The sequence below is a fragment of the Centruroides vittatus genome, unplaced genomic scaffold (genome assembly GCF_030686945.1).
Source record: "Centruroides vittatus isolate TY-2023 unplaced genomic scaffold, ASM3068694v2 contig_193, whole genome shotgun sequence".
In the NCBI taxonomy this organism is placed as follows: Eukaryota; Metazoa; Arthropoda; class Arachnida; order Scorpiones; family Buthidae; genus Centruroides; species Centruroides vittatus.
The window spans coordinates 676,821-741,061 of record NW_027121185.1 but is presented as its reverse complement, the minus strand read 5'-3'; the positions used below and the strand labels follow the sequence as shown (position 1 = coordinate 741,061).

The 64,241-nt window shown below is 35.3% G+C and overlaps 4 protein-coding genes across 5 annotated transcripts in view; 1 reads left to right on the top strand and 3 right to left on the bottom strand.

Annotated features, from left to right (window-relative positions):
• Nucleotides 1–7,170: 7,170 nt before the first annotated feature.
• On the bottom strand, nt 7,171–7,698 carry LOC136970400 (zinc finger MYM-type protein 5-like). The gene has a single exon (XM_067264842.1). The coding sequence runs from the start codon at nt 7,696–7,698 to the stop codon at nt 7,171–7,173; it is 528 nt and encodes a 175-aa protein (XP_067120943.1).
• A 15,445-nt stretch (nt 7,699–23,143) lies between these two features.
• Nucleotides 23,144–31,932, top strand: LOC136970389 (sulfotransferase 1E1-like). Its single transcript, XM_067264829.1, has 7 exons — nt 23,144–23,320; nt 23,813–24,206; nt 24,276–24,487; nt 24,567–24,693; nt 24,765–24,859; nt 26,293–26,476; nt 31,773–31,932. The coding sequence occupies exons 1-7, from the start codon at nt 23,159–23,161 to the stop codon at nt 31,898–31,900; spliced, it is 1,302 nt and encodes a 433-aa protein (XP_067120930.1). The 5' UTR covers nt 23,144–23,158; the 3' UTR covers nt 31,901–31,932.
• A 1-nt stretch (nt 31,933) lies between these two features.
• Nucleotides 31,934–50,668, bottom strand: Nadsyn (NAD synthetase). Of its 2 annotated transcripts, none has more exons than XM_067264827.1 (20): nt 50,603–50,668; nt 43,470–43,568; nt 43,336–43,396; nt 43,149–43,265; nt 40,886–40,939; nt 40,675–40,816; nt 40,514–40,602; nt 40,312–40,429; nt 40,102–40,233; nt 35,511–35,585; nt 35,320–35,444; nt 35,105–35,256; nt 34,871–35,039; nt 34,643–34,778; nt 33,242–33,348; nt 32,822–32,953; nt 32,689–32,758; nt 32,498–32,626; nt 32,250–32,426; nt 31,934–32,176 (listed from the first exon to the last, which is right to left on the bottom strand). In XM_067264827.1, the coding sequence occupies exons 2-20, from the start codon at nt 43,552–43,554 to the stop codon at nt 31,979–31,981; spliced, it is 2,268 nt and encodes a 755-aa protein (XP_067120928.1). In that variant the 5' UTR covers nt 43,555–43,568; nt 50,603–50,668; the 3' UTR covers nt 31,934–31,978. The 2 variants fall into 2 exon arrangements, with proteins under 2 accessions (XP_067120928.1, XP_067120929.1); XM_067264828.1 differs by having other exon boundaries at nt 43,470–43,566; nt 50,600–50,651.
• Nucleotides 50,669–52,653: 1,985 nt separating this feature from the next.
• LOC136970387 (tRNA (guanine(26)-N(2))-dimethyltransferase-like) overlaps nt 52,654–64,241 on the bottom strand; it is a 16,237-nt gene continuing 4,649 nt past the window's right edge. Inside the window, exons 7-15 of the mRNA XM_067264826.1 lie at nt 63,633–63,710; nt 63,497–63,563; nt 63,295–63,429; nt 63,127–63,212; nt 57,298–57,406; nt 56,037–56,107; nt 53,659–53,778; nt 53,472–53,583; nt 52,654–52,795 (exon numbers count right to left, since the gene is read on the bottom strand). Coding sequence (XP_067120927.1) covers nt 52,718–52,795; nt 53,472–53,583; nt 53,659–53,778; nt 56,037–56,107; nt 57,298–57,406; nt 63,127–63,212; nt 63,295–63,429; nt 63,497–63,563; nt 63,633–63,710 — 856 coding nt within the window. The 3' untranslated portion in view covers nt 52,654–52,717. The remainder of the gene's footprint in view (nt 52,796–53,471; nt 53,584–53,658; nt 53,779–56,036; nt 56,108–57,297; nt 57,407–63,126; nt 63,213–63,294; nt 63,430–63,496; nt 63,564–63,632; nt 63,711–64,241) is intronic.

The window sequence follows — 64,241 nt, the reverse complement described above, 5'->3', positions numbered from 1 at the left end:
CTATTCTAAATTTTATTGTGGGTTAAATGCAGTAGAGGATTTCCTATCACGATTGAAAGCATTGTCGGAACATCTTATTAAAGAAATAAAACTGAATATTCCATTAGATCCTCAAACAATTCCAAATTCTATTAATCGAGATAAATGTTATATTTGCGGACGAAAATTTTCCTCTAATGATGTAAGCGTAATCGATCATAATCATCTAAATGGCCGATTTCGGGGGGTGGCTTGTCAGGGGTGCAATTTGAATTTAAATCTAAAACCATTTATTCCCGTTGTTCTGCATAATTTTTCTGGTTACGATTCGCATCTAATTTTAAAAGATATTACTAAAAAGTATATATCTTCTTTAAGTATAGTTCCCATCAATATGGAAAAATATACTACATATTCTTTAGATTGTTTTAAATTTTTAGATTCTTATCAGTTTTTAAACGCTTCTTTAAATAAATTGACAGATAATCTAGTACAGTCAAAGTACGACTTTCCAATCTTTAGACAATTTTTTTCCGATAATAAAAATAGCTATCTGTTGAAAAGAAAAGGCGTTTTTCCGTATAGTTGGTTTAATAATATTTCAAAATTAAATAATACTTCTTTACCCGACAAAAAATATTTTTATAATGATTTAACTAGAAGCCACATAAGTTCCGAAGATTACGATTTAGCTCAGCTTGTCTGGAAAGCTTTTAATTGTAAAAAATTTTCTGATTATTTGCAATTATATCAATTTGTCGATACAATTTTACTCGCTGATATTTTTACAAATTTTCGAAATTTATCATTAAAATATTACGATCTCGATCCTCTTCATTTTTTAACTTCTCCCCATCTTACATTTACTGCAGGATTAAAAATGGCAAAAATAGAATTACAGCTTTTTACGGATCTAGACATGTATCTTTTCGTTGAATCCGGCCTTCGAGGCGGGCTCTCGTTAGTATCTAAGCGTTTTAGTCGCGCTAATAACCCTTACGTATCTCAAACTTATGATAAATCGAAGCCTCATAGTTATATAGTGATGATTGATAGCAATAATCTATACGGATTGAGTATGGTTCAATATCTCCCATATGGAGAATTTTGTTGGTTACGTCGAACGGAAATTGATGAATTTGATATAAAAAATGTCCCTCTAAAATCCGAAATAGGATATATACTCGAAGTTAATTTAGAATATCCTGTTTCGCTACATAATCGTCATAACGATTTTCCCCTCGCAGTAAATCATGAAAAAATAGAATACGAAGATTTATCCGAATATCAGAAATCGCTTTTATCTTCTTTAAATCTAAAATTTAGCAATAATATTAAAAAATTAGTTTCCGACTTTAAAAGATAAATTTCATTATATTATACATTATAGAAACTTAAAATATTACCTAAAAGAAGGATTAATTTTAAAAAAAATCTATAGAATACTTTCATTTAAACAATCCCCATATTTAAAACCATATATTTATTTTAATAATGAAAAACGAAAAGCCAGTAAAAGCCAGTTTGACAAAAATTTTTTTAAATTAATGAATAACAGTTTTTATGGAAAATGTATGCAAAACGTTCGTAAACAAATAAATTTAAAAGCGGGATTGGATAAAAACCAATGTAAAAAATATGTAAACGATCCCGCGCTAGAGAGTTTCCAAATAATAAACGAAGAGTGTGGCATTTTCAGATTAAAGAAAACAAATTTATTACTGAATATGCCACTATACATAGGCTTTTGTGTTTTAGAGTTAAGTAAATTGCATATGTATTATACATATTACGAAATATTTAAAAATTATTATAAAGATAGGGTTAGGCTCTTGTATATGGACACCGATTCTTTAGTATTAGAAATTCATACGGATGATGTCTATGTTGATTTTAAACACAATCTGGCCAACATATTCGATTTTAGCAACTATCCATCGGATCATCCGTTATTCTCCGAAGAAAATAAAAATAAATTAGGTTATTTCAAAGATGAGGCGAACTCCCTGGCTATTTCGGAATTTATCGGTCTAAAAGCTAAAATGTATTCAATTTCGGGAGAATGTATTGAAAAAAAAACAGCGAAAGGTATAAGTAAATCAGTTGTTAAACAAACTTTTTACCACGATCTTTATAAAGAAACACTACTTAAGAAAAAACAATTTCGACATACACAAACGCAAATAATAAGTAAGAACCATGTAATTACGACACAATTTCAAAATAAAATCTCTCTTTCAGCTTTTTATGATAAAAAATATATTTTAAGTAACGGAATAGACATGCTATCCTACGGACATTATTCGATTTCTTCTTAGGTATTTAGATTACTTTTCTATCGTCTTTTTAATATTATTCATATAATTTCTATTTTAAAAATGAAAAAATGTAATCATTTTTGTATTATTGTAATCCTTATTTTCGTATATGTAGCTATTTTTTTAATTATTGTAATGAAAAAAAATGTAATCATTTTATTGTAATAATTTTTATTATAACTTTTTTTGTTCTTATTTCTAGGGAGAGAATGTTTGAAATATCAGAAAAACAAATATTATTGTAATCCTTTATTTTGTAAATGTAGTGATTTTTTTTAATTATTGTAATGATGAAAATGTATCCCTTTTTTTATTGTTAATGTAATCATGTTTATTATAATTTTTTGTAATGAAGAAAAATGTATCTCTCATTTTATTATTACTGTAATCCAATATTAGTGCCTGAGAAGTGAATAGATACGATACTTAGTGCATTCCACATTTATTTTACATAAATCTCACATATATACAGAACAGGGTCTAACAAAGAAAGAGGTCACTGCCCTCGGTTACAGAGTTTATATATCGGGCGTCTCGCCCTCGGGCGCAGCGCTCGACGCGCCCTTTACATGTCGTAGTAAGACACGACATGACATCCCTTCCCTCCTAGAAAGATACATAATCTTTCCAATATTTCGGAGGTTCTCTCATGCGTGGCTGACGGTCCTCTCTGGGGTTGCTGGTAGGTGCACATAAACTCTGTTCCATTTCGTCTGGAACTTGCTCTTCCACGTCCGACTTGTCATTGGGAGAAGACTCTTCGTTTGTCGGTTTGAGTGTAGCTTCCTCTGGGAAACGTGGTCGAATTTGGTCTGTATGTCGCTTAATCATCTGACCATCCTCTGTACGGGCCGCATAAGTGACATTTCCTCTCACCTCCGTGATGTCAGCTGGGGTCCAGTTCTCGGCGGAATTGAAGCTTCGAACATAAACTGGATCACCCACTCGGAAGGCTCGATTTGGAGATATCATTTCCCCTTTCTCCCTGTTGCCTTCTTTCGTTGAGGGATAGCAATTATCTATGCAAGTCCGCAACTTCCGCCCCATCAGCAGTTCAGCTGGACTCACTCCCGTTGCCGACGACGGTGTCACATGCTGTGATATTAGCATTCTCGCTAACTTCAATCTTATGTCAGCTCCTTTCATTTTCTTCAGAGTCTGCTTTGTAAATTGCACCATCCTCTCCGCTTGTCCGTTAGACGATGGATGAAAGGGTGCCGTAGTGATATGTTGAATACCGTTGTTATTAAGAAAATTGCGAAACTCGCAAGATGTAAAGGCAGTGCCGTTATCTGATACGATCACTGTTGGTATTCCGTGCGTGGCGAACAGTTTCCGCAACACTTTAATCACTCCATTTGCAGATGTCGACGGCACTATATCCACTTCCAACCACTTGGACCTGGCATCCACCACTATGAAAAATATTTTGCCCTGAAAGGGGCCGGCAAAATCTATGTGGAGCCTATTCCACGGAGCTTCCTCCGGTTCCCAAGCGGACATTGTCTTGGGAGGGTTACGTTGGACTGCTTGACAGCTCGCACATGACCTAACTAATTTCTCAATGTCGCTGTCCAGGCCTGGCCACCAGATGTAACTCCTAGCCAGTGCCTTCATCTTAACAATACCCGGGTGTGCGACGTGCAACATATTGAGACATATTTTCCGTTGATGGGGAGGAATTACGATACGACTTCCCCATAGCAAACATCCTTTATGGATTGACAGTTCTACACTTCTGTTTTCGAATGGTTGAAAAAGGCCTGAAGTTTTCTGCTTGGGCCAGCCATTCACAACCCAAGTCTTCACCCTAGATAAGATTGGGTCTTTATCTGTTGCTAGAGCTATTTTTCTAGCTGACAGAGATGGACACTCCATGACGTCTATAAGGAAGATGTCTCTCTCGTTCTGTTGCTGCTCTGGGACTTCGGCCACCGGAAGACGACTCAACGCGTCTGCGTTTTGTATAGATTTTCCTTGTCTGTAGACGAGTGTGTAGTCATATGCTGACAGGAGGTTATTCCATCGGAGCATCCGGGGTGAAATGATGCTTGGAGTCGGTCTGGATGACGATAGTAAGGCAAGAAGAGGTTTGTGATCGGTCTGTATTTCCACTTGCCGTCCGTAGATATAGTCGTGAAATTTCTTAACTCCCGCCACGATTGCCAAGGCCTCTCTGTCTATCTGTGCGTAGTTACGTTCCGTTGCTGATAGAGTGCGTGAATAGTATGCAATGGGTGCCTCACTTCTGTCTGGCATGCGGTGGTTAAGGACAGCTCCAATACCGTAAGGTGACGCATCACATGTTAGCACTAACGGTTTTTTTGAGTCGAAGTGCGTTAGTACGGCGTCTGATGTCAACAATGATTTGACGGCCTTAAACGCTTTTTCGTGTCTGGGCCCCCACTCCCACGGTGTGTTCGCATCCAGAAGACGATGCAAAGGTTCCGCAACCGTGGCTTTGTTTTTTAGAAAAACATGATAAAAATTAACTAGTCCCAGGAACCCTTGAAGCTCTCTTTTGTTAGATGGTACAGGACTGTGCCAAACTGCCCGGACATTCTCCTCCGAGGGATGAATTCCGTTTGCATCTATCTTAAACCCCAAAAATGTTACACTTGGAACGCCTATAACACATTTCTGTGTTTTAATGCGCAAGCCCGATGATTGGAATCTTCTCTAGAACCTGCCTAACCTTATGTAGCAGATTTTCCTCGGATTTAGCCGCAATGAGAATATCATCGAAGTATGGGATTACCCCTTCTATTCCCCCTACAAGTTGTTCGATAAATGCTTGGAAAATCCCCGGCGCCGCGTTGATACCAAATTGTAATCTATTGACTTTAAAAGCCCCCTTGTGTGTAATAATCGTTTGAGCTCTGGCTGTATCATCATCTACCGCGAGCTGCTGATATGCCTGGGCCAGATCAAGTTTGGCAAATACTTTCGCATGTCCCAAATCTGCCAACAAGTGATTGATTGCTGGAATGGGATAAGCGGTGGGCCGCAGTGCTTTATTAAGTGTAATTTTATAATCCCCACAGATGCGTACCGATCCATCTTGCTTCAAAATCGGCACAATGGGTGTAGCCCACTCAGGATCTGTTATCGGCTCTAAAATTCCCTGCTTGACCCATTTCTCAAGTTCGTCGTCAACCTTTTGACGAATCCCCAATGGAACGCGCCTTGCCTTTAATCTGATAGGCGTTACGTTCGGGTCTAATTTAATTGAAATCGGTTGGCCCTTATATGTTCCTAACCCCTCTTTGAATACACTTGGAAACTCTTCCATCAACTCCTGGATTCGATCTCGGGAAATGCGATATACGCCTGAGACACATATCCCTAACTCTTTGAACCAGTTTCTCCCTAGCAAACTTATGTTGTTTCCCCTGGCCACGATTAGTGGAAGTTCTCGGGTGAAGTTGTTGTATGTGACCTTCACTTGGCATTGGCCGGCAATTCGAACTTGTTTCTTTGAGTACCCACGCAAAATGGTGCGGAAAGGGTATAACTTTGGGGAATTGTTACCAAAAATCTTGTTAAACGTGTCTTCTGACACGATAGTATACGGAGATCCCGAATCTACTTGGAACCGACTACTTTTCCCGTTAATTTTGACTAACGCGGTGATAGCTTCGGTCAACAAAGGATCAGCTACTTGATTCACGTGGACCCCTGATTTGACTACTTTTTCCGTTTGAGACGAAATGGAAAAAGAACGTTTCTCTGAACGGCATACCTTCTGAATATGACCCGATTTTTTACAAAGGAAACATTTGCTCTTTCGGTACGGGCATTCTTTGCGATTATGCTTCCCACCGCAGCCTTTACAGACTTTTATTGACTCGGGGTAGCTTGGTTGTCCCTTGCTCTTAAAATTGACCCTATTATATTCTTGATGCGTTCGCGAGCGTTCAATGCCCGGTTCCCCTTTGTTCCGGATTAGACCTACTTCAGTTTCAGTGCACGTGTTAGGCCTAACTTCTTTTGTGTAACGAACAGCGGCTTCAGCCGCTAAGGCCTCTTCCTGTGCCTCTAAAAACGATAGGTTTTTTCGAGCGAAAAGGCGACGTTGGAGCGTCTCGTCCAACAGACCACAAACGAATCTATCACATAACATTTCCTCTAAGTGAGGACCGAATTCGCAAAATTCTGCGAGTCTACGCAACTCCGCAATATAGATAGACAGAGATTCTCCCACCTTTTGATCACGTCTATAAAATTGATTCCTACGAACAATTCGTGAGGGTTGAGGGGCGAAATGTGACCTCAAGACGTCTTTCAGTTCTTGAAAGGATTTCGTGGCTGGCAAGTTGGGAGACAAAAGAGACCTCAATAGGTTGTACGTTTCTCGTCCACATGCCGTCAGCAGAATAGCTTTCTTCCTCTCTTCGTCTTCTATATTGTTAGCAGTTAGATATGCGTCGAGCCTCTCAGTATAAGGAATCCACTCACTTGGGTGTGTAGGGTCGAACTCTTCCAGACAGCCGAAGGTAGCCATTGATCTCGCTCCACGTGGTCCCGGTGAAGATCGTGCTTATTCTGTTTCCTCAGGACTTATTCGCAATCCAATCCCATCCTCGTCGCCAGATGTAAAATTCCCGTGAATCTTACAATATTAGTGCCTGAGAAGTGAATAGATACGATACTTAGTGCATTCCACATTTATTTTACATAAATCTCACATATATACAGAACAGGGTCTAACAAAGAAAGAGGTCACTGCCCTCGGTTACAGAGTTTATATATCGGGCGTCTCGCCCTCGGGCGCAGCGCTCGACGCGCCCTTTACATGTCGTAGTAAGCACGACATGACATGTGGTCACTGGAATTTTCATGCTCTGACAATTTTTTATGTACATTTTTCCAATCATTCGTCCCTTTTCGTCATTAACGTTGTTTGCTTGGAAAATAATTTACAGACGTAACAGTACAATAAGTTGTTGGTTTCAGTATAAGCCAACCAATCTGTTTTAACTTTTTCCCCGCTATTAATAGTTTTGAAGAAGGAGGCAATAGTCAATTTTCTTGTGATTTGTTTTGACCCTTCGTTGCATCGAATAGAAGATGATTCCATAGATCCATTTATTGATTTTGGTGGATTTTTTATATAATACTCTCGCATGGCATCTGTTAAGTATTCTGGCCATAATGCAATATCGTTTACAAAACTCTTAGTTTCATCATTACTTTGAGATGATTTTAAATTTATATTTTCTCCTTTTGTTTCATCTTCACAAACGGAATTGCTTGGTTTTTCCTGCTGGTCTTTTTGCAGAATAGTTTCGGACACAAATGATGTTTCTGGAGTTTGAGCAGGTGAAATTTGTGAAAATGATGACGATTGTTGTAATTGTTCTCCATCTACAGTTAAAAGTTTGTCCAACGATCTTTTCATTTGGTTTGCCACTTTATCTCGATCTGCTTTTCGTTTTCTTTTTTTCACTTCCACTTAAATGTTTATAGGAACTCATTTTAAAGACCACGTACTAAAAAGAAAGAAGAAAATGATCTTCAATTAAATTTATTTTTACTCAATATCACAATCACAAACAAAATCACAATTTGTGGTATTTTATATTATATATTATTTTAATTAAATAATGTAATACTTTTATAAAATTACATTTTTGAATTTAGAAATTCACAGAAGTATTAACTATGAATCCAAAACAATCTATTTGCAATCAAGTCTAGGTCTAAGTCTTAATTGCACAATTTTCAATCACAACTCACATAAGATGCAATATGTTCAGGAGACACTGATTTTAAATAGCTACGTTTGACTTTTTAAACACGTGCATAGTAAAGGCTCGATAGGCGCGAGGCTCGATCGTATTTACACACATCGACACTCGCGGGCGTGGATGCATAAGCACGGGAACGCTCGTCCACACTTGTCGACTTTATCAATCAACGATTCGGCATAATTTGGATACGTTTCAGCAATAATTATGAATATCACGTTTTTCTGTTAAATAAAAATAAAAATTAATATAAAAAAAAAAATTAAAAACCTAATTTTCGGGCCCCAAAAATTACGGGCCCTAGGCACGTGCCTAGGTTGCCTAGGCCTTAGTCCGCCCCTGGATGAGAGGAGATGAGTTACGCCACGTCAAGGCCAACGCCCAGCTTTACCTTTGCAATGTCGCGTAAGGACGTGTACGCTGTACTGTACATCCCAACATAAAGTTCTGTCAAATTAGTGAATATAGTAGTAGTTTTGACAAGCCGAATATCCATTTCATTAACTACTGACTGATTTCTTACGTTTGCTGTAACATAACGTTTGGAATATCGATCTAGAAGTTTTTTTAATAAGTGAACAAAATTAATTTTTTATTTAAAAATACTAATGCTAGAGATTTAAAACTTATCGAGCCTGTAAGATTCATCCACCCGTCATATTCTTAAATAAAAATACAAATAAAACACTTTAAACTGAAAAATCGTCATTTCTTAATAATGTAAACCCCATTTTTTTTTTTTAAACTCTTTCCGCCTGTGGGCACTAAGAGGGCCTCTTTTAGTATGCCCCATTATGGGTTCGGCCAGGCCCACAATGGGGCGACCGGGTGGTGAGGGTACGGGGCCCGACATATCTGAACGGACCACCCCCCGAAAAATTTCTGGGGATTTTTCGACCCGTTCGGATTCGATCCCAGGTCCCCCAGAGCGGTAGGCTGCCACCTTGATCGCTCGGCCATCCGGCCCAATGTAAACCCATAGGCCACGTGATGACATTTGACAGAACATGGCGGCGATGACTCGTGTGTCGCTACTCTGATAATATAGGTCAGTGTTTTTCAACCAGGGTGCCACGGCGCCACGGCGCCAGTTGGGGTGTCACAAAGTTTAACACCTTTAGGCATTTTCTTGGAAATTTACTTAAGTGTAGTACATAAGATAACTCATTGTCAGTATTTCGACAAAATTCAATGGACTTAAATTTTGATTTTGAAAACGTAGAAACACCATTTTTGCATTAAAATGCTACTTCAAACTGTCAATTTTTAAAGTTTTTCTTCCCGGGGAGGGAGTCCCCGGCCCCACCCCAGCATTGCGCATAATACAGTAGAGAACTGAAAATCGGAATCAATTGGGGACTGGGGTTGTTCAGATTAGTGATTTGTTCCGATTACCGATTATGTACGAATAAATATATTAACCTGTCCGATGTTCAAATTTTTATCCGTTGCGTGTCGCTTCGTGTTGAATTTTCGTCGATTTTAAGCCTAACGAAAATTTTATAATAATAATCGAGGCTATCGTATCGTTAAAAAATTATTTCTGCATTTTGTGCAAACAAAATAAATATATTGAAGAATATAAAAACATGAAAATTATACTTTAGAAGTAAATCTAGTATCAAAAACGTTCGATTCAGCACGAAACAGTCCGACTGAAAATCGTTCCGAATACCAGTGATTCCGATTAACGAGTCTCGTACTGTATTCGTTTTCGCAAAAGATTCATATGCCCCCCATTAAAGCCCCCCTTTTCAGATTCTAGATCTGCCGCTGGTCAAGGGTGCCGCGATTTTTCATTTCTCAATCGAATGCCACTTAATGAAAAAGGTTGGAAAACACTGATATAGGTACTCTAGTTTTAGGTAACGCGACTTAATTTAATTCTACTCGAAACATTAAGGTCGCGCAGATTTTCGGTTTACGTTTAATTTTTACATGCGATAATTAATATTACTTAAACCGTAACTTCTGTGTAGACTATTTTGTTAAAGTGTGCACTTGAGCGCCGATAGGAATACACAGGACACGATGAATTCAAGTTAAAACAAATTTTAATTTTCGCGAATTAATCAATATACTTACAAACTAAGTTCTTTGTGGATTCCCTCAGTCCAACTTCTCTTGTTGTCCGATTGTAACAATAAAACCCGCGCGATTCTTAACTAACTTAAACCTAAAAGGATAGAAAAGTATAAAAGTAGGAAGTGAGAAGAATTGATAGGATAGTGGGGTACCCTTGTTCTCGCTGAACTCCGATTCCGGCTGGTGGTTTATTCTGCGTATCTCTGGGTTCGTCAACGTTGTAAAAATACCTTTTAGGATAATTTCTTGTCAGTGTCTTTGACTCTACGGTCCGGATCCTCACCTCACGGCTCTCTATTCGGCCCTCGTAGAATTCCGTCTCACGAGCTCGCCGTTCTCGTCCGTGCTTCCTCGTGTCCGGCCGGAGAAAAAGTGACTCTTCGATGACCCAGATTTTACTCGTCCTCCACTCGAACTCTTTGTTCCACACGACCCCCTGGTGGGTGGGGAGTGGGAAGCCCGCGTTCCCAGAAGCCAGAACAATGGACAAAGGAAATTAGAAAGAAGGGTTAAGAAGGAGAGAAAATTATTAAAACTAATTAAATCTAAAATTCATATGTACAAAAATATGGCGTACAGCCACATACGCCCCATCGGAAAGGCTCAAAGTCCATGATGGAGTTTGTAGTAATCTACTCTCCTTTTCCGAAGGTGGTATCGACCCTCGCTTGCGGGAACAGCTTGATGCTCGTCATCCGATTCAAGGGGATTCTCTGGTGATGCATCGTCTTCTTGCCGCCTGATAGGTATCATCGGCTGTCTCCTGTACTGTAATGCAATCTCATCACCTCCATCATCATCAGACATATCCGGGGAATCATTGTTGTTGGGTCGGTAATGGTTTCGACCTTTATATACAGCATATGAATAATATGGTTTCAAACGATCGAAATGCACAATACAATTTTTCTTTCCATCACTACCACCCAACTCTGCGGTTACTGGACCTAAAATTCTCGTAATACGGAAAGGACCCGAATACTTAGGGGAAAATTTTCCGAACTTCCTACCCTGGTGCTTGCGTAACAGCCACACTCTCTCACCAACACTAAAGCCACGCCCTTTCCTTTTTATATTGCACCGCTCCCTATTCTTTAAGTTGTTTTGCCTGCTCCGTGAATAAGCCAAGTTACGAACAGTGTTCAATTTTTCTAACAGCTCCCTCCGATAATCATGCAAATTATGGTGGGCCGGCACGCCCGTCGGAAAGACCTGAGGTAACCTGGGGTCAAAACCGAAGAGAAGGAAGGCAGGGGATTCGCCGGTGGATGCATGAGTGGCGTTATTATAAGCAAACACTGCCTGAGCAAGATGCTCATCCCACTTCCCATTACTTCCTCTGGAGATCCGAGCTATAATACTACATATAGACTTATTAAACCGCTCACAAACCGAGTTCGCACACGGACGGTAAGCAGTAGTGATTTTATGTTTGATACGGAGTATGCCACATAATTCCTGAAACGTGGAAGAAGTGAAATTAGCCCCCCGGTCTGAGATAATAATTTCGGGGCAACCGTAACGGCATATCACATGCTGGAATATGGCGTCTGCTACGTTCTTTGCAGTCTGGTCCTTAATAGGAATTGCTTCAGAATACCTGGTGAAAACGTCAATGATAGATAGAATGTACCGATTTCCGCTGGGAGTAACCATGAGTGGGCCGACTATATCTATAGCTACCTTCTGAAAAGGGAAGCCAGCTAACTCTGTTTCTTGGAACGGCTCCTTTCCCTTGTGTAAATTAAACCTCTGACATGTCCTACACACCCTCACTACCGATCGGACTACCGATTGTAGACCCCGTATGTAGTAATGCCTGTCAACGGTATTACAAGTCTTCTCTATGCCCAAGTGCCCCCCAAGGCCCGACTCATGGAACGCTCTAACAACCTCTTCACCCATTTTCTGACCTACACATATCCGCTTCCAGTTATATAGGCCATATCTTCCCGGTTTAATGTGGACCAACACACCTCCTTCCAACTGGAATTCTGGCTGGACACCCTTTCCGGCAAGACCCTGATGCATGTTCCTTTGAGCCTTCGCAAGACCTAGTTTCATTTTTTTTAAAAAATCGTCTTCCATTTGTGATTCCACTACTCTATGGTGGAAACTGGGACTATGCACATCTAAACACTGGTTGACCAAGTTAGGTCTCTCTCCGCAACATATCGGGCGTGACAAAAGGTCGGCCACCGGATTGTGTTTACCCCTAACATGAGCTATCGTAACATCGTAATTCGTCAATTCTAAGGCCCATCTCATTAATCTGTCGTTGTGATTATTCATACTCCTCAAGTAAGATAAGGGCTTATGATCCGAATATACAGAAACTTCGTGACCTAGAACTATCGATTTGAAGTGCCGGAGAGAGAGAATAATCGCAAGGCACTCCTTCTCGATCGTTGAATACCTCAATTCCGGTCCCCTAAACTTCCTGCTATAATATCCGAGTGGGACCACGCCTTCATCCCGTTGCTGTCCCAAAACGGCACCTAGCCAACTATCAGAGGCATCGGTATATAGCACAAATGGAGAAGAGAAATCTGGGTGTGCCAAAAGGGGGGGGTTTGATAAAACTTCCTTGAACCTCATAAACTTGGACTGACAATTACTGTCCCAAACAAAATGTTTCCCTTTTTTTGTTAGTTCAGTCATGGGCAGCGCCATCTCGGAAAAATTGGGGATGAAATTGCGGAAAAAACCGACCATTCCGAGGAAACTGCGAACCTCTTTGACATTACGCGGGGTTCTACATTCCTTAATTGCTTCGACGTTGCCTGGGTCAGGGTATATACCATCACTACTAATGATGTGACCTAAATATTTAATTTCTCTAACACAAAATTTGCTTTTGGTAGGGTGGAGCTTCAGATTTGCCTTATGTAAGATCCCTATCACTTGATCAAGAAGTTTTAAATGCTCCTCCAGAGAAGGGGAAAAAAGGATGATATCATCCTGAAATACATAACATTTGTTTCCGATGAAGGGGGCGAGGAGACGTGACATACAATATTGAAAGAACCGACCGCTGTTCTTCCCCCCTTGTGGGATACGCGTTAATTGATATTTGGACCAAGGGGTAGTGAATGCAAATATATGCCTAACCTTGGGGTCAAGCGGGATCTGGAAGTAACCGGATTTGAGGTCTATTACGGAAAAGTATTTGCTACCATGGAAGGTCGTGAGTATTTCGTCCACCCTACTTAGCGGGAACACCTGTGGTTTCGTTATGTCATTAATCCTACGTAAGTCCAAAGTCATCCTGATTTCACCCGAGGTTTTCTTCACAATATGGATGGGGGAATTCCATTCCGAATGGCTTTCCTCTATGATGCCTGCCTTAAGATATGCATCAGTCAATTTTTTTAACTCGGCAAGGTAGCAATTCGGAATACGGTATTGACGGGTATTGATTACCCGGTTAGTGTCTATTTCAGGGCTGTGCATAAAAAGATCGGTGCCTTTCAAATCTTCGACCCCCTCCGAAAACAAACCGGGATACTTATCGAGGACGCGAGTCACCTGATTTTCGTCATTCGTTTTTGTAGTTCCTGGAGTTATGGCGGTGCCAACCAGAGTACTACTTAAGCAATCGAAATACATGATCGATGGGCGAGGACTATGGTTCAATACTCTAGCTTCACGACTGATGAATGTACATCCATCAATTATCAATGACGGGATTGAGTTGATGACATCCATCCCCAAGATCCCTTGGTATTCTAGCCTATCCGGGAATTCCATACAACAAAGGGAAGCGGGTATTATCTCATCCTTGTAGCTTATCGATCCCTTTAGGACTTCCTTACATGTGGAGATTGTGCCGTTGATACCTCTGATATGGGTGATCTCACCCCTTCTTGCAACCTGGAAGGACTTAGCCAATTTCGCGTTTTGAGTCAGCGCTATATCAACTAAAGACCTTTCCGCACCTGAGTCAATTAAGAATTTAATCTCTACCCCCACTACCCTGCCACATATTAATGGGAGTCCCCTCTCCGAACATGAAAATTCGGTCAGTTTAAAGATGAGGATGGGAACACGACACTGACCCTGATCAGGTTCCCGGACTAGTTTAAATCCTGACTATTTCTTTTGGGGCATTTCCTAGCCAAGTGATTTGGGCTATTGCAAACGAAACAAAGTCTGCTGTTAATATTAGGCGACTTAGTAGTCTGGGTCGAGTTTTCGGCCATCTTGGAAACTATTTCGAACAGGGTTTTCAACCCTTTTTCTAAATTGGCTAACCGATCCTCATCTTTTGGAGTCTTGTCAGGGTTTACTTCAGGACTAGTACATTCAGCACCCACTTCGCTTTGGGAGTTATAACAGACCGTTTTGAGGTCTCTAGGATTACTACATTCCTTTTCTAGCTCTTCCTCCCTTTCAGCGCATTCGAAAGCTTTCTCTAAGGTAGCAGGTTCCCTGCGACATACGTGACTTCGGATACTTATGTCTAATCCCCTGATGAACCTCTCCTTGATAATCTCATCTTTGAATGTCACGATATTTGGGTTACTCCGGATAGCCCTAGACATTATGGTTTTAGTCCTAATGATATACTCACTGACTAATTCCTTTCCTCCTTGCCTCAAATTTAGTAATTGATCGAGTAAGCCCCTTCCTTTCCCTTCGTGCTTCTGGAAACATTTAATTAGATCTTGCTCAATTTCCTTAAACGTTGGTGCAGGCGATTGCTCCAATAAACAAAAGAAAGTGTTTAATGGTTCACCTTTTAGTTTAGCTTGCAACGCAGCCACCTTAACCTCGTCCCCCCATTGGGCTAACTTAGCCACATTATCAATGGTTCTAAATAGTTGATTTATATTTACCGTGTCGTTAGGCGAATTTGAGAAAGTGGGGATCATCCCTAAGAATCCAGTAACCACGAGTGGGGGGTTCTCACTGTGGCTTTCTGCCACCAAACTCATACTGGGAGTACCTTTGTCCTCCATATAACTTACAACGATGGCTGATAATCAGTACAGCTATACAGAGAATTGGATCAACGAGGAGGGAATCCTGTCGCGGACGCCAATGTAAAGTGTGAAGCGCGATAGGAATACACAGACACGTGAATTCAATTAAAACAAATTTAATTTCGCGATTAATAATATATACAAATAAGTTCTTTGTGGATTCCCTCAGTCCAACTTCTCTTGTTGTCCGATTGTAACAATAAAACCCGCGCGATTCTTAACTAACTTAAACCTAAAAGGATAGAAAAGTATAAAAGTAGGAAGTGAGAAGAATTGATAGGATAGTGGGGTACCCTTGTTCTCGCTGAACTCCGATTCCGGCTGGTGGTTTATTCTGCGTATCTCTGGGTTCGTCAACGTTGTAAAAATACCTTTTAGGATAATTTCTTGTCAGTGTCTTTGACTCTACGGTCCGGATCCTCACCTCACGGCTCTCTATTCGGCCCTCGTAGAATTCCGTCTCACGAGCTCGCCGTTCTCGTCCGTGCTTCCTCGTGTCCGGCCGGAGAAAAAGTGACTCTTCGATGACCCAGATTTTACTCGTCCTCCACTCGAACTCTTTGTTCCACACGACCCCCTGGTGGGTGGGGAGTGGGAAGCCCGCGTTCCCAGAAGCCAGAACAATGGACAAAGGAAATTAGAAAGAAGGGTTAAGAAGGAGAGAAAATTATTAAAACTAATTAAATCTAAAATTCATATGTACAAAAATATGGCGTACAGCACAATTTATTTTAAATTTTAAGTTATTTCTGCAATTTTATATTTTTGGATATTATGATTCTGACGGCAGAGGGCGTCTCGAGAAAAGCAGACGACGACCTGGAGTACGTTGGTAACAGTAAAGTTTCGGTATGGAATTTATTCATCAATTTTTACATATAATTTAGATAACTTAACGATTATTCTCGATAATAAGAACGTAAATAGCGTTGTAAGCTCGGACTCCCATCAAATACTGTGCTTATATACAGTAAATATGAGATGCGTAGTTATCGAATAACTGCTAAAATATTCTTTCCATAGGAATTAGTGCTATAATCAAACACAAAGTTTAGCAATAATCTGTAATATTCGTTATATATTATATAAATTGCGTAGCTCTCGTCTTAATATTTATAATAAGTGAATTTCTTAATCAAATGTTCAAATGTAGATGTGGTTTGTACTTTATGAGAGCTGCAGACAGTGTCCATAAGTAAAAATTTTAAAAGAACTTAGACTTCTTTGGTTGTCTAGGGGGGTTTAAAATTCGATGGGGGGGTTCAAACTGTCATTTAGAACTACAATTATACTTTTAAATATTTCATATTTTCTGTGTGGTATTAATGGTAACTGTTAGGTATGAGTTAAGGAAAGGGTGTCACTTGTTTGTTTTGTTATTATTTAAGGGGTAATTAGGTGAAATGTGACTAGTAGCAGTGGTTCTGGGGTGATTTGGGGTGGGGAAGGGCACTTTTGCTTGTTTTTTCCTCCAACAAGTTTAAAGATTGGCGTTTCCATCTGGCCCGCATGACTGTGCCTGCTTTGAGTAGACTGCTCAACTATTCGTGGAGTACTTGATTTTATATAGTTGGGGCTGAGCCCCAACTATATAAAATCAGCGCACTGTAGTGCATGACTATGTACTGAACAAAGGTCGAGGAGAGCGACAGCAAACTTTGACCTATATGGAGTGAGGAATAGGCAATGGTATTGGTTTGTGCAAAAGTGCCCTTTCCAATCCCAAATTTCCCTAGAACCACCGTCACTTGTCACATTTCACCTAATTACCTCCTAAGTAATTAAAAAAACAGTAGACACCCTTTCCTAACACATATCAATATTTTCTACTTGTTACTTTATAAATTCATGAAGAGATGCATTTACTTGAGCATCTTTGGTTATGATTATGATGTAATTTAACAACTCAAATGTATTCATATATCTTAATCTTAATGAAATACCTTTGAAATTCTTGCTTGGAAAGTCTGTTCATATATATTGTCGTTTCAATGCTCATTCCTAATTGCTCTTTCTGGAGTGTTACTGGTTTATGGAAACTTTGATCTTTATTTCTGTTTATTGACTTCAGCACTTTTAATTAGGTAAAATTGCAGCTCTGAATGAGATGGGTTGGGCATGGTTTAGAGCTCCGATAAAGTCCTAACCACATCATTCAGAGATGAATTTAACCTCAAAGATTAGTTTCCTATTGAGTTGCTGAAAATTTTTATTGTAGAAGTATCCATTTTAGTTGAATTTTACATTTGAGGAGCTTCCTTAACAAATGTGTTACCTTATATTTGGAGAGATGACTATGTACTTATTATTAATGTTATTACAAATCTTTAATACCCTCATCAATTAAAATTAAAATTAATGAATTCTTTAATTGGGATTTTTATACACTTTTATTTCATTAGAACATTGAATTTTGATAACTGAACAAAGTCTACATCATACTAAAACCAAGAATTTTAATGATAACAAATTAATGTGTTGGTTTACTGCTTGTTGATTGTGCTTCTTAGTGATGGTTCTCGTTATATCAATTATATGTGTACAACTGTCTTTTATATAAAAGATGTAGTTATTACCTGAGAAAATAAAATAATAATATGGTATTAACAGTAAATTATTGGTACAGAGAAAAAGAAGCCAAATAAATGCCATTCCTTCCAGAAAAAAAAATCTAAGATTCTAAATAACAAAAGTAATATTAGAGATGAATATCTGTGATGCAGAAATATGTGTAACTTTGTCTTGTTACATTGACATGAAGTGCTCTTTCCACAAGACTTATTTGAAGAAAACAACATTAAGATTTCATAATGGTCAAATTACATCATTAGGATCCATTCTGCCATAAATTTTTAACTGGTCTCTTGAAGCAATTCAGAATTTTATGACAAAACAAGATAGCTGTGATACTAAAAACATGTGCAGAACATCCCTGTAAGCAGTTGAAGAGATATGAATTCTGCATTGTTGAAACAAAAACTTCAGCTGACCATACCTAAAGATACAATTCTTAGAACATAGTGTGGTACACTATGTTTTAAGAGTTTTGATACCTAAATACGAGGACTGTTCAGAAAGTTTGTGGCCTGAAATAGAACAACAAACAAAATAATGTTAAAATTTTTTTATTTTTCAATGTAGTCTCCTTTGTTAGCAATGCACTTATTCCAGCGATGTTCTAGCTTTTTTATGCCATCACAATAGGTCGATTTGTCAAGGTGTGCAAAATACTCGTTCACTTCAGAGATGACTTCGTCATTTGAGTGGAATCTCTTTCCAGCCAAGAATTTTTTTAGGTTTGGAAAAAGGTGGAAGTCACTGAGGGCGGTGGATGTGGAACTAATTGGAAGCAAAGTTTGTTTATCTTTTGTTCAGTGATTCTGGCGGAATGTGCAGGTGCATTATCGTGGTGGAACAGAACCTTTTTCTTCTTCAAGTGTGGCCTCTGTTTTTCCAGAAGTTCACAGTAATAGACAGCATTGAAGGTCTTTCCTCTTTCTAGGTAGTCAATAAAGATGATGCCTTTAGCATCCCAAAAAACCAAGGCCATCACTTTCCCTGCTGATGGAACTGTCTTTGCCTTCTTTGGTGGTGGCGAACTGTGATGTTTCCATTGTTTCAAGAGTGTAGTAGTGGATCCATGTTTCGTCGCTAGTCACAAACCGAATGCAAGAAATCCTGTGGGTTTTTCTGATAGAAGTCCAAACACTCCTTTGACATCAAAGTGCAAACATGCTTTTGCTGGCGGTCAGCAAACGCGGTACCCACCTTGCTGAGACCTTCGTGATATCCAAATTTTCGGTTAGGATGTGGTGCACTCGATCGACAGAGATGCCTGTTATCTCAGCTATCTGCTAACACCAAATCGTAAACTTTGTCGATATTTTCTTCAATGACAGCAGTTGACGGCCGTCTGCTGCGAGGGTCATCTTCCACTCTCTCTCTGCCAGATTTAAAAAGAGCTGTCAATTTTTTCACAGTGGTGTATGAAGGAGCAGACTCTCCCAAAACTTCATCCATATCAGCCTTGATTTGAGATGGAGTCAACCCTTTTATCGTCAAATATTTTATGACCGCACGAGTCTCAGTCTTCTCCATTTTTGACAAAACATGTGCACCTGACTATCTGCTAAGCTGTCATGACAAAACTTTACAATACCAATTTTCACTTGATTTGTCTTATCTTTAGCAAAGATGGCTGAATTATTCCCGCCAAAAATTAAATTGGGGTATACTATAGATTACTCCCTATGGAATTTTGTGTGTTTGGGTATATATCTGAACTCAGGGGACTGAGACAAGTTCAATGATACTCTACTTTTGGACCGGAGATGAAAAATAAAAAAGTTATCATACTTTTTCCGGCGATCGTGCGATGATAGGGAGTCGGTCGCTCTCGCTAAGTCGGCCTGCTATCGCAATCGGGAGTCCCGTCGCTTGCCGTTAAAATTGCCTTTAGTAGATGTTTCCCCCCTTTTTTTACTTTGTTCAAGAATTACCGTGAATCGATCACTAGTTTAGCACATGGTGGCGTGTGGTGGCGCCCATACGAGAGGTTAGTCGGGCTGCCATGTCGCTGCATAAGTAACATTAACTGAAATGGCGATCTGCGATGATCGGAAGTCGCGTCGCTCTCTCCGCTCTCGTATCGCGTGTTTAACGCTCCGGGAGAGGACTGTAGTCCGATGTCACGGTTTGCAGACTTTACCGCAAGATGGCAATACTAGCAACTACAGTGCCGTCTGCATGAGAGCATTAAAAAAGTATGGTAACTTAAAAAGTGTGGTAACTTTTTTATTTTTCGTCTCCGGTCCAAAAATAGGGTACCGTTGAACTCGTCTCGGTCCCCTGAGTTCAAATATATAATCAAAGTCCTGAAATTCCATAGGGAGTAATCTATAGCACACCCTTAAATTGATCGCAGCGCCACATATAAGTAAGGCCGCAAACTTTTCGAACAGCCCTCGTACAAGGTAACTAAATTGGATTTTTGTCAAGAGAAAATGAATCAAGGATTAGAAAATGTTACTGTCACATCATTAACATAACATCTGAAACAAAAATCTTATTCTGTGACAAGAGGAAGTTCAATTTAGATGGTCTGATAAATAATACCTATAATTAACAAATATATGTAAAGAACCACAGTTTTTTCTGATATTTTTCTGGAGGAAATTTGGAGGATGATTTGGAGAGCCTTCAGTTCTTGAAGTGAAGTTGACCTTTACATCATTCAAAACAGACAGTACTGATCCCATATTTGCAATGCTTTAGAAGATTAAAGTTTACTTTTCAGCATGACAGCATGACAAAGTGTCAATAGACATTACTACAAGCATATATGTTTGTTAAATCAGTGAAATTCTGATGATATGAAGTGACCAGTTTGTTCTCGGATTGCAATCTTATGGAAAATCTATGGGGAATTCTAGTGAGAAAAGTCTACGAAAATAATCAATATGACAGGGAACTTCATAATGCAATGATACTACTGACTTGGGATTGAATAGATAATTCCACTTTACAATATACCCAACTATATTTTTCAAATAATTAATCAAGAGGGACTTTTTTCTGTCTATTAAATTAGAAATTGCTTTATTTGTAAATTAAAATATTAATCTGTTGAAATAAGAGTATGTATATATTTCTCATTAATGAGATTCTAGAATTCATCACTTTGTTGAAAATTAACAAAGCCAAAAAATGAATGATCTTGCTGAAATTATCGGGCTACTTTTGGATCATGATTTTAATTAAGTCAAATGATCTTGCTGATAATTTCAGCATAATCAATTGGATTATGAGTTGTTTATATAGTTATTAATTTTGATATAATATGTGTGTGTAATTTAAAAGAGAATAAATGTTTAATAATTATATACATTCATTTATTAATATCAAATCTATTAAAATGGAAGGGTATATTTATGCTTTACAGCAGGAGTCTGCAACCTTTTTCTGGATGGCAGGCCATTTTCAAAAAAAAAAAAAAAAAAAAAATATTTTTAAGCAGGACGCACAGTCAGATGTTTTGTAATGTAGTATGTAGCTTAAATCAAATATAAATATTATTTAAAAAAATAAAATTGTTACTAATTTTTATTTTATTTTTTATTTACATGCTATAACAACATCGGAGAACAAAAAAGTGACAATTCTTAAAAAAGAAAATAATTTATTTTATTCAAATAAAAATAACATTAAAATTTAATGCAATTTTTGTTCTTGAATGTTTTTTGATAATTCATTTATGTCGGGATGGGTTTGAGAAACTGAGATCCTTGAAAATTTGCAAAACATTTTATCAGTCAGTCTCGTTCTATATTTTGATCATATTATCAAATCAAATATCAATCATATATTATCAAATATTATCAATAAAAACTTTTACTACTTTTTATTTCTTTTTATTTATAAAAAATATTATTAATAATAATATGAAATATATTGATTGTATAACAAATAATAATAATATAAAAAATAAAGCCTTCCTAATTTTTACTTTACCATATAAAAGTTATATTGCATGGGGGGCTGCACAAAAACTTGCAATGGGCTGTGTGTTGTCACCCCTGCTTTACAGTATATAACACCTTATACTAGGTATGATAGAAGGAAATTTTAAAGAAAAAATCAATAACTTTGTCTGTTTAAGTAGGACTATTTTGAGGTTCCGGAATACACATTTGACAACCGACCTTTCTTTGTAGGCTATTTGGCTGTCAAAATTAAAAACTTCCTTTAAAAACAATGAAAAAATAGTCCAGTTAAAAAACAAAAGTTTAAAATTTGAACTGTTGGCCTACAAAGAAATGCAGGTCATCAAAAGTGTATTCCTGAACCTTGAAATAGAATAAATGGCAATTCCTACTTCAACAGACTGTCTTCAAAACTTAATTTTTAATTTGGTAAATATTAATTACATTTGCAACCAAATTGTTTGTATCAGTTCGGAAACCTGAAAATGAAGAATATTAGAGAATTTGAAGAATTTCCTTCCAAATTATAAATATTGCAGAAATTAGTGCAATTTTAATGTAGATAAATAGACAAAAAATTGGTATTTTCTTTTAAAAAAATCATTATCACAGAATCTTAGCAAGCCTTAGTTCAGTTTTGAATGTAAAGAAAAAGTTCAAGGTCAATTTTTAGAAAATTATGTGAGATTCATTTAAAAGAAACTTTGTTATTATTGTTAAGTAGTAGTTGAAGATTGAAGACAAATTTTGTCAATAAAATACAAAAGTAACTAAGTAAAAAATTGCAATTGTGTAAGGTATTTGTTTCAGAAAAGCACCATCATAAGAAATGTAATGCTGAAAAAATAATATCAATTGATCAATGTTATAATTATTTTGTTAAATTTTCTGGATTTGATAATTTTATACCTATCATTAGTCTATTGGATATTTTTTGGGTACATTTCATCTTGTTTTAGACTTGTCCATTGGGTACATTTGATCCTGTTTTAGACTTTCATCTTCACCTTTCCTATAGTTTTTAATCAGATTGGCAAAGCTTCTGGTATAGTTGGTATTAAATTTGAATTTGAGTTCAGTTCAATTAAACCTGAGAATATATAGCCATACTTGGAGATTTTGTTTAATAATCCAAATAGGTGTAATCCAGAATTCTGCAAAGGAATTTCCACAATTTTGGATTACACCTATTTATAAATGGAACTATAGCATGATAATTTGCTGGTGACATTCTATTTGTTTTGTTGGGTTGCAATTTGAAAAAATTGTAGACCTATAAATTTCCACTGTCGTCTGATGTCTGTCTCATTCCTTAATCTTTGAGAACAGAGCTTGTTAGATGAAAGACAAGACCAGATGTAGGAGGCCCCAAGTAATTCTATATGAACTTATGATGCAAACCAGAAGTTGTGTTATTTCGATTCAAAAATTTCCCCCAAGAAGTGTTAGATAAATGACTGGCACAACTCTATTGTTAAAGGAAAAGTATGATGTACAGGGACAAACCACTACTAAGTTGAAGTGGAAAGCATATATTTTAAGTTAAATAAATTAAAAATATGATAATTGCAGTCTGGCATTGTGATGGAGTCACAATAAATAATTGCTTGTTTGTTCTTGGAAAGTTGCTCATTGTCATTCGGAATAAATACCCAGCTAAATGCTGTGAATTCAGTGATAATATATCAGAAAATCAAGCAGGATTCAGGAAGAAATATACTGTAAGTATTGTTAAATTTTAATTTTAAAAATATTGCCTATTTGATGGCAGTTTTCAAGTTAGTGAAATTTGCATTATGGTGTTTTGCAGTGGCACCTCAGAAAAAGGTTTATATTCTTTGTTAATTAACATGTGAAATCCCCGTCCCCAATTGATTCAGATAAACGACGCTCTACTGTATATGAAAATTACTGTGATTCCCTTGACATGTTCTGTGGCCAAATATATGGAGATTATTATTTGTGCTTAAGAAAATTAGACTTAATAGTTTATATGAGGTTTTTAAGTTAGATACTTATAAAACAGGATACTCCTGTTTTATATTATAAAAAAGTTTTTACAAGTTAAGTTGAAAAATTGCTTTCTTGAAATACAAAGGAATTCTGTTTTCTTGTTTGACTCCAAATGAACACCATACACAGAAATTCCTTTAATAAATTTAATCAATCAATACTCAAGTATTCTGTATAGCTGAACTCTCGATCTTTTTTAGATAAAAATGTATCAGAACATACTTCAAACATGCAGTCGCTCATTTATATACAGAAGACCCCTCATTTATCTTCAGTACCGCCATATAAATGGAAGCGCTTACGAACACAAGAATTTAAAAACTATGAGACTGGTGAAATTATTATTCTCAACTGCCCTGTTTGGAGGAACATTGACAACTGCTGTAGTTTTGAGAAAGCGTCTTCGTAGAGACCTAGAAGACATTTATAGAGATTGTACAGTGCTACCCAAAGATCCTAATTATCGTCAGAAAGTATTAAATTATTCTTATAAAAATTATATACTTCCCCAATTTGTCATTAAAAATATGAAAGAAATTCAGAAATTTGAAGTTAGAGACGACGACATTTTTGTTGTTGCTTTTCCAAAAACAGGTAACTTTTTATACAAATCTTTAATTTATTTACAAATTCAGCATTTAACTTGTAAAACTTATTCCCTAGGTACAACATGGCTTCAAGAATTAGTATATGTAATTTATAATAATGTAGATCTTGACAAAGCTGCTACTTCTAGTCTTGAAGATAGATTTCCATATCTAGAATTTATATATCCTGGTATATCTGCTGTTTCCAAGATGTCTTCTCCCAGATTCATTAAATCACATTTGCCACTTTCTCTTTTGCCTCAAGATGTAAAAGAGAAATCTCCAAAGGTAATTTTTTTTTTTTTGAGATTATATATAATGCTTTAAATTATTTTGAAATTTACCATTAACCATTATCTTGTAACAGATATTTTACATCATTCGTAATCCAAAAGATGTGGCAGTGTCCTATTATCATTTTGTGTCTATGCTTACAATGACAGATTATATTGGACAATTTAAAGATTTCTTTGAGAGCTTTATTGAAGATAAAGGTATAATCCAATTTTAGAACTGTATAACTCATGAAAATTAAATAAATACCTATTGCCAATATTAATTATAGTTCCATATGGACCCCTGTGGAGACATTACATGGAATTTTGGGAGCATCGAGATGACAATAATATATTTATTATAAGTTATGAAGATCTACAAAGAGTATGTCTGTCTAACTCTGAAATTTATTTTCATACAAGATGCATCCAGAAAGTAAATACCATTTGTGTATAGCATCTGCACAGATGGCACCAGTGATTGTTCAGGTGGTAAATTATCATGTCAGAACTGAATTCAATTGCCCACTCCAGACCTACACATTTGTTATCATAATTGAAAATGAGCAAATGGATAATCCTACCACTTTTTAAATCTGAACTGTCATCAAATACGTGCAAGCTAAAAACTTTCAAGAGATTTGCAGTGTTATGGTGAAAAGGTAGCGACAAAGAATGATTAAAGCAGGAAGAACCAGCATGCATGATGACAAATGGAGTAGGTGTCTCTTGTTCATCATTGCTGAGTTTCTGGTGCAGGTGAATGGAAAGAAGAAAATTAAATGTACTCTTAGATAAACATATGTCTTGCAGTTTAAAATCAATTTTTTATTCACAATGGCAAGTACTTTTGATAGTTTATAACTATTCTCTTCAGGCTGATTCAATTGAACAAGATTTTTATATTTAAATAAAATTGTAACATAATGAACAACACTTTCCATAAGTGCAGATTTTAAATGTAATAGTTTACGGCAATCTTCTTCAGGCTGATTCTATCAAAAGTATGTGCACTTGGTAAATAAATGTTGATTTTAATACCACAAGTCATGTTAAAAAGTAACGTGCTCTGAATGGAAAAATTTGAGAAATCTAATACAGAAAATTCAACAATTTAGAACTCCACACACCACACACATTTTCCTAAAATTTCTCTCTCTTCTGCACAAGGTGGATGCCAAAATAGTTGATAATGCCCACAGACTCAACATATGGAAACTGCACTGACATTTTTGAAATGCTATCAGAAGGGTGGGAACAAGTTCTTGGCCCATATTTTGACGGGAGATGAAACTTGGGTTTCCTATATGACACCAGAGAGCAAACAATCCATGCAGTGGTGGCATATGGATTCTCTACTACAGTTTCTTGGGATCAACATAGTGTTCATGCCCAGAGGCCAACCACAAATGCATGTGCCTACTGTGGAGAACCATTCAGAACTGAAGATGAGGTCTGCATTCTGAAGTCATTCTGCAGATTTGGCTGGAAAATCTTCTGGCATCCACCCTACTGCCCAGATCTTGCACCTACAGACTTTCATACATTTCTCTCCTAATGAATTTTTATCAGGAGAGATTGGAATCAGAATGACACTGGTGAAAGTTGGCTTGCAGGGCTGGTTTAACACACAGGTGAGACACTTCTTTGCAGAAGGAATTGTAAAGCTTGTGCAACACTATAACAAACATGTGTCCAAGATAAAAGATATACCTTGAAAGCAAATCTTCATTTCAATTTTTGCAAATGGTGCTTACTTTCTGGACATCGCTTGTGTATTATCAATTAATCTCATTGGTTTAAAACTTTTTTGTATAGGATATGAAAGGTTGTATAGAAAGAATTGCATCTTTTCTTGGAAAGTCTTTGAGTGAAGATGAAATAAATAGAATAAAGGATCATTGTTGTTTTATTAATATGTCTCAAAATCCATCTGTGAATTACGAACATTGGGAAAATCTTGGAATAAGGAAGAAAAATAGTGAGAAATTTATGCGGAAAGGTAAAGTGTGCTGCTTTTTTTTATTTAAAGATGAAAAATAAGTTTTCTTTATGTTACCAAAAAAAATTCTCAAATTACTCACAGTTTTCTTTTTGTTAATTCTGTACACAATCATGTTGTTCCACTATTTGTACATTCAAAACCTGGTAGTATATTGTATATATAAATTATTTTAAAGGGTAATGAGCCCTCAATAACCCCACATCCTCATCATTTGTACTGTTAAAAGCAGACATTCTTTTAAGAAATATATTCTACAGGGAAGCTGAAGATCACCATAAAAGGTTGAAAACATTTTGAAGGTAACACTAAACTTTAGTGTTACATGACAATAGTCTTATAGAAATGTCAAGATGATCACTATTAACTGTTAAGATATGTAGATTGTAGCCAATGTAGCAATGCTGCCAGAGCTTTTTGGCATTTTATATTATAAAAACATAAAAAGTACAGAGACTTTTTGTTACATATTGCAAACCAATTATTGTGGATCAGTAAAATTTGTGAACATGAAATTACGACGACATACAAAAGCTTGTTTTTGACAAATAGAACTCTTAGAAAAAGGGTTAAACTGTGCAACACAAACAAATTAACATTGTGTTCATTATAAATTCATGTGAGGAACCAACTGGAGATGTAACCTAATGTCCATTCCTCACCCCCATAAGACAACCTAGCAGGCACCCGTAGATAGCTAATTAACTGGGCTGTCATTATAGGATCAACCAACTGTAATGGATCTCTTTATTGGTTAAAACTTTTAAGCATGGTAAATCAAATCAACAGAAAGTCATACTGGTTGGGAAGTCACCCAGGTCAATAAGATTCCTGCTGTGTTGGTCAGAGAATCGGGACACACAGTGCTAAATATGCTACTGGAACACAAATCCGAGTTGATACCATCAATGTTAGAAGTCTGAATGAAAAGGAAGTAGAGCTAGCTGAAGAGCTAGAAAAATATAAAGTACAAATGCAGATATCACTGAAACTAAGAAAAGTTTAGCTTAAACAATAGATATAAGTTGATCTACTCAGAATGATGCTCAATGCAAGGAGGGTGTAGCCATTGTCAGCCTTTACATCTGCTATGGAAATCTTATAGAATGGGAAGCACTCTCTAGCAGTGTCATCTAGACAAAATTTAAAATAGAAACTGAATAATGAGATTTATCAGTGCCTATGGATATACTGAAGGTTCAGGGAAGAAAGATATAGAATAATTTTATGATTTTTTGGGATCAGCAATAAAGACAAATACTAATGAAAAATATTCTAGCTGGAGATCTTATCTTAATAGTAGAAGAGGAAACTAAACTACATCTATGGCAGCATTTTAGGTAAGTTTGGTGAGAAATAAAAACTTGAGTAGTCTTTTGTCATTGTTGTTAAGTTTTGTGCTTGTCACTAGCTTACTAATACAATATTCCAACACAAACACAGTCACAAATTCACATGAAGAGAACACACTAGAAATCTGAAAAGCATAGACCTATATTATTGTAGACAAGGACATTTGACTTTATCCATTTAGTTGAAGACCTTTGAGGTTTGGAAGGTGAAGTGATCATCTTGTACTGAGCAAATTAAAAAGTTATCAATATTAGGAGGAGGAGATGTAAAAAAGGTGCTTCAACGGATAAAATAGAAAAATTATCAAATTGATTGATATTATTGATGATCCTTAGCAATATTTTGTTCAAAATTTACATAAGTTGAATGCGGAACTTTAAGGTGATTTATTTCTCTACTTACAAGGGGAGGGCACGACCTGGGAAATTCACTTCGGGATGAAACTTGGTATGTAGGTAGTACTCCTTTAGGATGTTCAATCCTCAAAACAAGAAAGCGCAATGGCCAGCCAATTTTAAGAAAAAGGCCTTTAAAAATTCGAGCTCAGCTTATGTACTAATAAGTTTTGCTAGGTCGGCAGCTGCCGAGCAGCTCAGTCAATATCGTTCAGGGTTCAAATCTCAGTCTCGATTAGTATCGTTAAAAAACTTTTAGGAAAAAAAAAGAATAAAATAAGAATAATAATACTAATCGAGACTGAGATTTGAACCCTGAACGATATCGACTGAGCTGCTCAGCAGCTGCCGACCTAGCGAAACTTATTAGTACATAAGCTGAGCTCGAATTTTTAAAGGCCTTTTTCTTAAAATTGGCTGGCCGTTGTGCTTTCTTGTTTTGAGGATTGACAAAGGAGAATCCTAAAGGAGTACTACCTACATACCAAGTCTCACCCTGAAGTGAATTTCCCAGGTCGTGTTCTCCCCTTGTTAGTTAAGATGGAATTAATATGGCTGAAACCAGCTTCAACCATATACGAACTTGAAAATACCAGCAAGAAAGGATTTACCATATCACACAGTTTTGTATATTTGTCCAGAAGTTGCTCAAATTTTAAAAATTTAAAAGCATTTTTGCTTCAAGGTCAGCTAATAATTCAATAAGTTCATTTGCAAGTTGACATTGATGTTTTCAATTTGAGCGGCAAATAGCGCCATAATCCATTCTCAGACATCAACATTTTCTAAATCTTCAAACCACTGTACTATTAAATTCATTGAAATAATACATATACAGTCAAACCTGTTTTTGTGCGGTATATGAAAATTTCAATCAAATTGGAACATAATTGACTCCTGTAAAATTTTTAAAAACTCTATTGGTTGCTTTCTATGACATCAGCAGGTTTTTTCATTTTTTATTCAGTAAAATTTTTTTCTTATACGTTTATTTCGGTCCCCTCTTATTTTAATAATATAAAAACCGTAAATATTATGTTATATTTGAACAGATGCGGTAAGTTAGCTCCCCTTCACCTTTAGACTGCAGGTGTGAAATTTCACGCCTTGTTAAATGAAATAACACTTCCTGCAGCTATATTTATCAAATAAAATTATTATTTACCGATTATTTTTAACTTTTTAATGTTAGATTCGTATTTAAATGGAAATAATTAATTAATATAAAAATTAAAATTCTTAGAGGATTTTTTTCCCCATTAGGTGTTGCAGAAAAAGGCCCAAGGAGTTAAAAAAGCGATTCCTAGTTATTTCGTACGGTTTCGAGTTATTTTCTACGTGAGACTTTTTTTATGCGGTCCCCTATCCCCCCGCATAAAAACAGGTTTGACTGTAGTTATATTTGTGATTTTTAGTTTCAATTTTTCCATCAACCCCTGCTTTAAGATGAAATATTTACAGTATTTGGTCTATCATCCTCTGACAGAGAAAGCATGGGAATATAACAAGAAACTATACTAGGGATTCATTGGCCTGGAGAAGGCATTTGATCGAGTGCCTAGAACAGGCCAGGCCTGGCCTGGCCAACCTGCAGCTCGCGGGCCTCATGTGGCCTCATGTGGCCCGTTAAGCAATGATATATATCTATTAAAACTTTTGTTTTCCGTTGTGTATACCAAAACAATTAAATAAATGAAAATTTGCATGTGTCATCGTTATAATGTGCAAGTGCAAGTACGAACTCTTGGTATAATAAAATCTTATGCTTTTAAAAAAGTAAAACAAATACAAAATGAATGTTTGCCTAAATTGTGGCCTGCGAAACAATTTGGGTTGGCCAGGCCTGGCTTAGAAGATTGCTTTGATGCCATATTTCTTAAGAACTTCAAAAAGTAATCTAAAGCTTTATAGGAACTGCAAATCAGCTGTAAGAATAGAAGGACAAATAGGTGACTGGTTCCAAATAAAACTAGGGGTGAGGTAATGATGTACATTGTCCCCTTTATTATTTATAATTTTTGTGGATAATTTAAAGAACCAATTTTTATGATTCTTTTCTCTATGCAGATGACGTTGTCCTACTAAGCAATAAACCCAAACACCTGCAACAATCTTTCCTCTAAATTATTTTAAAGTTAGGTTTGGAAATCAGCAATAGGTTAATCAAGGCAGGTCAGGCAGGGAGCCAATTGAGCAAATATATCCAGAACAAGAAAGAAATAAGTCAAAAGACAAAACTAACTGTGTACAACAGTTTTTAAACCTATATTGACATATGATTCTGAGAGTTTGGTGAGAAATAAGGGAATTGACCAAAAATTAGGTGTGTTAATAGATGGATACAGTGGCAAGATAATATTTGTTATTTTTAGTTTTGAATAAGGAAAAAACCTTACCTGTTTGGCCACACCACCTCAGGTATTTGAAGCTAAAATCAGATGACCTAGATGAAGGTGGATTGATAGTGTAAATCCTACTTAAACTTTAATTTAGGCTAAAAACTTCTGTTGATAGGAGAGTTTGGAAAATCGTACTGGATGGTAGTATAAAAGTTTGATTTTTTTTCACCATGTTCACCTGTACACTCTATGGATATCGGCGGGAATGGACGACGATAGTTTTATACTTGTGTAGTGTAAAATCTAGTCATGGCTATTATTTGAATACAGTAGAGACCTTTGAATATATTCTTCTTACATCAAGTTCATACATACATACATACATACATACATACAAATCCCAATCAGACTTGTGAGCAAAATCATGTTTCAGAAATATTATTAGTGTAAAACAATTATGTATCTTTTTATCCATTAGATGTAGATTGTTGCAAGATTTTATAAAATTAATGACGTGCTTATTAATTCGGTCAAGCAAATGCCATAATTTGTGACTTGTAACTGTAGCCTAATATCAAGATCACAAAGGTTGTCTTCGGTGCTCTGAACATCGCAGGCTTCCCATTTAAATATTTTATACTACTTTCATACATGATAAGGCATGCACAAATAAATTAACGGGTATTTCTCTGAGAAAATTAATTAGAACCACCCTGTATGTACTTCAAGTTGCCCTACTCAACCTGTCTAGAGCCTGTTCTCGTAAACATATTTTGATAAAACTTGGTATATATGTTTGCAGGGAAAATTTTAAAGTATTTTTTTACAAAATGGTAGAGAGAAAAAACGCGTGAAAAAAGAGACTTTTTTTATTGTTACGTAATTCATTTTTTATGTGGATAGTTTTTGGCGATACCCCAAAAGAATTTAACAGATATATCTGTCCCTCACTGCTGAGTAGTTAAATGGACCATGGAGAAAAACTAATTTTTTTTTGCCACGTGACTGATGCAAATGGATTGCGCATTAAACAAATGTTGTAAATAAAAACTTTTTGCATGTTTCCATTTTGTGTTTATTGTTCTTCACATGTCTTTTTTTTTTTTTTTTGCATTTTCCCCATGGTCCATTTAACAAATAATTAAAGTTGCCCTATTCAGACGAAACTTGGTATATAACTGCCATCACTATCTTTTCTTTCTTTTATAGGTAAAGTGGGAGACTGGCAAAATTATTTCACCTCCGACATGAACGAAAGAATGGAGAAATGGATCGAGGAACACTTCAAAAAAGATGGATTACAATTTTGTTACACGTTAAATGATAATTTGCAGTAAGTTTCAGACAAATAAATAAAATGAAAATGTGACTTAGGTGTAATAATGTGTTTTTAATTAGGCCCTAAAACTTCATATTCAGACGCGATGGACGAATGGATCCCAGTTTGCCAGGGCATTCGAAACCACCACTCCCATTCCGTAGTTACACGGATGTTTTACTGGAAAACCCGACTGAGTATTCTCCTGCATAGATAAAATGTGACGCTTCTCTTCGATGTTTGAGACAGTTTGCGAACGGTTGTCCATAAGTTTCAGGGATTGTAATTTTAGTACCTATAAAAAAAATTAAGTAACTTCAGAAATCAAAATTTACATGCAATTTTTACAAACGATTTTAACACATTACTTCGGCATCTATGGCTTTAAATTGCCAATTCCACTGTACATTATAAAGGAACTGTCTGTGGTCAAATCTGTTGTCGTCCGGGCTGTAAGATTCGGCATGGTAGGAAGGCGTCAGTACGACCATTTTGTGACGATTTATTGCATAGTGTCTAAAGAAGTACTTTACTTTTTCGGCAACCTGTGTTAGCAATACAATTAGTCATCAAATATGGTATCTCTAGCATAAACTTAATGATGCAATCTGCCTACCTCGGCCGGCGTGTATTTATGTTCCCATTTATGAATTAATTTACAAAACATTGAGTATGGGCCACAGCCGTCCTGTTTCCTTAATCTTCCATACATTTCGAGTTCCTCGTAAGTCATTCCCATATCTTCCTAAAAGAGGCATTTAAATGTCGTCTAATGATGGCTCTGTAGTTTAGAATTTAAGTTCTCACCTCGTCAGTCTGTACATATTTTCCGTCTACCAGAGGCTCCAATTCTGCAGTGCTGGGTGCTACTAATATACTATAAACAAGCTTCTTTTACTTTCATATTTGTTGTTTATGTAAATTAGGAATTGTTTCTTACTTGTTTAATGCAGGAATTTCAAATTTTTTTGCAGCATACAGTAAGAATCTCTTCAAATCTCCTTTACAGATTCCTCCAATTGGATTTATATCTCCACTCGAACAGTCGTATTTGGTTAAATAGCCACGTAATCTAAATATTAGATTTTTGTTTGAATTTAAAACATTGCATCATTTAATGAGTCATAAACCAAATGACAGCCTTTGTTAATATATTAACAAATTGCAGCATAAAATAGTCTAATTTAGAACAATTATATTATTATAGCCTATATGTCTGCAGAGATTGCAGTTTGACTCCCATTTCAGGCTGATTCTTTTCTTCCAGACTGCAATCTCTTATTGAAATGAATAATTTAGAACATAAATACATATTGTTAATACGTTAGGCTATTTTATGCCGTCATTTTGTTTACTTTACCCTTCATCCACATTGGCAGTTGCCAGAACCAGGAGTCCTCCAGATAGTCCTCTGGCCCAGAGCATCAGCTGTGCAAATAAGTATGCAAGAACCATTCGTAAACGTGCCTGCAAAAAATGTGAAATTTTTAATTGTAATTAAAATAGGAAATTTGATTTATAAGAGTCCTTCAGAAATTTAAAAAAACCAAAAGGAGGAAATGGAATCTTATCAAAATCTCTACTTCCTGTGGACAGTTAAAATTTCCTTTTTGTACTATGTATGAAAGTTAGCCTCAACATTATAACTACTGCTCAATCTAACCACCCTGTAAATTCAGACACTTGTCAAAGAAATTTGCTGTCTAGGGGCTGAGTCAATCATTTACACCAGGGCTTCTTAAACTATGGGTCGCTTAGCGAAATCTTGGGGTCACGAGATTTTAATGCAAAATATTGAAAATAATTTGTGAGAGTTTGAAAATAGCGCGCTTTGTGTCACTTCTGGTGCAGCGAGACAACAATTCAGCAACACTGATTGTAGTGTTGTTGCTTTTCAGTGTATTCAGTTGTCTCTGTTCCATTGTAACACAAGAGTGAACTGTGGTAGTACACCATTATTGTTTTTGCAAATTTGTATGTATATTGCAAAATATTTATATATCTGTTACAGTAAAAATGCATTTTAACTAGTTGAAACTAGTTTTTACTGGATGTCATTGTTAGAACTAGAATTTACTGCTAGTCAAAAATGAATTTGAGTTAAAACTAGTTTTAACTACACAAAATGGGTTATAACAATGACATCCAGTAAAAACTAGTTTCAACTAGTTAAAACGCGTTTTCACTAAAAACGGATTTTACTGTAAAATATCTTTATTTTATTTTGGGGGAGGGGGTTGCGAAAAAATCACAATCCTAAATGGGGCCGTGAATAAAAAAAAAGGTTAAGAAGCCCTGATTTACACTATCTAGCAGTTCTTTGTGTGGAAATGTTGAGAATCCTCTGGATTATACATTTGGCATGAAAACAGGTTTCAACAAAACTGCTGAGATTTTCAGTTGTTGTTTCTGCATGACAATGCATGCTCGCATACAGCTGTCAACATTTGTGTTGAATGGCTCTTACATGCTTGCATTGTCATGCAGAAACAACAATTGACATTTGCACCTTCAGCAGTTTTGTTGGAACCTGTTTTCGTGCCAAACGTATAATCCAGACCCGCCTCAAAAGATGAGAATCTTTTCCCGCAGAAGCAGATCTGTCTGAGAATGCAACAGTTCCAGACAAATATGTAACTGCTGGATGGTGTAAATAACTGGCTTAACCTTTGTTGACGAGGATACAGAAACTTGTCCTACACAATGATTAATCACCTTTTAAATTCAGGCACTTAAGTCGAGAAGCAACCTAGACACTAACCTGAATGTTCTGTAATGCAAGATTTTCTCGCATACTTCCCCCTCGAGCTGCAAACCTTGGTATTAGGGTAGTCGCAGCAGTAAATATTCCAATCACTGCATTGATTGCAGTATCAATTATTATACTTGTGTGATAACTAAATTATAGTAAAGCAAACATGGAAAAAATTACATTAAAGGCAATGGGTATGCATGCAACATTTCAGTTTAATGTCGTCGTCATAAGTACCTTCCAATTTGATTTGCTAAGTCTTTGGCATAGGCTTTGGTTTCTTTGGAAGAATTTTCAGTTCCCATGTAACAAGTCACTAACAGGCGGTGACATAATTCTCTTGCATCCTGAGGTACGTAATTCTGATCTCCGGTTATCCTCTGGATGTCTTTTAAAACATTAGAGTCTGAAATATAACACAATCAAGTTAGAAAATATTTTCCGAGTTTTACTTTAGCCGCCTTTCTTTACCTCCTTCCTTGACGGCACTACAAACCAGCGAGCACATGGAGCGAACGATGACGGCGACGCTACTGCTGTCGACACCCCCGCTGAGAGGCAAAAAGAAACCGCCCTGATTGCTGCGGCGTAAGTAGTCCCATAGCCAACATGCCGGACCTAGACTTAAATTAAGAAATGTACAATGTACTGTTGTAAAAACACAGCTAATAAACAAGCTTAAATACCTGATCTCCTCTTCTGGCATGTGATATTCCCAAAGAATCGGTTCGAACGTTGGTAATGCAACGTCGTATTCATTCGATAAGGCAAAATCGACTTTGACTCTGGGATAAACTTCCGATCCGGCCGCCTGAAAATTTTGTTCGACCGTGAAAAATTAATCCTTTTAATTTTCTCTTAATAAGGGTTTGTTTACCATAGAATTACGACTTCTGATTGAATTTCGATATGTTCTCACGTCTTCTAAATCTAAAGTCGCAGTGATTACTTCCTGTAAAATACAACGAATTATTTTAGAAAATAAACCTGTGTAATACAATTTTCTCAGGAACACAAACTGAACTGAAAGTGTGTCTGTACTCGATTCAAAGTTCTTCAAAGGAAACAAACTGGCACACAATATGTTACTTAAGAATTTCTGTGACACTGATTTAAATATAAGTAACTTGTCACCTGTATATCTTGTCCAATCTATAAAATACAAGGGAACAAAACTTTCCTAGCAGAAGTAAGACAGAGTGTGGGTTGAAATGATTTTTGCTGTTTTAAGTCTAACTGCAAATAAGTTGAGACGTGTTTTGAGCAGTAGGCTTTTATGGAATTTATTAAGGCCAAAAGTGTTATGTCAAAGATTGGAAACTGTTTATGGAAAGCAGTGTGTTTTGAAATTTAAAGGAAAGGAATCGGATAAAGAAAAATTGGCCAACAAACTGTGATCAGGAAGACTCGTGACAATGGGGGACTTCTACCAAAGGAGAGTGGAAGAAATTTGTGAAAATCAGCACATCAAGCAGAAGAAAATTGCCTCTAAATTAGGCATTTTAAAAGTACAGGTAGGCCACATAATGAGTGTTGGATATTGTAAACTGCATGCCAGATGGGACGAAGGCCAGATGAATCTGAATCTCGAGAGTCAAGATTGAGGGTGAAACTTGGATCCATCACAACGTACCGCAAAGGTTCTCAAACTTTATGGAACAAAGGGGAATCGATAAAGTTATACCCAACGCCCCTTCACCTATCAGTGACCCCAACTTTTGCCTTTGGTCACCGTTCAGTACCCTGTCTCCAGTGCCCCCCTAGATTTACTCACCGCCCACAAGGGGGCAATATTGCCCACTGTGAGAACCCCTGACCTACAGGGAAAAAAAATCTAAAGCAGTTTTTTTTCCAACCTTTTTCTCATTCCCAACCGGTAAAATTACAGATAATTTTAGGTGGACTGAGTAATTATATATGCTTATCTAGAGATACTGTACATAACCTCTAAATTAATGTTTAATTGTCACTCATAATCAACTGCACCACTTCAGTACAGTTAAATATTTTTCTTTAGACCAGTGGTTGAAAAACACTGGTTTAAAGAAAAATGTCATAAGGAGGAACCACAACCAAAAAAAAATTCAAAATGCATTTTTTCAAATGCACAACAACAAAGGTTATATTTAAAGGATGTCGCACCCCAGGTCTTGGGTTGACATGTTCTTTAAAGTTACATTTCAAACTTTTACTTCAACTGAAGAGGGACTTTAAGTTCGAAATGTTCACTTTGGAGAATAAAGAATATCAGTGTGTCAACGTACAACCTGTGGTGTTATTGCCCTTAGAAAGAAAACTATAGGACAAAAAATGTTACCATATAGAAAAGGTCATGTTGACTGCATTTTGGAATATGCAAGGAATTGTTTTGGCAGTTTTTTGGAAAGGGGTCCACAATCAATTCTCGGCATTACATTCAAATGCCGAACAAACAACAAAGCACTGCTTCGGCACAATGATGCCAGGGGTGCAAACCGGCAAGGAGACTGCCACTGCAATCAATCAGATTGGACTTTCCTCTAATTTCCCATCCTCCGTGTAGCCTCGTTCTCGCTCCAAGCAACTTCTAACTCTTTCCAAAGCCAAAGAAACACTTTATGTCAGATTCTAAATGTTTGCCCTTTGCCTAGTGCCAAGATGGCTAAAACATCTGGGTTAATGATAATTTTGAAAAATGTACAAAGTATGAAAATGTAAATATTGAAACTTCACTTTGTTTTGTTTCATTAATCCCCTCCTGCACCAATTTATTAACATAGGGGCAAAACTTTTTGGCTTTCCCTCAGGCTTTAAGAAATAATAACCTCTGTCCATATACATTTCACAAGTTGTCACCCACATGTATGAGATTTTAATAAAATACTATATATCTCTTAGTGTACTTTGAAAGAAATGGCTTTACATGTTTATAAATTATTCTGGGCAACACTATCTTTTAATGAGTTTTTGAGTAACAGATGTAAGGCTCAAATTTTTCATGTGGTCCAGTCCTAGCACCCATACAGTTTGATTTACCGAGGGAAAAAGCTTAAACGTCGAAGTTTTCATGCAGAATTCTTAAAATTTTCCTCCACCCTTCCACTGTTAACAACTAATCAGAATTACTCTAGCCACCTGCTACTCTTGTTCCTTTGTACCGTTTGTGTCAGTTAGCAGCTAGTGTAAATTTCATACAGGACAACAAGTTTCTACGGTCACTTTAAAGATGACCAAGCAAAAGTTCAGAATTTGAAAGAAAAAGTGCAGTTAACTAAAGATATGTTTCATTTTACTTGTATGATATTACACTTAACATGTTCCCCACCATTGTGAAAAGATACATAGCTAGCAGCAAAACATACAAGCCTTTCTGGAAGTTGAAGCAGCTGTTCCAAAATAGTTTCGTGTAGCTTGTCGGAATTTTGTTTTGACACAAAATTCTGACAAATGGAACTCCACTATGGACTTTGCAAAACGTTTTCAAAGAAAAGACTATGCCAGAAGCCAGAACTTTGCATGGCAAAGTGAAAGATGTGTTTGAGCAAGGTTTCCTTTTTTGCAGTCCTTGACAAACTTCTTGCAGATTACAGTGTGTAATGCTTTTGACATATTTAAAAAAAGAGCCAGTTTTATCAATTCCCAAACAAGACTACAATGTTTAAAAATGAATTGCATTTGGGTGAAAAATTAAAGAACATTTGACTGTGGTAGTCAGGGGCGAATCCTGACCAAAATTTTTGGACATGCCAAAAGTTAGGCCTATTATTCTTATTATATCTCTAGCACTAAACAATAGGCAGAAACGTTATTTGATGTGAATAAAAAAGCCCATTTTATCTACACATGAAATATAATGAAAAAATATTAAAAATTTAATATATGATGATAATTCAAATTTTGTGGGCCCTTGACACTGTGGGCCCAGGGCTTAAGCCCTATTAATCTCTATGTAGATCTGCCCCTGTACACAATACATGTACTGTACATATGATGACCGGGTACCGCAAGCTTTCAATACAATCTGGCCGTGTTAAATGCTTCGAATGAAGTCGTGCGTGTACACTTGTTTACTTGCTCGTGTGGAGGTTTGCCGCAGCAATTGAGTTTTTGCAAACAAGGCACTGACTTAAAACGGCTAGCCGCTAATGTAAAGGCAAACACAAATGATATGCCAATAATAATTTATTCTCATGTAAAAAGTATATTGACAGTTAAAACTTTCTCTTAAGCATGCAGCGCATGCTAAGCAAGCCCAGAGAATTCACCCCTGGGCCAATGCTTATGGAAAAGAAAAGCTATTCCAGTTTGTTGGTCATAGGAAAGTATAAAAATCCATAGTGTTTTTTAAATGTGAAATCTCTCCAAATATAGTAAAGGTGGCATTGATAGAGATTTATTTACATATCCGTGTAAAGTTGGTGATATCCTGACAAGTGTAAGACAGTATTTTTTAAGCAAGGGTGCTAAAGTAAGATTTACAACAATGATTGAAGAATAAAATGTATGTTATCTGATAATTAAACTATATTACAGTTAATTGTTGCAAAAAAGCTGTACTTTTTTCTGCTTTCAAGCTCTGTTGAACTAATGAAAACTCAAGTCAAAGAGAATGACAAAAAACTTTATCGTGAATCAATCATAGTAGGGAGTGACTTGACAATTGACCAAATGTTCCAGATTACTTTTGGCATATTAACGATACTAAAGTAGAGATTTTATTTCTACAGTTATGAGCATTGTATCGGTATTTGTACAACTACTAGACAAATTTGCTGTTCTCATAACCCACATACGCCATATTATTTCCATACTGCTGCTTTTAAATCAGTATAATGTATGATAACACCTAAACACAAATTTCCAGCAAATAAATACACAACTATTTAATGTTCAAACATGTTTGGCCACAATTTAATCAGCCCTGCATTCAATTTTTAGAACAGTTTTTTTCATATTCATTCCTGAAGAGGGCCTATAAAATTGCGGCCAAAAACGTTTGAACATTAAATAGTTGTGTATTTATTTGCTGGAAATTTATGTTTAAGTGTTATTCTGTTCTTGTGCAGTTGTTTTAGTTTAATGTACACTCCATTTCTGCATTCTTCTGTGATTTCATCCTCCTGGTTTCTCAATTGTCAGTAGATGGTGGGATTATACTTAGACAGTGGCATCGTGTCACTAAGCCAGTTTATATGTATTGAGACAATCCTAGCCAAATAGGGTAACTATACAAAGCACACTGCCACTAAAACAATAGGCTTTATAAGACAACGAATGGAGGCATTCTTACCAGAATGCCTCCATTCGTTGTCTTCATACTACCTTCATTCCCAGTGTGATTTTTACATCCACGATACACTTTTGGGCTCTCGTTTTCACTCTGCAGGAGTCGACAGTACAGACAATGCTGTTTTAATTAAGGCCCCAAATGGTTATGTCAAAGACCAACTCTTCTCAAATGATTGTGAAAAAATTTCATTCAAACTTACCACTTCTTGGAGTGCAAACTGCCTGGCCCGAGAAACCACGTGTCCGTTAATGGCAATGTGCGAACAACCTTGATAGTAGACTCTCTCTCCGTCACATCCTCTCAAATTGGAAAATAAATAAATTCCTCCATTCTGAAGAAAACTTTCATAAATATCTTTGTTACCTAGCAATTATAGTAAATTTAGTTTTTAATTAATTAATTAATGAACCTTTGCCGTTGCGGATTTAACCAAATCGACAAGTATGTAGGCTTTGCGTAACTCATGATAGGAGCCACTTCCGTTCACGAATATTTCCACTCCATCCAGGGCATAAGGAATGTGGGTGCTGCATTTTGTTGAATGGACAAAATGGAAGAAGGGTAAATTATAAAAAGGAAAATTCTAAAATGGAAGACTTAAAACTAGTTACCTGCAAGGATTCCACAACTCTTCACATATCTCGAATCCAATACAAGTGTCTAACGTGGAGATCACTCCGTCACCAAAAGGAACGGTTTTCTGCAAATAAAAGATTTCGCTTTAAGTCCCGCGACTAGAAAAATAACCATTTCATTTAGGGTTTCCGCTGACCTGTCCTGTGACGTCACGGATCATCCTGGGCAGAAAATACTCTTCGACCTTCCGGCACTTCTTCCAGGGAGTGAACCAACGGCTTTCCCGGTAATTACCGTCGTCACAGAGCATCATTTTTGGTCGAATTAGTAATATTTTTCTGGTTAACAAAAATTCCGTTGAATGACATTACAACTCTATAGAGCTAATTTAAACATAATTCTGTTACCTGTTCAAGAATGCTACTCTGCAGTTGTAAGTCACATTTTTATGCATGACTGGCCTACAAATAAATATAATCGTGTTCAAAATCTACAGTTTTTAACAGCATAAGTATTATACAGGGTGTCCAAAAAGTTATCGTGCAGCGAGAAATTTGTAATGACACTAAAGTCATATGTAAAACATTATATACAAGACCTGTAAGTTGTAAGTCCCATGTTTTCACTCTGCAGTAAACAGTGTCATCACTTGCTTGCAGATGTTTCAATTTTCAGACTATGCAATTTTAATGAAATCTTCCAAAAACTATAATCTTCGACAGAATCCAGCCCACTAGGTCTCCGGACTTCACTCCCCCATATTATGGAGCCTCTAGAAGGCAATTATGGCATTTGCCATAGGAGAAACTGCACATCAAAAATCTTCTTAAACTTTTTCCACTGTACGGTAAATTTTCAGACACCCCCCTATTTATATGTTACATAGACTTGTGATCAACTTGCTTATTAGAAAATAATTCCTTATAACAGTTATTGTCTTCAATCACTGTAATCTTTTTTAATTAGGATGATTTTTCTCACATCAATTATTATCCAGGTTTAATGACACACAATTTTTATTGTGGAATGTTTTACATTTTACATATACATAGTCATAATGGTAGTAACAAGAAATTCTTGATAAGATTCACAGTTTGTCTTGTTATGACAACTACTATACAGTATATAATAAATGTTCATTTTTTTGTTCAACAATAAATATAAATTCTTCTTCATGGAAAAATAAGACCTAGCACATCTTTGGGAGCAAAAATTAATATAAGATACTGTCTTATTTTCAGAGAAACAGGGTGGTTACTATAATATGAAACTTTGATTTTTATACAATCAATAATTTTAAACACAGTATTTGATGATTTAACAGGATAGCACTTGTAGTGCACTTTTATAAACCAGTATGAGTTTTATAGTTTTTTTTTTTTTTTGGGCAGAAAACAAGTTATACTAGTTGTTCACTTATTAACGTGAATACAATGATTTACAGTGGTTTATTTGAAAGGTAAACCAATAAATTAAGATTATACTTAGAGTATTTTAGATGTTTGGTATATGTATATATAGTTTTGAATTGTAATTACTCTCATATGTAAGTAACTATGTTATTGCAATTTACATTATGTAGTATATCATGATATATTGTAATGTTTTTTTAAACAGCACTGAAGAGTAGCTAAGATGATACATTAGCTTGAAATGCATATGTAAAATTTAAAACATGCCACAATAAAAATTGTGTCATCAAACTTGGATAATATTTGCTGTAAGAAAAATGAACCTAATTAAAAAGGATTAAAGTGATTGAACACAATAATATTAATATAGCATCCCAACAAATAATAACTTATATCAGTTTGTTAAAAATTACATTAAAAGAGAGCCATAGACTCCACAATTCCTATTTTGTCCTCTGTTGTTTTTTTTGGGCCTATAATTGAGTAAACACACACTTACATTATGAAGCATTCAATACAATGTTAACATAACTGGCATTGCTTGATGACAAGTGTGGTGCAGAGGGCTCCACATAGGTTGACAATATCTAATCTAGAATTAGACATAGACAAGAAGATGCACACTACATTTTGAAAATTTGTATTGATATCATTCCTATTGCGAAAACTCGCCCATCCGACCCGTTCTTGTAAATATTGGGTTAACAACAATGGCTTGAAGAGGTAAGAATAGTAGAATTCCTTATACCATTTTTGCATTGACATGTTATGTTGTTAGCAGTACCTTGACACCAAGTATACTTAATGTGTTTGCTGTAGAAATTATCATCTTGTAGATTGTAAGCTGTGAGATGATAATTTCTACAGTTTGTAATTAAAGCTAGGTTTGCACTGGCATATAAACTGTTACAAAACTGACAGAACTCCCAGTTCTTCCCCTTTTGGCTGGTTGATTAGGAGTCGAGAATATCTCATCTTTTGACCAATCCACTTTTAAAGACTAGCATTTAAAACCTTTCTAACCAATTATGTCTTAGCTTAGTTTGGGTCACGTAGTATGGCACAGACAATGTTTTGTTAGTTTGCACAACAGCATAAACCTAGCTTAATATGATACATACTGTGTGTATCTAACAAGGCATTATGTTTTTGGATTTATAAGACCTTATAATGCAGTTTTAATTTTTGTCTAGCTAAAAATAAATTCTTGTAGAAAATTCAATAGTTCTAGTTACTAACTATTAAGAATATTACTCACATGCCTACGTCGATCAAGATTCCCTCGCAGTCCGGATCTTTCAAGAGCTCTGCCAGAATCTCCCACGAGTGAAGGAGGGTGTCGCTTTCATGGAAGTGATCATTGCATCCATATCCTCTAAAATAAGAAAAATGCATAAACAAACAATCACTAAGATCGCCAGAATTTAAAATGTCAACACGCTCACGGAATTTCTAATTCGGGTCCGGAACGAAACGTGGCACCCGCAGCCTTGGCCTCTTTTATACCTAAAAGAAAAAGCAAAGACATAATGTATCTCCATATATTTAAATGAATCAAACTGTAAAGTGCAGAACTCACTTCGCAAGATGCGATGATAATTTCCCTCAAAATCCATCGCCCACTGGTTCAGGGTGCACGAGGCCAATATCACTTTTCTTCCCATTTTCAATCAAGTCTAAAAAATTTAAATGTAAAAAAAAACTGCTTTTACAATTAACGCAACAAGAATATTTCTGTAATTATTTAAGCAGTCCACAGATGCTCAGGCGGTCTTACATACCCTTAAGTCCATCCAAATTTAACTAAACACGCAAAGAAAATAAATCACAAAAAATATACTTAAACGGGAAGATCAGAGATGAATCATAATCTTTTTTACGGTTCCGGCAAAATTCAGTTTAACACTATCATCTACAAATGTTTTTGGCCATTTTATGCTGGTCTTACTCTGGCATTAGGAAAAGAAAAACAGTTACTCAAATTTGTAGTCATTACAAACATTTTAATTTGTAATACCCAAGAAAGTCTGGCATAACGAATCTCTCCGATGACCTTCAAAGCCATCTACACTGTTTTGTCAAAATAATTTCTAACTAGAGCAGTTCTTGGCCTCATCATGCAGTTTCAAAATGGTTTAAAAAGATGACTACAGGGTCAAAATTGGCAAGAAAGGTGACCATTTATAACGGGTATATACATCAAATTGATCTTCATTTGAACATGCGTACAAAGTAGCACAATAGTTAATACTTGAAAAATTACTCTCTCATTCTTTTCTGTCCTGGCAGTCAGATATTTTTAACATCCCAATAACCACAGTCCCTTACACATTGCATTTTCCTGGGATGAACAGAACTTTGGATTATATATAAGCATTTACATTAAAATGCAGTGTTTTATTTTCAGTTGGATATGCCAGAGAAGAGATAATCGATATGTAAGATAACCATACATGGCAAGCACACCTTTTATTATTTTTTTTGGTTTCTTAGGGAAAAAAACATCATTATCGTGTCTTTTCTCTTATCGAACAATTTTTTCCAGACCAATAACTACTTTTTTTCACAGTATCACTTGTCCATAGCTGCTTTATTTGTTCTAACATGGTATGTACTGTACCATAGGGACCTTCCGTTTCTTGTTCCTCCACCTTTAATTCTTTCTTTCACTGTATCTTCTTTTGTATTTCCTCTTTTTTAGTTCTTTTCTTCTTGTAAATGCTCACAATAAGTTTTGTGAACATTTTGACTCGTCGTAATGAGTTTCCTAGAAATGGGAATGTTACATGGCTGGTTATCGTAAGACTTCGGGGAATCTTTAACAATCGTTGCAGCATCTAACATCCTTTCCGACATGTGTTTTATCTTCTGTTAACAGCCTTCTGTACACTGAGAACCCTTGCTAGACATTCATTCATCCAGAAGCTGATCCTTGGAAACACAAAATGGCATAAGTTTAGCAATTTCTATAACCTGCTTGTGTTAATATCTGATTAGGATTTGAACTACTGTACACCTTTGTGTGAGATTCACAATGAGCCCCCTATCTGTTTCCAACATTGGCTGAGAGTTAGCAATGACTTCTCGACACGAGCGTTAACGTATGGGACCTAACATGGGTGGACGGAAGAGGGAAATAAGAGAGACGGGGAGGTCAGGAATAAAATGCAGTGAATAACAAAATTATACTAAATAAAATAACATATATTTTCCTTGAATAAATTTAATTTTTATAACTATGCAACAAAACTACAAGAAATTATAAGTAAATCAAAAAACAAATTATTTCTACTCTAAACAACATACTAATCACATCATAGATCAATTGTACAAATTATCAAATTACCACCATTGTATTACCACTACCACCATCACCTTATTATATAGGTCCTGATTGTGAGAGAGTTCACAATTGATCGTATGCCTGTTTGACAGGCAGGGTCTTCTGAAGCAGAACTTCTAGTATCAAACATAGTTTAGAAGCGTCGGTAGCTGGGAAAATGGCAATTATTATAGTTCGGGTGGTGAGTAAGACTAAGAAGAGTTTGATCAGACGAGGCACCAGCCATACAGTTGAATGATGAAAATTGACTGCGACGATTGGCTCAAATTAGACGAAGACCATCATGAACTAGACTGTTAACTACTCAGCAGTGAGGGACGTATATATACGTTAAATTCTTTTGGGGGTATCACCAAAATCTAGCCAAAAACTACCGCAAAAAAAAAAATTCACATAAAAAATGAATTATGTAACAATAAAAAAAGACTTTTCTTTACTAGACATAACTGTTTACAAATACTTTTTCTAAAACGGAAATGAGAAAAATTGCGTGAAAAAATACTTTAAAAATTTTTCGGGTACATTCTCTACTACTAAGGGATAGAACCATACCTGACTCTCCCACTGCTGAAAGGTTAACAGGGTCTGGACCATGGCCACCTAGATACCTACAGGTCCAAACCCAACATCACAACCAGTCTCATGATGTAGAAGAACGAGTGCATCAAACCACCAGTTTCAACAGTTTCCAAGTGAGAGAGAAGTAAAGTTTTCTTTTGTCTTTGAGAAAATTAATATAGTAATCTTATATATTCACTTTACATCATTTTCATAAAGAGTTTGGGTATTGTATATAATACTTTAATTTAAAAAAATACATATTTTCAATTAACAATACTGCGTGAGTAATATCCCATCGAGAACATATAGGTTAAACTATATAAACTTTCTTATTAAAATTTAGTCTACCTGTTTCTTCTCGATCAAGGCATTAATCGATAACACAAGTACAATACTTGTGTTATCGATTTGTGTGTGACTTTTTATGTGACTATAATATAAAAAGAAACCAAGTGCAATACTTGGTTTCTTTTTATATTATAGTCACACAAATTAAATATATATTACTTTCCGTACAAATTTTAACAAACTCTAAGATTATATCAAGAAAAGTTTTGTTAGAGGCTACTTTTGGTTAGAAGTAAAGTCAAAAATAAGGCTTTTGAGAATTAAAATATATTACATGATACACAGAAGTTACACATAGAATGTATTGATACTTCTACAAGAATTTAAAATTTATTTATACAGTTTTAATCAATAAGTTTTAATTTTTTGAAAGATACAACAGAAGGGTGCTTATTGTATTTGGTAATAAACATTAAAATAACTAATACTGAATTAAAATATACTGCATACAAGGTTTAATATAGACATTTTAGTCTGTTATATATATAAGAATCTGAATTGTTATACATTTAAAAAGAGTTTGGGACATAAATGTAAATTTTTATTTTATAATGATAGCATTCTGCATTTCTAAGCATCCTCTTAATAACAGTGACAGACAGACATTTGAATTATTGAAACATTTTGTTCCACACTTATACTGATTTTCTTATAAGTTAATTTTATAATTTGTCCCAGATTCTTATTGCAATATATAATTTCATATTTGTCTATTAGTTACTTTTATATAAACTAATTATTTATATTAATGTTTCTACATACAGATAAGTGGAAAAATCCAATATGTATGCAACATTATTTCCGTTATTTCTGATAAAGTTTTTGAATTTTAATTAAAAGATTAAAATAAAGGGCCATTACTAAATATAAATTTACAAATTAAGCTTTAACAACTTTATGAAGTTTATGTATCTTTGTCACAATAAAGTTTATTTTTTCAAATAAGTCTCAAGTTATTTACGATTTAAAACCCCTTCGTACCCGCAATCGAACTCAGTTCGATCGGTTTACATAGCGTTACACAGAAAACGGGTTTTTAGACCCTCGGGGGGAAAAATTTTTTTTTGATTTTTCGGATGTTTTTTCAGTCCCCAAATTTTTTGAAAAATTTTTACCCGCGCGAAAAAATTTTATTGCGATTTTAATTAACCCTTAATGATGCGCGATTAACGCTTAATTGTTTTTTATGGGATTTTTTTATGGAACTTTATTCATCCTTCTAAAGTTCTAGCGCGCCGATTTTACTTCGGTAAAGTTATTTAAAGCTATTTTCTGATGTAAAAAACAAAAAAATTAAACTATTGGATGTTAATTAATTAATAGTTTTTTATAATTACGTTTAATTAAGTCGGGGGGGTCGGAAATTTCAATTAAAATCGTAATTAAAAAAAAATTTTGAAATATCCCGCCATCTAGTATTCACCCTACTTTTTACCTTTCTCCTCCCAGAGTTTCATGAGAATGTCCCGCGAAACACGACACCAGCTGTTCTCAAGGTCATCCAGCTGTGTAAACAATGACTCATCGGTGTCAAGTTTCGCGCTAAGGCGAGAAAAAGGAAATTGTACTTTGAAGCTTTTTCTTCAAAATTAACACATTTCTTTCGTTTTTTTTTCATTTTTATTATTTTTAATGTAATTAAACATAATTAATTATAAAATTAAAAAAAAATGAGGAAAGGTGTAAAAATTCACAAATTAAAAAAATTAGCCTTCGGCTTATTAAAATCCAATATTGAAATATAGTTTAAATAGCACTAATGTTGACAAAACATGAATTTTTATTAACCGATCCGAATTTTCCTCCACTACTACTTGCATTGAGTAACTGTCTCAGAAAGAGTTTTGGTTACAAAGGAAGTGTTATCTTTAACATCATCTTGTTATTTCCTCATCTCTTCTCTAAAACTTTCTCTTATGGACATTTATTTAAAATAATCATCAAAACACTATTCATTTTTATAAAAACTGTAGCCCGGGATCTCACATTTGCTTACGAGTGGCGTATTCTGCAATATGTGCTTGCATGCCCATACGTACAGTTTCCACTTAAGAAGGAAATGTTTTGCATCCTCTCTTTTATTTTTCTATTTCACTCTGTACTCTATTTTACTCTTTCATTCTGTACTGCACACAATTTTATTCAATGGAAGATCTGTAGAAATTAAAATGGCTGCTTCATCAATAATGTCAGTTTTTGCAGAATTACAAGTATCTACAATCACATATGACTAAGCAGCATTTGCAGAAGAATAACTCTAAATGTAAGACATGAATTACAGGTCAAATCACTCTGGAAATGCCCCGTGGGCTTCACAAATACTTCAGCACTACTCACACGAAAAAGCTTACTTTTGTATAAGGTTGTGTTAAAAATCTTGTTACTGTCTTCTATAGACTGTTGGGCACATTGCAGCAGTCCCAAATGTTAGCCAATGTATTGAAGTGCACTTTAAAAAAAAGTTCTTAAAGGAACTCGTTTCTTTCTTTGCACTTCCTTATATTCTGCACATGATGAGTGACCATCATGTGCAGAATATGAGAAAATGAAGAAGCACTACAACTTCAGTTGCATTCTCCTCAACTTCCAATAATGCTTTATCAACAGTATAGATACAGCAAGTCCCAATATCTGCAAGTTCTTTTTGTCTAATTTCATTTGCTTTGTGCAATTTGAATGCTGCTAAAGTCTGAACACACAAAAATAAATACACGAATTTTCATAAATAAATTCCAGATTTTTGAGTCTTTCCTCATACAGATCTTGCATACCTAGGAGTTGAACCATTGCAATATCTTTGAGAACAACTCATTTTGTTCCTGATTTTATTCCAAGTATTTGTCAACTATAAAATCATGCAGCCTTGGGATGGTAAACAATGTGAAATTCGAGGGGTTCGCAGTGTTTTGCATCTAGGCAACTTATCTAAAATCTTACCTCTATCGTAGCAAATTGGTGGAAAGCAGTGGTGATATTCGGCGGGTTCGCACAGGTTCGGCCGAACCCGTTGTTAAAATTTTCAGTTTTCCGAGCGGGTTCGCCCGAACCCGTTGTTAAAATTTTCAGTTTTCCGAACCTTGTTAAACACACGGATCATTTCTCAGTGGGTTTGTTTTTTTAAAAAAATATATTAAAATATGCGTATTATACTCTGTAATACTACTAAACTAGGGCCTTATACCCCGTTTGCACCGAGCATTTCAATCTAGATTGTGAGCAAGGTCAGGGAGTATGTCTTGGCGCGATCTCTCTCGACCGTTTCAATCGAGGTTTAATCGTGATTGATTCAAGAGAGTTCTTGAAAGTAGATCCAGTCATAAGAGAGATTCCAGAATTCCACGCGCGCGAGACAATACAAGATGGCTGTGGAACACGTGTTGGGCTATGGACAGTGAAAAGTATAATGTATCTCGAGATATGATGACATGTGCCTATTTGTAGAAGCGCCATATCGCGGTAAAGAATTTATCTGCCTTAAAAAAAAAAAAAAAAGGTTGACAGCTCTAAAATGCTATTGTTACCTGGCCTTCTCCCATGGCTCGTTACGTTCTAAATACGCCACTGATTGTTAGATATATGGTTGCAAGAAAAGGTTATTTCTAGCCAAAACTTCCATTTCGTTTGTCGGTGATTGTCAGGGAAAAATTTTCTGCTAGCGAACCCCTTGTTAAATATTTCGAATATCACCACTGGTAGAAAGTGATACAAAAACAACAGTTGCCTCTTGTTCCGATTAAACACCAGGGCAGTACAAAATCACTAGACTAAAAGAGCATCTCCGCGGCCGGTTCACCACCAATTTGCAAGTCTGGCCACTAGCTCAATCTTCGACTACAAGATACAGTAAGCGCGTAAGTCACACGTTTGATATTTGGCAAAAGTCTGCAATCAGAAAAATGGCAAAAGGCGACTAAATCTTGAAAAATCAGAAAAAAGTGACCGGCACCCAAGACTGCCGGAGAAAAACTGACCAAACTGACCATTTCTCTTTTTGCACATATAAAATGTAAAAAGAGCTAGTTAAATAATTTTAATAATAATTTTAAAATAATTTACGTCTGTTGCACCGGCCATAACCACCTACGAGGTAGTAAACACTTAAAAATCACCATTATAATTAACGCGGGCGCGTCGCGTCATCTTCCCTTTAATTCGCTCCAGGACGCGTCGTGTCGCGCGCGAACAGCATAACTAGCGTTATTTTTAAAAAGTCGACTCGCATCTTTAAATATTCAAGGATTCGAATAGCGGAACGGAAGAGGACGACGTCACGAAAGGGTGACACTTTTGAGTCGCGTCGTCGTCAAGGTGACGACGAAAAAGCGATTAATTGGTGGCGCATTTTACTACGCAGCCAATTAATTACGAAGACAATAAAGAATGGAAAAATACTTCTTTAAATCAGTCTTTCGTTCTAAACTTATAAATTAATAAAAATGTTTTAAACAACAACTTACCTATCTCTTCGCGCTCGAATACCTATCGAGCCAACCGATGCACATGATCAACGTTCGAAGCGCCGAAACGGCAAGAATACCAGTTACGAAATTTTTCTTTTTTTGGAGATTTCGTCATTAAAATTTTATTTTACTTAAAAATTCATAGCGTTAAGATTGCTATTTTAAATAAGTCCAAAAATAAATCTTTTTTAATTAAAACCCGTTCCGAAATCATATTTACAGAGAGCGCGAAATCGGATTATGGAAGCGCAGTCGGACCGTATTCACACACGCGTCTGGCGACGATAGAGTAGCTTCCCAATGACGTAAAACTCACGTAACACTGAAAACGCAGTTTTTATAACACAGCCGATCGATCGATCGGCTACTTTTTAGTCACGAACGATTCCAGATTCTGCAATATTATTCGTTTCGAATAATATCATAATCACGTAATATCAGCGATTTTAATACTGATGTAATAACAGTTTACCAAAGGAAATGCGAACATTCTGTTGCCGGTTTCCTAGCATAAAGTTACTGTTCGTTACAGGTACGATGTGCGAAAAATGATCGAACACAATCGATTTTGTAACATTTGATAATTGATCAGAAAGGCGACTACCGCTACAAGGAGATATACTACGGGCCCCTCCTCTAATGACATTTCCTCACCTGCTAAAAATGTGGTGGAAGAACGCGAATGTTAATCACGTAATCGATACTAGTGATCACAGGTCACTAATGTGATTAAATCACAGGCAATTAAAAAATTGCACACGATTAAATCACATTAGCGAAAACTAAATACTGTACGTAAAGTTCTCAATTCTTAATAACATTTTCTTAAAAAAAAAAAATGTTATTAAGAATTGAGAACTTTACGTACTTAGTTTTCAATTTTTTCTTACAAGATATCACGTTAATATAAATTCAATATTAACGTATTTTGTAATTGTAATAAATACAACTAATTCAATAGTTATTTCAAATACCAAACGAACAACTTATTGGGCTATTAAGGTTAAATAATTACTAAGCAATTTGGCAGGAAGCAGGCCTGAGCCGCCATCTCTTGTTAAATATAATAATTACGAACAAATTAATTAATTAATTAAATTTTAATCTTAGAATATTATGAAAGATATAGAGTTTGGTGTTGGCCAAAGATATTTTATTTTCAACAACAGTGTACAAATAAAAGAAACATTTCAAACTTAACTTACACCAAACTTCATCCTTCCATGCTTTTAAAATAGAATTTGGAGCAAATAATGAAGTTATAAACAAATGCACTACTAATAAAAAAGTTAAAATGAATTTTGATTAGAAGTCTCCATACTGCAAGGTCACGTGGCTGACACAAAGAAACACCAGGAAAATGGCATTCCTTCATTTCTTGTACTCGTGACCATGGATTGAAGTTAGAAGTTAACTGAAATTTGTGTGTAGAATTTAACAAAATTACAAGTCCCGACTGAAGTCTTCCATCAAAAATGTTCCTCGTGGACTTCATTAAGACCTTCAATAGTCTATTCCACTGCAGGGATGTTAAAAGGGAGGAGCACACACAGAATCTCTTTGTGTGATGTGCTCAAGACAATCCGGCATGTAAGATTATCCCAACATACGAGAGAAGTATGGTAGTGTTTTATGCCAGAATCTCCAACATTTAAAAATCTGGCGTATCTTTCGTGCATATCCAATTCTTAGATGGCCATCACCCATTGTGTCAATGGAATTACACGTGTGTTAACACCCAAAGTTAACCAATGTGCATTCACATACTAAATATAAAAAAATTGATAATTGGTTAGCTTCTAACTCTCAACTCAGTTCTGAATGAGGTCATTAGTGTTTTTTAAATAGGACAAAGAACATTCTCCTATCTAAACTGTCACAATGTCACATCATTAATCTCTGTTTTACTAATTATAGAAAAAACTTGGCCAGAATGAATTGTGACTATCCGGACTGAATGTCGGTATTTTGTAGCAGTATAATTTCTTACGGCATTGTCGTGCAACTAATTACGAGAACATATTAGTTAAAAATTAGAATTTCAGTCGAGATAGAATTAATATATCAAAGTTTATTTTACAAGTTTATACAATAAATATTTTTAATACACCATGGTCAAGTTCCTTCACTTTTGGATGCATTTTCGGCTGTTTTGTGCGAATACCGACAGTCGTCCCCCAACTGACATTCTCCCTGAAAAATAAATTATTACTTTAATAAATGTACTGTGGAGAAAAAAAACGTTCTAATTTACTTTGAATAAAGAGAAAATCTGAAATTACTTTATCAACTTTCCAATTTAAGATAAAAGAATTATCTGGATGACTAAAAGAACTGAACAACCATTATCATTTGTATCATTCTTTACAGAAAGTGTAATACTTTATAAGAATCAAATCCCTAAATTCAAAAGTTTTGGCTTGACCGTTTACATACAAAAGGTTTGGGCATGAAAGACCTTGGTAAGTGCCATAATAAAAGATTAGAGAAAATGGAAAATTAAATGTCTTAAGAAGTTTTCTGCTTTGTTTACTTTAATTGAAATTTTTGTAGCAAACACACGATCCTCTATGTGCCCACGATATAAAAAAGTTCAAAGACATAATGCCAGGTGATTGGGTGAACCGAAAATGGGGCCTGGGCAATCTGGACTGTGTGGCAGTGAAGGTCTGGATTGTCAATATGCAGCCATGGTGGCTCTTTCAAGTGCACTTACGTGAAACTCGGAGTATCGACCAACATTCTCCAACAAGTATTATTCACGTATCTGAACAAATGGGTTTATAGAACAGGGAAGCTCGAGGAGAACACCCCCATACTTTAAAGTTACCAGTATTCCATATATAAATGCATAATTTAATAAACAAACCTTCATAAATTTCCTGCAAGGATATATTTTCAAATCTTTTACTTTTTCTACAGATCTTTTCCTCTTTCCTTGAAATCTTTTCTGCTTTTCTACCTGTTTGTCTGCCCATAAACTAAGAAAATACATTACATGGATATAAATTATTTCTACAAAGTATAGAATAATAATAATGTTAATATTATCAAACCTAGTTTTAGCTCTCATTTTCGGCCCCCAGTGAGGATGAGGATTGACTTGGAACCTGCAGAGATTCTGCAGGCGAGATGCAGGATTTGCATCCGGATGAATCTTAAAACTTATCTCTGTCCTGCAATATGTGTAAGAGATATTAAAAATTATAAATAATTTCAATATTTGAAAATTTGGTACGTAAAGAATTTATTATGCACCTTCTATATACTGTACAGTCAAACCTGTTTTTATGCGCTCTTTTTATGTGCGAACTTTATTTGTGCGATTTTTTTAATGCGAATTTTTAATTTGTGCGGTATAGTTGGCGACTAGTCTCGTGCGATTCGTCATGTCTTACGTTGACTTATTATAGCTAAATAAACTTATTATAGCATAAATGCACTTATTATAGTAATATTATTGCATGAATATGCGAAAAATGAAATAATTTACTTTTTAAATCAACAAAACACCACCTGGACAAAAATATGTAAAACAGACGATAGACCAGACGATGCAGTCAAGTGCTGACATCTGTTGTCAATAAATTCTATTTCGTATGGTTTTGAGTTATTTTCTATGTGAGACTTTTTTTATGCGGTCCCTGTTGACCGCATAAAAAAAAAATATTTTTAATTGTGTCGCGAAAACTATTATTTACAGCCATTCGTGAAGTTTCGTGAGATTTTTTTTATGCGTTTTTTTTAATGCAGTCCCTATCCCCCGCATAAAAACAGGTTTGACTGTATATACTCATGTAAAAAGTGAATTTTTTAGACTGTTTTTATAGGTCAAATTATGGAGTCAACTATTATGTGGATACTACTTTTGAGGGGCCGAAATTCAAGTTAGAATAAAATACCAAATCAGTAGCGGAAGCCCAACTGATCTCTAAATAAAGTGTTTTCTTCGTGGCTGGATTAGGGACTACCGGACCAATTTCTTTGTTGCATTTTTATTTTTATAAATTCAATGTCACAAAATATAAAACAAATATCAAAATAATTAATAATGACAATAAAAACCAATAAATTACCATAATGAACTTTTGTTTATGCAGACAAAAAGTGAAATAGAAATTTAATACAGCTTCAAATTACAATTACGGTACATGGTACATCTTAAACATTTCACACACAAAAGTTCATGAAAATCTTAAAAAATCACACTGTTCATTTTCTTCAGCAGCTGCAAATAAAGCTCCATAATCATCAGGATCTTCTTAATCTTCATCTTTGCTGTCCATAATTAGACGTAGGCCATCATCCACTTCTTCATCCATGTCATCCTATAGACAATTTTCTGTACCATCCAGTGTATTCAAAATTCCACATTCCTCTAATGATTTTACAACAGTGTCAACTTTTATTTCCTTCCACGAATCAAAGATCCATTCACAGATCAAATGCAGCGATGGAGCCCGCATACTGATTCACCAGACACGTCTTAAACTGATCGCACACAAGCAAACTCCTTTCCTTTCATAGTTACTGGGTTGTAAATTCCATTTTCTACATCCCATCTTCATCCATCCATCCTTGTGGATGCACATGAATGACAATTTCTTTTGGAAATTTCTCCTTTGGCACAGTTTTTCCCTTCAAAACACCATTGGTTTTAATTTAGTACATGAAACATACATACATGAAAGATGTGCATGTTTGCACCAGCAGTACCCAGTGCTGACATCTTGCACGACCATGTGTTTATGGCACCTATGCCAAGACGACCGTTGCGCCACCGTCATTGTTGCCAGCCATAATTCCTTATTTTTCAATAGGTTGTTTTAGTGAAAATTTATCTACTTATCCTGAAAAACTAGATGCACTTGCAATGCTTTCAATGGAAAAAATTCTGCCTAATGTTGACCTGCTGGCCATGAAATACTACTGTCAATGTTCTCATGGGGTCTATAGAAAATTCCACACTTTTTCTACAAAATTAGGGGGTTGACTTTTACTCGAGTATATACTGTAATAAACTTTAATAAAAACGAGTTCATATTTATGACAAAATAGTTCCATAGATGACGAAAATACACTAACTTGCGACATGCCCTCTCTTAAATTAAAACTGCTGACTCTGGCAGTTATCTACATGAGGAAAAGTAGTCATTGCCAATGCCCACATAAATACGAATTTATTTTTATCTCCACATTAGCAGAGCACATCATCCTCATTCGGTAAAGAATGTTTAGAACCTATCAGGAAACTTTAGCCACCTACAAAAATATTCCTCTTACCAAAACTTTAAACAATATCAATGTCGAATAAAATACAATAAATATAAGTACAACTTTTAACAAAGATAAAACCTTTGCTTCAGTCATTTCCTTTCATCGTTCAATATCAACATCATTTATATAAAAATCAGAAAAAATGAGTCTTTGGTACCTGATTTCCTTCTTTAGTATAACCTCTCCCGGAGTATTCTTGAGATCTCGTTTCACCGGATGTAATTTTACCTGTAAACATTTCAAATAATAAAATTTCTATAATGGCATGGAATTTCAATAATTTAACTCCCATTTTTAAAAATCAAAACCGTGTTTCGGTTATAAACAAATTAAACAAAAAACCGTTTATACGAAGTATCTGAGAATAAAGATGATAATTTATTTTGATATCAATTTCAAAATTCTTTCTATTGTGTCGAGTCGAGATCTCGTAATGCGACGACTCGTTTATAAAATAGTAAATGTGGTTTTGCTTGCCGTATTTTATTAAAAACACGTACAAATAACTGTTAAAACAATGTGGAAGTAAAACGTTTTTAAGTCGACAGTTAAGAAAAAGTATTGTTTTAGCAAACTACTTCTTCTGGAAGCATGCATGAAGTTATAGCAAATGACTATAAGTCAATTACATAAGACTGCATCTATCTAGTAGATCTTGTATTATCCATGACCACAGGTCGAGGTCATTACATATTTTCTTTATATCGAGAAGAGGACATTCTCTCGTAGCTATTAGAAGTGCCTCTTCTGTTCTTATTGGCACAACGTCCCTTCCTCAAAATAAAGAAAACGTGTAACGACCTTGATCCGTCGATGTGGTTAATATCGTCCATAAAAACCAAGAACTTTGAAGATTAATGCATAACATTAAATGTGCCGAACTGTAACCCGTAATGAGTCTTTACACGGCTTTACATAAGTACAATCTTATGTAATTAAGTTAGTCTGTGTTACTCGTCTTACTTTTTAACTTAACATTTTGATTACATTTGCATCAAACTGACACAAAAGCATGCATTAATATTGCTGTATTTAATCAAAATACATTGCAAATTGATTTTAGTTATGCAAAGGAAAGGGAAGGAGGTTATATCCAGAATCAATAAAGTATTGAAATTTTATGGGCTGAAAATGGTAGTACAGGGTACATTTCTGTAATGTGACTAATTAGAGATTTATATTGTATAATCGGACATCTGTAGTAAAAATAATGTCTGCACAAGAGGCAAAAGGAGAATTCAAGGTCATTGGATACCGAGGATAAATAAACTAATGTAAAAGCCAAATAAGAGAATGAAATGCAAGTTATGAACATAGCCAATGAATTCCAAAGCAAAATTGGAATTTACAAATTTGCAAGCAATGCAGTTGCACAAAAACATCGTTTCGAAATTTCTAAAATAAAAATAATTTCTTACCCAACTCCTTACTACGTCCCAAATGACGTCGCTAGGTGCATCAGTTTTCAGAGACTGTTTACAGGCATGCGAAAGAGAGACTTTATATCCCGCATTCAGTATTGCCGATCTACGGATTTAAACACAAAATTTCTTAATATTAATGAATGTTAACTTAGCATTTAAAACTTAAGGATAAACACGAGACTGGAAGAATACACAGCATAATTTAATTAAATAACTTTGAGGAAACGTGTGGTACTAAGCGACATGGCATAGAAACCAAATATGCATTAGTAATTGGACTTTATAGGATAGCATTTGAGAAAATATAAAACAGATGGATGTGTTAAAAGTGCTACAATTGGGAGTTGTTTAATTATTTCCGTGTCTGTACTGTCAGTTTTGTCCTGTTTCTTATGGCCGAAGCACATCATCTAAATGATTTTATACACAGGGTTCCTACTCAAATTTTTGTTTTAAATTCCGCGACTTCTCCCGGCCAACTTTGTACAAATTCTCCAACTCTCACATCCCTTACAGTAATGCACATTGACAAAATAAAACAGCATACAACTTACTATGCAAATGTGCTATTGCTTCTTCGACTTTTTAGTTAGTTATTTTTTCTAATTAACAGTTACATAATTTTATAATTGTTAAATAATTAAATAGTTTATCCTGTTATTAATCCACAACCATAAATCTATGTTGCCTTGAAAAAATAAAAAAGCCATTATTTATTATTCGTTAACAAATCCTGTATAATCCATGTACAAAAGCATACATTTATTAAATTTATCTCTTATTAAATTTCTTGAACTTTAAAAAATATTAATAAACTGGGAAAGAAATAGTTTTAGTATTCTTACTATCAGCAATGCATCTTTATTTAAATTGTCTAAGTACAAAATACCCCAATGGCATGCACTAATTAACCTAGTGTTTCTCAAACTTCACCTTCTGGTAGATGTATTCAGTAAATTTTAATGTGCCATTTACCTAATTTGCATAGTTTGCCGTCAATATATTTGCCTAGACCCACGGAGATCTGCGAACCACACAGTTGAGAAATCTGCTATCCAAATTATCTCGACCACCCGGACATTTGGCACTACACACTGCAAAAATTTTTAGTGTTTTCAGATGATGCTTTCAACAATGTCAAATGAAGAAAGCAGTTAAGTATCTCAGAATGGACAGATTTATGGGAGAAGGCAATGCAACATATGGAAATTTTGCAAGGAGGGAGCCTCCCAAGAAACTTTCTACAGGAAACTGACTATTTAGGCATCAGATTTGTGAAGAAAACCTGAAAAACGTCATGTGGCCAGCCCATTAGTGAGACAAAAATCTACAACCAACTACGAGTGTTTTATCTAATAAGACATTGATGGGGCTAAGCACGTAAACAAGCCGGTATTAATTTACGGTGGCCTAAACCCAGCTCGTGTTATTTTAACATTTCGAGTAATTTCAAAAATTGTAATAAATTAATGAAATTATTTAAATTGTAAATGTATGTAATTTTTCCTATTAACTGTAGTTTAAAATAATTTAATTTAAATAATATAAAGTATTTTAGAAGTTGGACAAAGTTGAAGTTCATCCTTAATTGAAATTTTTGAGCCTTATAAAAATTCTGAGGTCGTCGTCGTAAATAAATTTTGTATTTTTGGATGTCAAAAAGTCCATTGATTACAGTTTGTACTAAAAATAAAAATAATCATTTATGGCACTGAATTCAATTTTATTTCTATTAATCAACGTATCGCATCAAGTTTATAATTGTATATGCTATCCTATGATGACAGAAATGTGCGCTTAAATTAAGGCATTCTTTTAGTCTAAAATATTTATGTTAACTTATCAGCTTAGTGTTGCAAAAGTAGAGCTACCAAAAGAAGTATGCAGATTTGTCCAGTATTTTTAGAGCAAAATACTAGTATTTTGTGGCATAACCAGAGCTTCCGATCACTGCATCACATCTACATTCCATTGAATCAACTAAGTTGTCAAGCAGTGATTTGGGAGTCTCATACCATGCTTTTTGAATGGTAGATCACAATTCATCCGGATTTGAATATGAACAGTACACTGGATTATACAGTGCTCAGGTTCATCTCAAAGATCCTCTATGGGGTTTCGGTCTGGTGATTAGGCTGGCCATGTCATAAGATTCACCCTTTTCTGTTAAAACCATCTCTTTACCAAATTTGCTGTGTGTTTTGGGTCGTTGTCCTGTTGGAAGATCCATTTCCTTGGCATCGAATGACGTGCATGAAGAAGCATTTGATTCTGCAATATAAATGGTTTGATCCATTATTCCATTAATTCTATGAATCAGACCAATTTCCTTTGCAGAGAAATATCCCCAAACCATTATGCAGCCACCACATTGCTTTATTATAAAAACTATGTATTTTGGGTAATATCTCATGTTCACTGGTTGTCTGACATATCGTATACCATCACTAGAGTAGACATTGAATTTAGAGTCATCACTCATAACACCTTGGACCATTTTTGTTTGGTCCAATGATGTGTTCATGTGCAAACTCTAATCTCAGTTTTTTGTTTTTTGCAGAGATGAGTGGTTTCTTTGCTGGTCATCTCCCATGTAATCCAAAACTAGTCAAATGTCTTCGTACAGTCCTTAACCAGTTGTTTGCGCGGTACTCCCATTGGAGTAACCAGTTTTCATTAAACTGTTGCGCAGTACTCCAGTTGGAGTGTCAATTTTTTTTCGTAATTAACTAGTTGGTGGCGATTTAAGCACTGATTGGCTTTTACCTACACAGACTAAGTCTGTTTCAACAAATAAGATATTTGTTACCACCCCATATTTTTAAATTTACTAACAAAACTCTTCCTTTCCATGTTAAGTCTATGGGAGACCCTTCTTTTGTTTATTTGACAATAAAATCCTAGTTAGCATGCCCGTTGGGCTCTAATTGGTATATTATAACTAAGTGACTATCCTTTAACCAATCAGCATCGACTTGGGTTTGTGGGGTGGGAACTTTATTGGAAAAAGTTATACCAACTCGGAGCTACATTGTCAGCTACAAACATAAACAAACAATTATAAATCATTATTCTTATCTATTTTTAGCTTAAATTTAATAAATTTTTACGTATATTTATCCTATTTAACAAATAAGCATGTTTTTTAAACCATTCATCCATAAATCTTTCAAAAAACAAACTACTTCCATAATACATAAGAAATACATGTATAGTCGTTAATATAATAAAGTAATAATTGCTTATTATAGTCTACTATTAGTACAATAGTGTAAATAACGTGTAAATAGAATCAAATACACATCATCAATAATAAAAGTGTATTGACCTAGATTTAGAAAGGCCACCCTGCACGCCAATCAACATTATAATCTATAGGCCATATTATTTCTCTATGTCAATTTAAAAAGCTGCAGTTTTTTTTTGACAGAAAATAGACATATCTAAGTAACGTATATAACAAATTAATGGAATATTTATAAAAAACGATTTTTTTTTTTTTTTTTTTAATATTTTAAAATCTTAAATAATATTTTGAAGTTAACAATCGTAAAGTGTAATATGCACGTGATAGAAAACCGAAAACAAATCATATCTACAACAATTTTTAAGCGAAATATCGCTAATTGAAAAACCACTTTAAAAACCACAAAACGTCTACGCAACAGCAGTGTTGTTCGGATTATCGAGATGCACAGCTGACAGGTTAAGCTTTATATCTGGGTTACCCACTTCGTGTTTAATATGTAAAGCACTCAAACAAGGGTTGGCTGCACTTGTACACTTGATCAAACAATCCAACTGTGGTGTTGTTTTTCGTGGTCTACCTGACATTTTGGCAGAAACAATGCTCCCGTATATTTGAAAACACTTCACCACTTTTGCGACAACAGTTTTATCCACATTAATTGTTTTACCAATTTCAGTAAAGGCCTTTTTTTCCTTCAAACACATATCTACCATTCTTTGTTTGATACCATTTGATAATTGTATTCCTCCAGGCAACTTAGTTGATTCAATGGAACATAGACGTGATGCAGTGATCAGAAGCTCTGGTTACGCCACAAAATACTAATATTTTGTTCTAAAAGTACTGGATAAATCTGCATACTTCCTTTGGTAGCTCCACTTTTGTCACAGTGTAAAATATAAAAACTTTGTTTTTTTCTTTCGTAAATCAGATTTAAAATAAAATCTATTTGATTCAATTGAGTATTTTGACTCATTTTTTGTGCTCTTTTCAACTATCACAATATTAATTATGTAGTAGGTGGTGAACAAAATAGAGATTGCGTTTTTAAAACTTACGTCAAGAGTAGCTCTACTTTTGGCCATTACCGTATGTATATTTTAATTTGAATTTTTCAAACTATGTAATAATAATTATTAATTAGTTCATAAATTATAGTTTTATTTTGTGTGCAAATTTTTGGAGAATTTTTGGACCCTGAAAATATTTTACATGCCTTTTCATAAGTTGTATTGCACCTCATTACTTCTTGCTGCCTGCAGACAGCTACACTTGGTCTACCTTATTGAGAGCAAAAACAAATCAACAAGGCAGCCAAGGAAGCAAATTCCCTGACTTTTTCCAAACACTAATGAAAATCCAACTTTTTTGAATTTTCCCTGACTTTCCAGGTGTGTAGGAACCCTGTATACCGTTAATATACTGAAACTTTTCAATAGACACTGACACAGGCAAAAATACCTTCCTTACTTACTCCAGCAATGTTGAATTACAAACGTTTTCCGCTGCATTTACGGGCCTTCTTCAAGTAAAAAGCTGTTCTATAGATCGAACCACAAAAGACTGTCTTTTATCCAAAGCTCATAATATAGCCTATTTTCAGTGGTGCTGTACCCACAAAGATTGAACAAATTAGGTCTATTTAAAATTTATTTTGTATACTAGTACTTTCTATATATTAACAGGACTTATTATACTGGAAATTATGGATGCAGATATTTAGTCTTACAGGTCCTCAAATTTTTGATCTGTAAGACTAAATATCTGCATCCATAATTTCCAGTATAATAAGTCCTGTTAATATATAGAAAGTACTAGTATACAAAATAAATTTTAAATAGAGTTAAAAAGGACACAAAGGCATAATAATTAATGGAATTAGGTCTGTTTATCAGTTGCTTCAATCATTTGATTCTAAACATATATCAATCTGTGCTAAAGATACTGCTTACATTGCCATAATCATCATTGAAAGGCACAAATATAGTGGTGCTGGAATTATGCTGAATGAATGTACTGAACTTCATGTATTTAAAAACAAAGGTACTATAATTGGTGAATGTTATTATAAAGACATCATCCTACCCGTGTTTGATTGTTCCATAATGCCAGGAATTTATTTTCATGGATAACAATGTCCAACCACACTATAGTGAAGGATGAACTAGTGGAGAAAGAGGATATTTATCATATAGACTGTCCAATATGCTTCTACAAGACTGAATTGAATAGAATGTTTAGAATGCCATAGGAAGATGCATTGCTGAACATAATTCATTAGCAAAGTGTTCCCTAAAACTAATCCATGCTCTAAAGGAAGAATGGGAGAAATTATCACAAGGATTCTTGGTATGCAGTATGCCAAAATAGTTTGAAAACTGCACTACTGTTCAGCAGACCATATCAAGTTGACATATATTTATGTGTATTGTGCTTAGTTTACTGAGAATAAATTTACTGATAGATTTAGCTGCATTCATTGTGTTTTAGCCATTTACAGGTTGCAATATGACTTGTAAAAGTCCTTAAATTTTGGATAACAATGTAGTATAGGTTACACAAAAAACATTTACCTGAATTCTAATATACTTGGTGTTACGGAGTGAACAATGGCACAAAGATCAGAAATTGTGTAATAAAGCGGGCAGTTTTCCAATTCCTACAGAAGCATAAACTGTAAATCTTAAATTCTGCAACTTTAATAAGATCTAAATATAATTTGATTTTAAAAAAAAACCTACTTCAGTTATTACATTAAGAACTCCAATCATTCTCCTGCTGGTACCATAACAGTTCAAGTCCTCTTCTGTAGATTTTATTAAATCTTTGACAAAATCTCGATCATGAAGCTCACTCATCCATATTGGCCCACCTAGCTATGAAGTACAAAACAGATTATTCTAATATAACTGTAATGCTTATTAAACGAAAAGCTTTTAATACCTGATGTCTTTGTCCGCAGTTGTCGCAATTCATGTTGACGGGAGGTCCGTGAGCCGGGGAAATTTTACTTGGAGAAGGAAGAAAAAAATCATGCAGCTGTTCTATGATACACAATAAATATAACAGTAATACTCACTCTTTATTTTGAGACTTTCCTAATGGTTGCAGATGGAATGTTTCACATCCTACACACTTATAAACCATTGCCAACTTACTGAAAGTGAATATATTTACATTTAATATGGGTCTTCCAGAACAAATGCTACCATTTAAATTACTGCAATTGTGCTATTATCAGAGAAGCATGTGACACACCAATTGATAGACTAATCATGCAAGTTTCTTCTCTCATTGGTATCCAAACATCTCGTCGTCTACTACCTTAAGAAAGTGCCAAAAAACAAAAATAGCAACTCTGCAACAGAGGTGTTTTGCTTCTGCAGTTTGCAAAGTTGAAATCACTCATCACTGCACAACACAAGTAATCTATATGAGCCATAAAATTGAGGCCATAGTGTGGAGGATGATAACGAATAAACCGTAGGAAAGCATAGGAAGAATTTGAGTATCAGTTAGACACATGCTACACAAAGTGCATGCATTGAAAAACTGTAATGGACAAATGTAAAACTTGGACAGATGTTTTTTAATGTTTTAATGTACATTACAACATTCTCGAATAATAATTGACATAATTACAATAATTTAAAAATGCTATCATTCTCTTTGGAAGAACCTGTATAAA

Coding starts and splice junctions, on each gene's coding strand:
- LOC136970400 (XM_067264842.1), bottom strand. CDS start 7,698: ATGAAAAGATCGTTGGACAAACTTTTAACTGTAGATGGAGAACAATTA.
- Nadsyn (XM_067264827.1), bottom strand. CDS start 43,554: ATGGGAAGAAAAGTGATATTGGCCTCGTGCACCCTGAACCAGTGGGCG. Junction 40,234..40,311: donor TTAAATCCGCAACGGCAAAG/GTTCATTAATTA, acceptor AGTTTTCTTCAG/AATGGAGGAATTTATTTATT. Junction 34,779..34,870: donor TTAGCAAATCAAATTGGAAG/GTACTTATGACG, acceptor ACTATAATTTAG/TTATCACACAAGTATAATAA.
- LOC136970389 (XM_067264829.1), top strand. CDS start 23,159: ATGATAATTGCAGTCTGGCATTGTGATGGAGTCACAATAAATAATTGC. Junction 23,321..23,812: donor GATTCAGGAAGAAATATACT/GTAAGTATTGTT, acceptor GATCTTTTTTAG/ATAAAAATGTATCAGAACAT. Junction 24,488..24,566: donor TAAAAGAGAAATCTCCAAAG/GTAATTTTTTTT, acceptor ATCTTGTAACAG/ATATTTTACATCATTCGTAA.